This window comes from Carcharodon carcharias, chromosome 12, assembly GCF_017639515.1.
Source record: "Carcharodon carcharias isolate sCarCar2 chromosome 12, sCarCar2.pri, whole genome shotgun sequence".
In the NCBI taxonomy this organism is placed as follows: Eukaryota; Metazoa; Chordata; class Chondrichthyes; order Lamniformes; family Lamnidae; genus Carcharodon; species Carcharodon carcharias.
The window spans coordinates 76,490,823-76,562,911 of NC_054478.1; the positions used below are offsets into that span (position 1 = coordinate 76,490,823).

Here is a 72,089-nt window from a genome sequence, read left to right on the forward strand (position 1 = left end):
CCTCTAAGTAAAAAAATTCCCGCCTCAATCCTAAGTGGCTTTCCCTTATTTTGAAATTGTGCCCCTGATTCTAGGCTCCTCAACCAGGGGAAACATCTTACCTGCATCTACCCTGTCTATCCTTTTAAATATTTTGTAGGTTTCAATGAGAGTGCTTCTCCAGAGAACGCAGGCCTAGTTTCCCCAATGCCTCTTCGTAGGACAGTCCCACCATCTCAGAAACAAGGCTGGTGAGCCTTCATTGCACCTCTAAGGTAATAGGACCAAAACTACACACACTACTCCAGGTGCAGTCTAACCAACTTTCTATACAATTGAAGCATGATAATTCAGATATAGATCAATAATGAAGTATATGGAGGGAAGTGGGAGTGGAAATTTTGGATGCACTGTCCATAATTTTTCAGACTTCCTTAGACTCAGGGGTGGTTCCAGAGGACTGGGGAATTGCAAATGTTACACCCTTGTTCAAAAAAGCATGTAAAGAAAAGCCCAGCAACCACAGGCCAGTCAGTTTAAATTCAGTCGTGGGGAAACTTCTAGTAACAATAATTAAGGACAAAAATCAATAGTCACTTGGCCAAATGAGAGTCAGTTAAGGAAAGACAGAATGGCTTTCTTAATGGAAAATCATGTTTAACCAACTGGGGAGTTTTTTGATAAGGTAACAGAGGGAGTTGATGAAGGCAATGTTGTTGATGTGGTGTCCATAAACTTCCAAAAGGAATTTCCTACAACAGACTTGTGACCAAAGTTATAGCTCATGAAATAAAAGGGACAGGAAACAGAGAGTAGTGGTTAATGGATGTTTTTCGGACTGGAGGAAGGCTTGTAGTGGAGTTCCCCAGGGGTCAGTGTTGGGATCCTTGCTCTTCGAATGTTAATAACCTAGACCTTGGTGTACAGGGAATAACTTCAAAATTTGCAGATGATACAAAACTTTGAAGCATTGTGATCTGCAAGGTGGTTAGTGTAGAACTTCAAAAGGACGTAGATAAGTTGATGGAATGGGTAGACAAGTGGCACATGAAGTTCAAAATGGAAAAATGTGAAGTGATTCCTTTTGGTAGGAAGCACATTGAGAAACAATATAAAATCAAGGGTGCAACTCTAAAAGGAGTACAGGAGCAGAGGGACCTGGGTGTATATATACATAAGTCATTGAATGTGGCAGGACAATTTGAGAGTAGTTAATAAAGCATAAAGGCTTTAATAGGGCCATACCATACAAAATCAAGGAGGTTATGTTGAAGTTATATAAGACACTAGTTCAGCCTCAGCAGGAGTACTGCATCCAGTTCTGCGCACTGCACATTAGGAAGGATGTGAAGACATTGGAGGGGGTGTAGAAAATGCTCATGAGAATGGTTCCAGGGATGAGGATCAATTATGAAGATAGATTGGAGAAGTTGGGACTGTTTTCCTTGGAAAAAAGGGAGAAAGGAGATTTGTTCGAGGTTTTCAAAATCATGAGGATTCTGGACAGCAGGGAGAAGCTCTTCCTACTTGTGAAAGGATCAAGAAAAGGCACAGATTTAAAGCAATTGTCAAAAGAAGGAAAAGCAACGAGTAAAAAAACTAGAACACACTGCCTGAGAATGTGGTGGAGGCAGGTTCAATTGAAATATTCAAAAGGGAGTTTGTGATGAATTATCTCAAAGCTGGAGCACGTGGGAGAGGAGAATCCCCAGGAAAACAATATGGAAGATAGGACAAGAACAGAAATAAATCCATATGCTGCAAATCACTTTGGATTGGTTCTAGAAAACCTGGATGCCTGCTGAAGAGACTGAGTAAAGTAACAAAATTGAGGTTTTTGGTTGTCATTAAAAGTAGAAAGGGTCAAATTCTGTTCAGTTGTTTAAAGTATAAGTTGCCTACGAGAAAAAGTGTTTAGTTAATGTTCTTTTTGCTGTATTAAATAAAATGTTTTAAAATGTGAAATCTTGTTGTATTGTCCTTTCTTTCAGCTAATAACTGGAAGTTTGAACTTCTCTTTAAACCATTAGTGGTGTCCACAGAGACCGTAACAATAGGCACAGGCATAAGTATTCTTGAAACTCTAGCATCCAGTCCACGCTGATGGTTGGGATGGGGAAGCATTGAAGACTGTTCTGATTGAAAGATAGCAGGCTGTTTCCCACCTTAGCTTCAGTGATGTCCATAATGTAAATATTTTAGATCTAGGCACAGATTGATTCCCCAGTGGGTAGTTAACCTAACATTGTTAATTTTGTGATTTTTTTCATCAACACATGGTTCTAGTTCACCCACCCTGCTGTAGAATAAAAGCAGAAGCAGAATAGAATCACTAAGTTGCAACTCACTATTTTGATCGCTGGACATTTGATGTTTTTGCAGGTTCTCCTGACAGACATTTGATACTTCTTTTAAAATAAATAAAGTATATATCTAAAATAAAGTATAATATTACGAAGGTTATTACATTCACACAAAAAAATGCTGGATGAAAAACTCTCCATTTAGGTTGTTGGTCAAGTTGTATAAAGTCATGGATTTTTTTTTATACAAGCCAAGTAAAACAAAGAAATCTTCAATTCTGAATTTAATGTTTCAATTCCATCCAGTTGATCCATCAGGAATGGTTCATTTTGCACACATCTCATTAGCACATTATAATTAAGATAGCCAGCTGCATCTACTTGTTTCTCTAAACATCTGTGCAACCAAGGGATCATTGTGAGCTCCCATCACAAGTACTCTAGTTATTATCATTCTTGTATGGCTTCAATTGCTTTACAGAAAATTAGACTCCACACATGTAGAGCGTTCCTTGCAAAACAGTCTTTATAATTCGTTAAGGTTCCATAATATCTCAAGTTTAGCAACGCTGGAAATCTTCAGCTTTCTATAGTATCAGAAAATATCTTTCATATAAAGTAGCATACTTTTAGGACTGTCAGCGGTTTGAAAATTATATTCCATCATTCTGCAGCCATTGTTCATGTGGCAGCTTGGCTTAGTTGGTAGCATACACCTGCAAGTCAGAGGTTGTGGATTCAAGTCCCAAATCAGGACTTAAACATAACCTAAAACTTCACAGCAGCACTGTTGGAAAAGCCATCTTTCAGGTATATTAAATTAAAACATTTTCAGTTGGACAAGAATCCCATTGTACTACTCAAACCCCACCCCCCTCCCCCCGAGTTCACCTAGTGTTATCATGAATATACCTCATAACGAGCTCTTAACAAATGAAATGAATAATGAGCCAATCTGTTATTTGTAGGACCTTGCTGCTTATTTGCCAACACAAGAACAGTGAATGCATTTATTGGTTACGAAATGCTTTGAAGTATCCTGAAAATGAGATGAGGTGCTACATTTTTTCCCAAATTTCTATTAATTCTTTCTAATTACATCCCATCTAAAAAATATCACATTTCAGTAAAATCTTGCAGCATTTATGGTTGTTCCTTATCACATGTAAAATAAATTTGCATAAATATGTTTCACAATTCACTTTCTTCCTTCACAGTCTATTGTACCTCTCAACATTTTGGATTCCTGGTTCAAACTTCCATACCTTCTATGACTCACAATCCACGTCCAACAAATTAACACATTTGAAAGCCTCCTGACACTGACCTCAAGACCCAACCCATATTTTATCCATTTCTGCCCCCCACCCCCATCTCCAGCACCCAAACTCTTAGGAGTTTTTGCAATCCCACAGGTCTAATATATGCAAAAGAACAGGCTTTCCCCTCATGAAAACCCATTTACCAATACATTTTCAGAGATGTATAGTATTCATTACAACATTACAGATTAAATTACTGTAAGGGCAAGCACCTCCGACTCTCCTGGATAGAGAAATAAGATAGTTGCTTTAAAACAGCATCACCTCTGACCAAGTGTGACTAGTGTCACAAAAGATCCGTTTGTTTTGATACCAATTGCAAAATGAGCAAAGTGCAGATAAACACAACAAGCACCTTAACATCAAGAGAGGGGAAGAAAGTAGAGACCCTTTATCAAAACGGCATGTAAAAGTACTGTTTGAAAATAATCTCAAAGTACAGCACATGGCACTTGTCTAAAAATAGATCTTTTTGGACCTGCTTTCCCAGGGTGTTGACTGAGTTCACCACACTGTTGGAATTAGATGTTTAGAAGTTAAAGCCTTATTGCAGGACTTGAGCACATACTCCAGGCCAACATATTTACAATGCAGCATCCCTTTAGTACTATACTAGAGGTGCCTCTTATAATTAGACATTAAACTGAAGCCCCAACTACATGTGCTGGTGATTTAATTGAACATTAAAGATTCCATGGTAATAAGAGGAAGATATTATTGTAGCAACCTTTGCCAATATTTTTGCCATCAAAACAGATTAGTCATTTAACTCAAAAACAGAATTACCTGGAAAAACTCAGCAGGTCTGGCAGCATCGGCGGAGAAGAGTTGACGTTTCGAGTCCTCATGACCCTTCGACAGAACTGGCGATGTTATGTCTTTTGATTCTCGCATTTTTCACAAACGGGCAGTTGCCGGAGATGTGAGCCAGTGACTCGAAGGGGGCCTCACATCTCCTGCAGGATTTGTTATGGTGTACTCTGCCTCTGTTTAAGGTACATCTCGTAGGGTAGAGATTGCACCGTAGTAGTAAACTGCTTATTAGCCTGGATTGTTTAATGTTGAAACAAGTTCTGTCAAAGGGTCATGAGGACTCGAAACGTCAACTCTTTTCTTCTACGCCGATGCTGCCAGACCTGCTGAGTTTTCCAGGTAATTCTGTTTTTGTTTTGGATTTCCAGCATCCGCGGTTTTTTTGTTTTTAGTCATTTAACTCATTGCTGTTTGTACATCTTGTGGAAAATGGCTGCTGGCTTTGTTAATAAAGCAAAGACTGCATCTCAAAGTAAAGTGTTGCACGTGAAGTGATTCAAGACATTTCTGATGCAAATCCAATCTTTTTTCTTGCCGTACCCTAGGCTCTATTACATTTTGTATATTAAAAATGGAAAAATCCAAAACCAACTTGAATTTATGCACCCAAAAGTATACACTCCATAAAATCTTATTTATTTTTATGAACAGTAGCTTATGTTCCATTAGGAATTGATGTGGGGAAGCATGCAATTTTCTTCATTATGCCCAGCTAGATGCAAAAGATCCCATGGCACCATTTCAAAGGGCTGAGAGCTCTCCAAGATGCCCTGACCAATGTCAACCTCAATCAACATCACTAAAAAAATGGTAATCACAGATTGTTGCTTGTGGGAGCTTACTGTGCACAAATTGACTGCTGCATTCCCTAGATTATAACAGTGACACCACTTCCTCTGCCATAAAGCACTTTTGGATGTCCTGAGGTCATGAAAGTGCAAACTTTTTCTTTCTTTTGCAAATATTAAGTTGTTGATTGAATTAGGTGATTCAATCTTAACCGCTATTCTGTTTACTAGGGTTGCTAACATGTTACTATGAAATAAACAAATTGCATATTTGATATTCTGACCTCTGAGAGAGTTGAAGTAGCACAGCTTCAAAAGACACAAATACTTCATTCACGTCACAAAAGGATATGATCTTTAGTTCTTCAGGTCCATTTCATAAGTAATGCTTGTGTAAAGAATAAATTGTCAGACAACTTAAAAGTGCCTGATGCCACCGAATCCAAAAAGGGTATTTACAGCACACCTGAGTTTATAATGACCACCCTTTTCACATTTCCTTTCATTGCCAACCCAGCTGAATTCCTCCCCTGGATTAAACCTTGTGGTCTTGAGAAATGCCAATTAAATATAGATCCACCTAAGCTGCTTGAATATGAGATCATGCAGTACATGGCAGAATACCCCTATCCTATTAAAGCAGTGTATCCTGTGAATTTAGCGAGAAACCCTGCAGCTTTTACTAAAACAAGTATTGAGATGCTCAGCCTGTTACTTTTGACTGAATTTAGGATGTCCCCAAGAGCAAAATGTTATCATAACTTTGGAATTTTGATGAGGGCACTACTTGATGGGAACACATTTGGAACCATTTCCCTCATAAGCTTGTGCAAATTGGGATAATTCAAGCATGCAAGACTGAGATAGATTGTTGCTAAGTAAAGGCATCAAAGGATATGAGGCAAAAGTACCATTGATATAACCAAGATGAAATGCATACCTCCTTCCCAAAATGGTCTAGTGCTGGTTGCACCAGCAAAGCTGTACTGCCAAATTGTGGGGATTGCTGTGTATGTGCCTAGAATCAAGTTATCAGCCCTGATTTTAATTTAACCCATCCTGCAGGAATGGCACAGGTTCTGGTTGAATGTGTTTTACATCTTGTCCCATTTTACTCTCTACTGAAGAACCTAGTTGAACTAGTTAAAAGCATGGGTACTGTATCTGACACATACTTGCATACAGTTGCCATTTACCTTGACCACCAATAGTGTTTCAGGAAACAGTTGATGAAGCTCTCGTCTATATATAGCAACTTTAGCACAAAAACATCCCAAGAGGTTTCATAGGAGGCCAAAACAAAGGGAGATATTTGGAGAAATGGCTAAAACCTTAATCTGAAGGAGGTTATAAGGAAATCCAAAGGAGGGGATTTCCTTGCCTCTGATGACAATGGTGGTAGATTCAATACATTACTTTTCAGAAATTCCTTCAAAGCCAAAAGGGGCATAAAATATGGAGGATGGTGATCTGGGACAAATTTCCTTATACCAAAAGCTACAAAAACAGAAATGCTTTTGTCATGTAAAAGACACTTGTTGAACACTCAAATTATAACAACATTCAATTGTCCGAATAATGTAATTTGCAGCAGAAACAGTTAAGCACAAAAAATGCCCCAATTATAAAATGTCTTTATAAGATAACAGTTGGGGTTAAGTAATGTGGTGCTGGACTAAATTATTTTTTTATAAAAAAGTCAATTTTGTACATAAGTACTGTCTATGAAGTAGTTTAAATTTAGAACAATTTAAAATTCTAACTATAAACTACATAAAAGAATGACATTGCTTACAACAGTACGCCCAAGAAATTTAAATTATTTGCTTACGAATGGTTTGCAAGAAAGTTCAAAGCCAGCTGAGCTTGAGAAAAATTCTCAAGATAGTCCTGCTACCAGTCATTGGGCACCTATCCTAAAAGAAAACCTATAACAACTGTTATTTAATCAGAAATGTCCACAGGTGATCACTAAATAAATTCTAACAGATTAGCTTTAATATTTTATATGTTGATTTAGAAAGCGCCATGCATTTAAATTTGTAACGTTAATTCATTCTAAACTTTCAGGTAGACAGTTGAACCGCCTAGGTAATGGAATTTTACATTTTAAACAAATACATTGACACCTGCAATGAATTAAGATCAAACAAGGAACAAAACATTTCTGTAGTTCAATTTTATACAATTCAAATGGAGCCATAAAAACAACAGACACAAATTTCGCCGGAATTCAGACACCTCTTGGACATCTGGAATATCTGAAGTGCTCCATGGGCAGAAATTGAGTTTTCTCTAGTTTGAGAAAGATGCTGTCATTTATATTACTTGATGCTGTTAGTTTGCATCAATCTTAAAGCAGATAATGTGTTGAAACTGTACCCAGTTATATATATATATATATATATATATATATAAAAAAAGAGAGTTGTTTCAGTATAGGTTCTATTACTATTTTATAAATACAAATTGTTCTTTTAAATGTCTTTACATGTGGACAAATTATCAGACAAATGTTTATCCACAGAATTATATGTTTCATTTTATAAGAAGTTTTTACAGTTTGCAGTAGAACACTAAATTTAAATAAGAATATTCATGTCATGTAGCGCAAATAAAGTGAAACATCAAGCCTTATTTGGAATGGGACACTAGCAAAGTTACAATTTTGTTCTTTAAACCAGTAACTAGATTTTTATTTCATATAACACATTTTGCAATCCACATCATGATCTTGACCAATACATTCCACTCATTTCCTTAAAATACCCTTCAGCTGTTACCCTTCCTTCTCCAGTGTCTATGTTTTCTACCCCAACCTATTTCAATCAAAACATTAACAGAGTTTTTCTGCATCTATTTCTAAAAATGCTCTGCTTCCTTCAGCCTAGATAATAACACAATTTAATTAGTTCCTGGCCTTAGTTGGCACTCACACACACACTCAACAACTCATGGTAGGCAAGAGATACTATAGGATTCACAATTCAGAAGTTAACTATCTGATCCACTCAACTTAAAGCCCTGCTTCTCTGATACAAATAAGCCTACTTCTCCCAAAATTTCCTCAAATTTTTTAATCATACTCACAGGTTTGTTAAAGCTTAGCCAGAACAAACAGCTTGAGATAAAACAGAACAGCTTGGCTTGAAAATTACTTAGGATTAGTGGCTGAGACATTTTATTTTACCACAGTACTACATGAGCCCAATAGCCTGTTTCCATAACATTTGAAAGGAGTTTTTTGATCACTGTCTTACATAAAAAGCCCCTCAATAATATGTTCTTGCCTCATTCTTTTTCAACTCTAATGTGAGACCCTTATTTATTCAAGGTGATTGAGCTACTCAATGCTTTTATCAGCATCTTAAATGGCATCACACTTTTGTTTAAAACATTTCACATGATTACATTTATTCAAATGCTGAATCTATTAGTGCTTTACATTCAAGAATTTCTATCACTGATTTGAAATCCTGATAAAATTACAGAATTTCCAGGTTATATACACAAAAGCAACATTAGATTTTGGCACACCAGTTGACAAGGTACTTTTTAAAAAATAGAACTTTCCTTCTATTCTGAAAAATACCAGAATTTGAAATTAAATGAATTAGGACAAGCTTTCCAGTAGAATTTATTGCTAAATCATCTCTTTCAAATATATTCCGTTATGTTCACAGTGACACCTACTGGATTTCAGCTGAACATAAATTTTCTCCCACATTATTCCCTTTCAATTATCATTAAAAACAGAGCTGTTTTTTAATGATACATTTAAGTACTGACCTAGTGATCTGCAAATTGTACAAGCTAGAAAAGATTACAACCAAGATATCGCCTATAGATCCAACAAATATGTAATTGAACAGCGCACATGCTGTACCAGAAACAAACCTCAGCTGAAGAGGGGGAGTGGGAAAAGAGAGGTAATTGAATCTGTACTTGATAAAATAATTTATTTTCCATTTACATCAAAAGTAATCCCATTGCTTAACAATGTGGTAAACTGTCTAACCATATTAAAGGTGTGTATTTACCTCATCCTTACAATTATGTACAATGTTTTAACGCTCCTTGAAATGTGATCATGCCAGTCTATCTTTCACAATGTTTTAATTTCAGAACATTCTGCAGCTGAATAAATACATTAATCAACTCCTGCTTTGAAAAGGTCTACAGTTAAGACTCAGAAAAAGCTTGTGCGTCTGTGGAAATGGAAGATGGTTCTTCATTATTTGCATTAGGTGATGCAGTTGCCTGGATGTCAGCAGTTGTCATGGAAACAGTTGCAGTATCCAAGATGAGGGCAGGGGTTTGTTCAGCAGGCGGTGCAGAGGCAGAAACATGAAAACCACCTCCTCCTGGAGAGATGGCTGAAACTGTTTCAGTTAGACCAGCCTTAGCCTCAGTAATCAAGGATGATTGTGAGGGAAGCATAGTGGGCATTGTTAGAGGGGGCAGTCCAGGAAGAGTTAGTGGTGGCAGCTGAGCAGCTGATGAAAAACCTAGAAGAAAAACATGATAATTACTTCACATTTTACATACTCTAATTTGGAAAAGGGTGTGTGTGTAGCACAGTGTCAGTGCAGCTGAATTTATGATCTGTAACCATTCTATGATTATGATATTCAGAGAATGGGTTTTGTCACATGGATATTTTAAAAGGAAAAATTGAATATTTTTAAATAATGGCTGAAACAGAAAGCAGTTTCCAATAAAGTGAGAGTGCTGCAGCAGACATGTGCTGACACACTAACATTTTTTTAAAAATTTGTTCATGGGATAGGAGCACCGTTTGCAAGGCTAGCATTTATTATCAATCCCTAATTGCCGTTCAGGTGGTGATGGTGAGCCGCCTTCATGAACCGCTGCAGTCCATCTGGAGTACATAGACCCACAATGCTGACAGGAAGGGATCCCCAGCATTTTTATCTAGTGGCAGAAAAAGAACAATAATATAGTTCCAAGTCAGGATGGTGTGTGACTTGGAGAGGAACTTGCAGGTGGCAGTGTTCCCGTGAATCTGCTGCCCTTGTCCTACTAGGTGGTAGATGCCATGGGTTTGGAGGGTGGTGTTGAAGAAGGCTTGGCGAGGTACTGCAGTGCATCTTGTGGATAGTACACACTGCGACCACTATGTGCCCGCAGTGGTGTGAATTAATGTTTAAGGTTGTGGATGAGGCGCTGATCAAGAGGGCTGCTTTGGTCTGGATGGTGTTGAGCATCTTGAGTGTTGTTAGAGCTGCACTCATCCAGGCAAGTAGCCAGTATTCCATCACTTTTCTGATTTGTGCCTTGTAGATGGTGGACAGGCTCTGGGAATTTAGGAAGTGAGTTACTCGCTGCAGAATTCCCAGCCTCTAACCTTCTTGAAGTCACAGCATTTATACAGCTAGTCTGATTAAGTTTCTGAACAACAGTAACCCACAGAATGTTGATGGTGGGGTTTCAGTGAAGATAACACAATTAAACATCATTGACAGATGGTCAGATCTACTTCTATCTGGGGATAGTATCTGGGGATTTGCAAATAGTACTGAACACTGTGTAATCATCAGTGAACATTCCCGCTTCTGATGGAGGGAAGGTCATTGATGAAGCAGCTGAAGATGGTTGGGCCTAGGACACTACCCTGAGGAACTCCTGCAGCGATGCCCCGAGGTTGAGATGATTGGCCTTCCTTTGTGTTAGATATGACTCCAACCAATGGAAAGTTCTCTCCCTTGTACCTATTAGCTTCAATTTTGCACATGCTCCTTGATACCAAACTTAGCCAAGTACTGCCTTGATGTCAAGGGCAGTCACAATCAACTCACCTCTTGAATTCAGTTCTTTTGCCCATGTTTGGACCAAGGTTGTAATGAGGTCTGGAGTTGAGTGACTCTGGCAGAAACCAACTGAACTTAACTTTAGCAAGTCATTGCTGAGCAAGTGTTGCTAGATAGCACTGTCAATGACACCTTACATCACTTTGCTGATGATTGAGGGTAGATTATTGGAGTGGCAATTGGCTGTATTGTATTTGTATTTGTCCTGCTTTTTGCAGGCAGGGTATACCTGGGCAATCTTCCACATTGTTGGGTAGATGCCAATGTTGTTGCTGTACTAGAACATCTTGGTTAGGGGTGCGGCTGGAGCTCAATCCTTCAGCATAGCAGCTGGATGTTGTCAGGACCCATAACCTTTGATATATTCAGTGTCGTAAGCAGTTTTTTGATACCGCAACTGGAGATAACTGAATTGACTGAAGGCTGGCATCTGTGATGCTGGGGATCTCAGGAGGAAGCTGAGATGGATTATCCACTTGGCATTGCTGGCTGCCAATGGTTGCAAATGCTTGACCCTGGTCTTTTACACTGATTGCTGGCTCACATCATAAAGAATAGGAATACTTGTGGAGCCTCCTCCTCCTCCAGTTAGGTGTTTAATTGTCCACCACCATTCATAACTATGTTGCAGCTTCACCAAGTTGGCACCAAAATTTTTAGATATGCCTGTTGCTGCACCTGGTAGGCTCTCCTGATTCCCCTGGCTTGAATGCAATGGTAGAATGAGGCATATGCCAGGCCATGAGGTTACAGATTGTGGTTGAACACAATTCTGCTGCTGCTGATGGCCCAGAAGGAGCTCATAGATGCCCAGTTTTGAATTGCTAGATCTATTTGAAATCTATCCCATTTAGCACAGTAGTAGAACATATGGAGTGTATCCTCCGTGTGAAGATGGGACTTTGTCTCCACAAGGACTATGTGGTGCTCACTCCTACCAATACTGTCATAGGCAAATGTAGATTGGCGAGGGTGAGGTAAAGTAGGTTTTCCCCTTGTTCTCTCTCACGCCACCTGCCATATGCTCAGTCTGGCAGAAATGTCCTTCAGTACTCATCCAACTCGGTCAGTGTTGGTGCTATTGAGCCACTCTTGATGATGGACAATGAAGTCCTCCACCTAGAGTACATTCTGTGCCTTTTCCACCCTTAGTTTTCCAAGTGGTTTCAACATGGAGGAGTACTGTCTCATCAGCTGAGAGAGGGAAGTAGATGGTGATCAGCAGGAAGTTTCCTTGCCATTGTTTAACCTGATGACATGAGAGTTTGTGGAGTCCAGAGTCAATGTTGTGGACTCCCAGGGCCACTCTCTCCTAACTGTATACCACTGTGTCACCACTTCTGGTGGGTCTCTCCTGTTTTCCTAATTAGGATTTCAGGTTTTTGGCAGTGATTGAAGGGGGAGTGGAAGAAAGCAAAATATCCTATTAAATCTCCCAGTGACTTGCACAAGATCACCACCAGCAAAGGCCTGGCAGTATTGACAGATATGGAATAGTGGGTAGCACATGGAGATTTAAAAAGGGGAAAAGAACCAACAGAAATCATGAGAAGATTTTTCTAAAATATTTACCACTTAAAATTAAATTGGTCCATTTTAAATGAGTATTCAGATTGGATAAAGGACATTTACAGTACTCTATAAACATACCAGTGGGTGGAGGTATCACACCTATTCCTGGCAGGGTCACTGGAGCAAGGTTTTGTAGGGTGATATTCAAGTTGGGTAGGTTGGGCAAATTAGGGAGTCCACTTGGTAATGGCATTAAACCTGCAAATATTGAAAAGTGCATATAATAATCAATGTTAACAATGTGAAGAATGCTGTACATGTGGCACCTCTTTTAGAAAAATTAATAACACTTACATTACAATTAATTTTTTTGTTCAAATAATGATAAACATATAGAACAGTACGATGCTTATTGATGTTACCCAATTCATTACAACATTTAGAATTCACTTACTTTTCAAAAGATGACCAGCAATTAAAAACGTGCAACATTGTCAACTAATTAAAAATTAAGGCACTTATGAGCTGACTCTTAAATCATTGAAACAAGTTACATGCCAACTGAAAGATAAATGGACACTCTGTGCATTAAACCCATTTAAGTGTTACCAGTAAGCATGTGTTATTGGCTAGAGCACGAAGTGATATGCTGAATGATAAAGATTTTTATGTATTGTATTAACCATAAATATATACATTTGCAGCTAATAGTTTCACCAAGTAGACTATATTTTAAGTAATTGTACTGAGTCAGTGAAGTTTTCAGCCTGGCACATTTTGGCTATATATTATGATGTACATCACTAATCCATTTTGTGGTAAAAAAAAATTTTCTTTGAAGTGCAATAAAACAAATTAATATCTACACAGAAAACAAAGCTTCCCACCAGCATTACACCAACTTATGATTTTTATCCTATAATCAGAGACTTACCAGGTAGGGTGGGATCAGCTTTTATATTTGTTGGTACTGCACCTGGGGATGAATTCACAGATGAAGGCAACAAGGGAACTGTTGGAACACCTTACAAGTTTAAAAAAAGAGATTTATTAAAAGAAAGTCTCAATGTTTTGAACAAACAACCACTGATTCCCAGCATCTCCTGCAACAGATGAAATGGGGATAACAATGCTCTCTTATAAAATATACAGGATATTTCCACAGAAATGTGTTACTCTTGCACCAAATATATCTAAGAATTTAAAATTGCAAGCTTTTTCCAAAAATAACTGCTGCTGGAAATTGTCAAAATTTACACTGTTAGTAGGTATTCTTAAGCACTCCCTCTTTTCGAAGAAGAAGCTGGAAACCCATGAGTAATTCTGTATTGTTGGTCCAGTGCATGGAATGTAGCAGTGTAAGTGTTCACTGGTACACTATGTAGATTATGCATCACGGTTGGCTCAGCTGTATAGGACAGCAGGAGGAAGACCGGGAAAGCAAACTGATGGGGCATTCTACAGTTAGAAAGGCAGACATTTCTTCCAGGATGTACGTTGCTTCCTTGGCACAAGGATGCCATAGCATGGCTGCAGAGGGGAAAAAGAGTGAACAGCCAGTAGTCAATATTCATATTGATACCAATGACATTGGTAGAAAAAGGAATGAGGGTCTGCAGGCAGTTTTCAGGGAGTGAGGAAAGAAACTAGGGGGACATTATTGATAAAGGAGAATATTACTGCGTTGGAGAAAGAGAATGTTCGAGAGGGTCAAGGGAAGAACCTGTTTGGTTAGAGCCAAGAAACAATTCAGGTACCATTAAAATACTGGGTGTATTCTATAGATCAACTAGTGGGAAAGATTTGCAAGAAAATTAGAGAGGGCCAAAAACAGTGGAGTAGTTATAAAGGAAGACTTCAATTATCCTAATACAAACTGAAATAGCAATAGCTTAAGTGGTAGAGAGGGGGAAGAGTTTCTCAAGTTTGTTCATGAGAATTTTCCATACAAGTATGCTTCCAGTCCAATGAGAAAAGATGCATTGTTGGATCTGGTTCTGGGGAATTAGGTGGGACAAGAGGATTGAGCATCAATAAGTGAACATTTAGGGGAAAGTGATTATTCTATCATAAGATTTAGGTTAGTTATGGAAAAGGACAAAGAGTAATCCAGACTAAAATAATTAACTGTGGGAGGAATAATTTCAAACAGGTGAAAATGAATTTAGCCCAGGTAAACTGGAATCAAAATTGGCAAGCAAAACTATAATTGAACAATGGATTGTCTCTAAAGAGGAGATAGTGCAGGTATAGTCAAGGTATATTCCCAAGAGGGGAACAAAGGTAGGACAAACAAAGCCAGAGCTCTCTGGATGAAGGAGATGAACAGAAAGATGAAACAGAAAAAGGCTGTGTATGACAGATATTGATAACGCAAGTGAGAACCAGGCTGATTATGGAATGTTCAAACAGGAAGCGTAAAGAAAAATAAGAGTGGCAAAGAGAATATGAGGAGAGACTGGCAGCCCACATTAAAGGGAATGCAAAATTCTTATATAAGCATATAAATTGTATCAAGATGTTAAAAAGAGCTGTGGGGCAATAAGGGACCAAAAAGGGAATTTATGCATGGAGGCAGAGGGCATGGCTGAGATGCTAAATGAGTACTTTGCATTGGTCTTTATCAAGGAAGGTGATGTTGCAAAATTGTAGTGAAACAGGAGGCAGTTGAGGCACTGAATGAACAAAATCTGGCCATGCTTAAAAGTTAAATGGTCGCCAGGATCAGATCTGGTAGATCAAGAACAATATGGGGGTAAGGATGAAAACTCTGAAGGCACTGGCCATAAATAGCCCTTAGAGAAAGGGATGGTGCCAGAGGACTGGAGGACTGCAAATGTTACACCCTTGCTCAAAAAAAGGTGCTAGGGTAAACCCAACAACTACAGGCCTGTCAATTTAACATCTGTGGCAGGAAAGCTTTTAGAAATAATAATTTGGAACAAAATTAACAGTCACTTGGACAAATTTGGATTAATTAAAGAAAACCAGCATATATTTGAGAAGGATAAATCGTGCTTAACTAGTTGATTAAGTTTTTTGAAGTAACAGAAGGCACTGATGAGGCTAATGTGGTGTACATGGACTTCCAATAGGCATTTTGATAAGGTGCCACATAACAGGCTTGCCAGCAAAGTTGAAGTCCATAGAATAAAAGCGACAGTGGCAGCATGGATAAAAATTAGCCAAGTGATAGGAAACAGTAGTGGTCAATGGTTGTTTCTTGGACTCAAGATAGGTGTACAGTGGGGTTCCCCAGGTGTCAGTATTGAGATCACTTTTTTTGTGATCTATATTAATGACCTATACTAGGGTGTGCAGGGCACAATTTCAAAATTTATTATGTCAGTACTTGGAAGCACCGTCAACTATAAAGGAGGATAGTGATAAACTTCAAGAGGACACAAACAGGCTGGTGAATTGGGCAGATACACGGCAGATGAAATTTAATGCAGGAAAGTGTGAAGTAATCCATATTGGCTGGAACAAGGTACGGCAATATAAAATTTTCAATTCTAAGGGGGGCAGAGGAGGCTGGCTGTATATGGGCACAAATTGTTGATGGTGTCAGGCAATTTTGAGAAAGTAGTTAATAAGGCATACAGGATCCTGGCCTGTATAAATAGAGACACACAGTACAAACGCAAGGAAGTTATGGTAAATCTTTATAAAACACTGGTTTGGCCTCAACTGCAGAATTGCATTCAATTCTGGGCACCACTTCAGGAAGGATGTTAAGGCATTAGAGATGTTGCAGAAAAGATTTTTGAGAATGGTTTTGGGGCTGAGACACTTCAGTTATGTGGATAGAATGGCTAACCTGGGGTTGAGAAGGTTGAGAGGAGATATGATAGAGGTCCTCAAAATCATGGGGGGGTCTGGACAAAGCAGATATGGAGAAACTGCTCCTATTGACAAAAGGATTGAGAAACAGAGGTCACTAATTTAAGGTTACTGGCAAAAGAACCAGAGGCGACATGAGGAGAAACTTTTCTTTTTATATACACGGTGAGTGGTTAGAACCTGGAATACACTGCCTGAGTGTGTGGCGGAGGTAGATTCAATCATGGCTTTGAAAAAGGAATTGGGTAATTATCTAAAGAGAAAAAGTTTGCAGGGCTACAGGGAAAATACATGGGAGTGAGATGAGCTGAGTAGCTCTTAAGACAACCACTAGAGGCACAATGAGCTGAATGGCCTCCTTCTTTAATATTATCATTCTATGACTCTAAGTGACTTTGAACACAAAAGATAAGGTATAAACGTTATTACAAAAATTTTAATAAAGTGACATTATATTTTTTGTTTTTTCAAATATGAAAGGTGCATTGTGCTAGAACTGCAGAATTTGTCCTTCCAACCCAGATTATCTTCAGAGACTATTTTGAGCTATACATCATGTGGATGAAGTACTAGTGGCGCTTGCTGCGTGAAGTCCTTAATTGGGAGTTTGCAACTTATGATTTACTTTTCCCCCTAAAGCTTGCCAGTACACAAAACAAACCTGGTGACTACACTGTGACAAGAATGTCTGGAGCAGTTTTGCCTGTAACTAAGTTAACATACTATATATTACACTTAAAGATAAAATATCCTTCTGGTTAACAACCAAAATAGTATCCTATTGCACTGCCACCCTGGGTTTCACATAATCAAATGTAGCTCGTAAACTGATTTATCAAACCATTTAAGAACATATACTAGTTTCCAATTATGGGAATAAAACAAGTCAAAAATACATGAATAGAACTCAGTTGATCAAACTATGCTACATGATCGTGAATATGCTAAAAATGTTTCTATAAGCATGTACTGTATAATAAAGTGGAACAACAATGTAAATATGCTAATGAAAGCAAACATTGTGTTCATTAAAGCTCTCACTCAGGGAAAAGTAGAGAATTCAAGTTTTTAAAAAATTCATTCAGGCGGTTTATGCTATTTTCTATGGTGTAAATATTTTGGTTTGCTGTCAAAACAATCCCTGGTTTTCCATTCCAGGCACTAATTTCATTGAAACAGGTGAGAACAGGATGAGCTTTACAGTGTCTATAGTTGTGATCTGTTCTGTTAAGGGGATCATCACTGAGGAGAGGGAGGGGAAGAAATACTTTCAAAACTTCCCCACAAAGATAGTTTTATAATTGAGAAGTTGCTTCAGTTTTTATACTTCTGGCAGTAGAGAGAAAAATGATAAAGCTGACTCAATTATATGCCTGATGGGTCCTTACACTATTAATCCAAACAGGATCAGCATCTTTCTTGCACAAATGTGTTAATCCAGATGATCAAATATATGTAAATGACATGTGCAATAATCTTCTCATAACCTTTTCACAGCAAAAAAAAAATTGGGGAAAAAGTTACTTTAAATGCTGCATTTTAAAGCAAACCATATTCATGCAAATTAAAAAAGTCCCAAGATTATTGTAGTTAAGATACTCAAAGTAGTGTTGATGCTTCCTCATAATCTGCAAATAAAAAGGTAAATTGCTCGCTTGTCTCAATAATTGCTAAACACCTCAGTGTATTGGGCAGTTGCTGGCCCTCAGTGCTCAGCAGAAGGTCTGGCAAAGCATTACACGTGGCAGGTTGTGAACAGTGAGATAAAAACAGACACAGTCAGGCAGAGGATTATGAAACAGAATGCTTGAGGTTGTCAGGCAGCAAAAGGCTGTGGGGAGAATAGACATAAATTAGTTTGCCAAGCAAGACAATACACTGATGTGGAGAAATGCAGTGTGCTCATTATATCTGTATCATGGAAAGCTGTACTAATTGAACAAAGTGCATCTGATTATAACCGTTATTTTATATGATCATCAGCTGTGAAGGAAGTAATATTGAGCTTCATCTCACCAAGTGTTCCCTTGGTCTGACTTTGCAGAGATTGAAGTAGTACATATTAAAGGCACAATATTCAATTCAGAGCATGAGGAGATGTGACTGCAGTCACAAATCCCCCCCAAAGGTTATTCTCTCATGTAAGTAGATATAATAAAGTGAGTCAATTCCATAATAGTAAGATGGTCAGACTAAGTTACAGGGTGACTAATGCCACTGAGCCATAGAATGCATCTAAAACAGATCTTAATTTGTGACGGCAAGTGTCTCCCTATATGTTACATTAGCAATCATGTGGAATAAGAAATGGAAAACATGCTAATCCCTGCACAAATAACATGAACAGCTGCAGATGGACTCAGAGCAGGATTTTCCCTTCATCACGTGGCTGGGAATGGCTATGAAACAGACTGTAGCCCGCAATCGGGCTCTGACCGTAATTTCACGCTGGTACAGGCGCGGAGGAGCACGCACTGAAAGCTCCCCGAAGGGAAGCTAAAGAACTTTAAAATGAAAAGTAAAAATTCTAAAAATAAGGGAAACATGCCCCCACATGTGACTCAGTCACATGAACAGGGACATAATAAGAATTATGTTTCCAAATTTTTTTTAATTTACTGTTGGAAACCTCATTCCACCCGTGGATGAGGTTTGCTCAAAAATGCAAAGGCCGCCTGGCCTATGCGCCCACCCACCAACCGTAAGGTTGGACAGCAGCGAAAAATGGGATCAAATTAATTGATTAATGGTCTTAACAAGCTGCTTAATTGTTGGTAGGCGCACGCCCACTGGCCGAAATATCTTGCAAGTACCCATCGGATTAACTCATTTGTGCGGGTCTTTTCTGATTAAAGAACCCAACATGATGAGCAGTCCAGAAGTTTTAGAAGAATATGTTTGAATTATCTTGAGGTTGGCATATAATTATCCCTCATTTTTGGGGGTAGGGGAGCAGAGGAAAGATTTTAAATGAAGGTATCAGAGAATGGAGTTTTTAAAAAATAAATTCCAGAACTTGCATAAATGCTACTAATTCATACCTGTATTAAGAACACTATTAACTGAAGGGGGAGCAGTACCCAGTGAAAGTCCTGATAGTCCCTGCTGGAGGCTGGCTGCAGCAGACGATGAGGTAACAGCAGACAGCTGAACCTACGAAGATAGAAGTGCTTATCTAACCATCATACAATAAATGAACTCAAACTTAAAACTGCAGCAAATTATACACAGTACAAAATTTGAAAGTACACCACCACATTTATTATAGGAACGAAAACAATTGGTTGGATTTTGTGGTAGTAATGATGGCAAAACTGTCACACCTCTGAAATGGACAGCAATTCTGGAGTCAACACATGTAGTTAAATGCGAAAATCCAGGAGTTGCTGTCAGTGATTCTATATGTTTTTCCCCATGGGATGCACTGAAGTCCCCCCCACATTGAAATCAAATAGATATAATTGAACCGATGAAAACTTGCCCTTGTACTCTATTAGTCTCGTTGTAGAAATCCTTGAAACGTTACGCCTTTTTGGATGAGGTATAACCCAGATTTTTAATGGCATACTAAGTTCATAATTACTTCTGAGCAGCCTCACTGATTCTGAAGAACCAGTTTTTGTGGAATGTCAGATTTTTCCATTATGATAAAAAAAACATTTTCAACACAAATTTAAAAAAAAAAATGTTTGTTATTTTAGCTTCTACAGGGAAAGGCAGTGGATTGGCACTGGGTGAACTGCTCTTGTGGAGAGCCAGCATGGACATGGCAGGCTGAATGGCTTCCTTCTGTGCTATAACCATTCTATGATTCAACCTTAATCCCATGTGCATGTCCCAATCATTTATTTTGCTCCGTAAAAATTTAATTCAAAGTTAAAGAATTCAGTGCAATTTACTTCCTGGTTTGTTGCCTGCAAGAATACTTCAATGTGATTGGTTGCCTATTCAGTTTGATGGTATCACTGTTGCTGAACACCTGGAGATCCCACTGACAAGCTGTCAGATTCAAACTGACATCAGGAAAGAAGGCATCCATGCCAAATCTTTATGGATGGTTTTCTTCAAGGTCAGTGGAGAGCACTGTTGCGTCACTGATCACGAAAATTGAGCCAACATATCTAAAATTTCAGTCATCTTTAGTATATTAAATTTTTTAATGCAATAACACTATGGAAAACAGATACAACACAACAAAAATTTTCCAATTTTTATTTGCATAAAATAGCTTAAATATTAAGAGCTTTAAGGAAAAAATTAACATTGTAGATGATCATAATCACAGGAAAGATATTTTCAGCCAAACTGCAATTATTGAAACGTTTTTAAAAATTTTAAACATTTTTAACACCAGATTGATTTTAAGAAAAAAGGATTGTAAATCAGAATTATTATAACACGAGAAATGTAGGTATGACTGGATAAATAGCTAATGTGCAAGCAAGTCTCCCAGTTCTGTCAAATAGTTTACAGAATATTTTAAAGAATATTAATGTAAGCTCATTTTTTTCATTGCATAAATGTGTAAATTACATTAATTCTCTATTAAAATGAAAACAGCTGTCTGCAAACTTTACTACCTTCATAGATGTACACCTTTTCATGAATTGAAATCGCCTTCTGTTTCTGAAATCCTTGTTAATTGTTTTTCAATTTTTTTTACACTAAAACACAAAGGCCCATCACATTTTTAAATTCCACATAAAAGTAGAACCAAACTTTTCATCTGCACACAAAATAAACATTCCTTTCAAAGTATCTTCAAGATAAAACAAATCAAATATTACCTCTGTGAAACCATCTTTTAAAGGACTGGTTGGTGTACCAGGTTGTTGTCCCGGAAGACTTATTTTTTTACCCTCTGCGAATGGACGGGTTGGAATTCGATGCAAGTAGCCATATCCAATCCCACACCCTAGGCTTAAAACAATTTGTGTTTGTTATTCACCAAATTCTAGAAGATAAATATTAAAATAACAAAAAATAGCTGGAAATACTTAGCAAGTCTGTCAGCATTTGAAAAAAGTATAGGTTGAGATATTTAGTCGACCCAAAATGCGACAAGGAAAAGGGTCTCTTCAAAATATTGCGCCCATTTTCTTTCTTTTCACGTGTTTATGCAATGTAGGCGATGCTAGCAAAGCCAACATTTATTGTCCATCCCTAACTGGCCTTGAGATGATGATGGTGAGACGGCTTCTTGAACCGCTGCAGTTCATGTAGTGTAGGTACACCCTGTTAAATTAAAATATTGTCCTGGTAGATTCTAAGATTTGGAAGGACTTTGCATTATTTGGACATTTGGAAGCTGACTTGGATTTTTTTTTAAAAAGGTCATAAGTTCACCTTGGACTGTGAACAAGCATGCCTTTTCCAAGAAATCACCTGATCAGCGTAGCACTTGGGGAAGTTGGGGGGGTGGTGGGGGCAGCTATTTGTTATTTGAACTGCAATCTCTTTAACTGATGGAAAAAAAAACTGCTTTAAAGGCAAAGGCCTGGTGATTTACTGGAAATCATTTGAAGGAGGAGCTTAATGTTTTGAACTTTTTTAAAAAAACTGATTTGGGAATGAACTTAGAAGGAGAAAGCTGCCCAGCTCGCATTGTCTTTGCCTTGCTTGAAATAGGGTGGTTATCAGTAATCAGCTAGGAATCCTCAACTTAGTGGCACTTATGTTTGGAAATCAGGTAGCTGAGAGGAGAAGGATTGATCCGGCTCTATTTTCCTCAACGCCAAAGCTCCGTTGACAAGAACCTTCAGGCATCAATTGGGACCAGCAATCTGTCTTTACACGAGGGAGCTCAAGATCGGGTGTCAAAACCCTGCAAATTTTATCCTTTGTTTTATAAAGTCTTTTTCTTCAACCACCCATCTCTGCAGAGACCCATCTGTTTTTGCATGTGCGTGTGTGCATGCACAAATGCTGGGGAATTTTAAGAAGGATGGATAGTTACACTTCCAGATTACATATTGTGTGTTAATCTTTTTTAAAACAAGTTACAAGAACTGAAGTTTCGTTTTATAATAAATCAATCAGAGTTTATTGAAAGAAGCCCTATTAAAGTCTCTTTTATTCTGGGTCTAACAGTAGCGAAGGTAAATTATTGGTGAGAGAAATAAACTTTTAAACTAATGGTAGAGTAGTGGGGCTAGATAAACTACACACTCCTCCCATCCTGGGTGTAACAACCCACAGTTCAGTCTGAATGCTATGGATAGAACAAGTACGTCCAGAACTTGCTGGTTTTGAATTGTTACCCTCAACAAAATGAGTTTGCCTCTTACCTGCCTTCTCCACCCCAAGTAGTATTTGGTGTGATAACTACTTCTCGGCAGTTATCGGTGTCTGTATTGTAGACATACAGCTTCAAAGCTTTTCCTTCATGTGTCTCTATCAGAGAGAAGAGATCTTCAGACTAGGGGAAAGAAATTAATGTATTAGTGATGCTATTTTCTGGATCCATCCAATGCATATACAAAAACATACAATCAAAGTATGCAGATAAAGACCTTAAAATTATTGCACTCTAGTATTTCCTGAGCAAAATCTTACATATTTATGTCCCTAAGTTTTATGCAGGTTATTCACAATTCAGTTAGAACATTAATATAGGAATGCAATGCAGTACCAGCATAACTAAGTGCGATTCTCTGCACAGTAACCCAACAATTCACTGATGCACTATACAATCACTCTGTTAAATAAAATTATCCTAATTCCACAGCTTAAAAACAAGGTTTCTTCACAATAAGCTACATGAACCATTATCCACCATTCTTTGGCTGTTTATACTTAAGTAATCAATGCCTCTTATCAAACAATGGATTTTCATTCATGGAACTTCATGGAAACTTGTATATGCATTCAGCACTTAAGAGTCTCAAAGTGCCAAAAACTCCTTGAATCTTCAATAAAATTTAAAAAATTACAGCTTTGCACATCATCAATATTTAACTGAAAAGGTAACTGTCAGGATTGAAATAAGATAGAAGGGAAAATGTTACAGAAACTCTACTCTTGCGTTTTATGGGAATCTCTCATCTGTCCATTAAGTTACAGCTTTGGAAGACCAATCAAGATGAGGTTACCTAAGTGGAGTTACATACAAGCTTGTCTCTGTTGCAAACAAGAAGAAAAATATGGGTGTTTTAAAGAAGAAATTTGCATCATTTCATAAGCTAAAAAAGCATTCATGAATTTAATTGCAATTTACACCTTATAAAATTCTTTCTTCTGAGAGCAAGGAAAATTCCAGGGATGATACAAAAAATATCATATATGCGTGCAGCTTCCCAAACCATTGCAGAATCTTTATGGTGTTGTTACAGAAAATCATTTAAGCAACAGAACAGTCAAATTTTGATGGTTAGAAACGGCTTCAAAGGTAAATGTTTTCTAAACTCTATAGGTTTTATATATACATGAAACCATATAGTCTATTCAATTTACCTCATTCATGACAGTATCTGCTCCAATTATGTAGTCTGTGTGAGGTCGAAGACCAGCTAGTGCAGCTGGAGAATTTGGTTCCACTTCCTGGTTAAAAATTAAGCACATTATGATAACGTAACTGTTTTAGTTGTGTAATTATTGCAAGTTAAATGATCCTTCCGATGTTGAACCTAAAAACAGCTACTCCAAAGCCTGTTCACGCTTTAGCTGAAATCTCATCAAGATGCATTGAGTCACTCCACCTAAACAACGAATTTGCAAACACATTAAAATACTACAATCTACATATAAAAGGTTTTCACTGGTTCAACTAGAAGTTTGAATAATTTGGTTCCAATAATCAAAAAAATAACTCGTTAACATAGCAAACTAATGAAATTTTATACCAAATACTTACAAGATCTCAGTGACCTGTCACAGCTGCACTTTAAAGGATGGATCATTTCATCTAAACTAACAAATGTCACATAAACTTCAGCATGCTTACTTCAGTAAGTACGTTGTTTAAAATTGCAGGATTTTGATGTAAATTAATAGTGCCACTCACCTCTAAAAATTAGCAAAGCTCTAGCTGAAACCCTATCCTTAAATAGTCAAGACAACACTTTCAACTCAATTACAAATCAAGACCATGGAGGGATATAAAGGTGAGGGTTTTCAACACAATGTGGACATAGGCAATCAAACAGGTCGACAAGATCTTGGGCAATGGGTGTGAAGGATTTACTGCAGAACATAAAACGTGTGTTTTGGGAGGCAGATAGAAGGTCAGGAAAGAGGTCATGGAGGCAACAAAAACTTAGGTCAATTGCAAATGGCATTTACATTCGAAGCTGAAGACCATAGCTTTGATCTTTGAAATAATTAGCTTGGAAGTAGTTAAGACTCACACAAGACTGGATAAGCAGTCCATCAGTACAGAGGCAGTCAAGCTAACAGAGGTATTGGAAAGTTGAGGCGGGCATCATCATTATACATGTGAACACTGACCACATACTTGTGGATTATAATTACTGAGAAGCAATATGTAGACGAAAAAGATGAGTGGACCAAGAGTAGGTGCTTTTAGGAACTTGAGGTGAGTAGGAAGAGAAGGCATTTGGTTAGGGAGGAATGGAATCATGCTGGACAATGGAAGGGATGCTGGAGGACCATTGAATGGTTCCCCATTTTGAATGATGTAAAGCACAAAGATGATCATTGTGACTTTGGTTTGGCCCATTGTTTAGTTTTCTTTCTCCAGCTGTTCTAGGAAGAGGCTAATGAACTAAAATACAATTGCAATATGAATTTGAGTTCTCCACTTGGAATTCTGTCGCTCATTTGAAATGGTCAGATGCATTCTGGCCTATACATTCTATGCCCCCATGATCTACTTGGATAGCCATTTTAGAATATAGAAAATAGAGAAGATGTTCTTCATAACATAACATTTCAGGAGCTTCTCATAACACTTGTTGTAATATGAACAGTGTGGTAAACTAAGTTTCTGATCCAAATGGCTCAGTGATGGGACAATAAAAATTATTCACTGCAGGGCAATAAAGATGTTACCTCGGTTCAAATCTGAGTTATAAACAGAAGTTAGAGAAATTATATCCCCGGTCACTGAAAATAAGTTTAAGGGAGATAGGATGCATATTTTACAATCAATTAAAGAAATCAGAAGTACAAAAGCAAAATACTGCGGATGCTGGAAATCTGAAATAAAAACAAAAAGTGCTGGATATACTCAGCAGGTCAGGCAGCATCTGTGGAGAGAGAAACAGAGTTAATATTTCAGGTTGAAATGATCTTTCATCGGAACTGAGCTTCAACTTTGCTGACAAGCCTGTTATGCGACACTTTATCAAACATCTTTTGGAAGTCCATGAACATCACATCAACCATGTTACCCTCAAGGATCCCCTGTTACCTTATCAAAAAACTTAACCAAATTAGTTAAACCTGATTTGCCCTTAACATATGCATGCCAGCTTTCCTTGATTAATCCACATTTGTCCAAGTGACTTAATTTTGTGCTAGATTACCATTTCTAAAAGCTTGTTCCTCCTCATTCCCCAAAACCAGAAATGCCAACCCCCACAACACTCCCACACCCATTATAACTGCTGTATAATTTCCTTGCAGATTAGTCCCTCTATCTTTCCCACTAGTTGGTGGCCTGTAGAATAGGCCCAATAGTGTAATGGCACTTGCAATGTTTCTTAGCTTTAACCAAATAGATTCTGTCCTTGACTCTTCTAGGACATCCTCTTTCCAACACTATTATTATCCTTAATCAATCTCCTCCTCTTTTCTTCCCTTCCCTATCTTTCCTGAATATCTTCTATCCTGGGAAATTTAGTACCCAGCCCTATTCTCTTTTGAGCCAAGTCTGCGTTATTGCCTTAACATCATATTCCCACATGGTTACCTGCATCTGTAGCTCACCAACCTTATTTAGCACACACATTCCATGCATTCAGACACATACACAGTAAACTCAGCTTCGGTATTATTGCATTCCTTTGACCCCACTGAATGCTTTATAATTTCTAGTACCATCTGTCTTTCCCAATTCCTTGTGCACTTGTTTTTCCTCTTTAATGTTACCTCTAGGTTTCCATCCCCCTCCCTAATAGCACCAGCAAACTACTCTGCAAGGACATTTGTCCCAGCTCTATTCAGAAGCAAACAGCCCAGCCTGTACATTTCCTATTTCTCCAGAACCAGTCCCAATGACCCTGGAATCTAAAACCCTCCTTCCTGCACCATCTCTCCAGTCACCCATTCATCGTCTCTGCCCTCCTATTTCTATACCCACTAGCATGTGGCACACCATCCTGACTTAGAAACAGAATCGCCATTCCTTTGTCATCGCTGAGACAAAAGCCTGGAACTCCTGCCTTAATTGTACTGGAGGATTATGTACAGATTTCGGTCAAAGTGGATCATCATTTTCCCAAGGATCATTAAGGATGGGCAACAAATACTAGTCTTGCCAGCGACGCTCACATCTCATGAAGAAGTTTAAAAAAATCATATTTAACTTGAAATTGTCCAATTGAAGTTTAGTCCAATAAAAAGTATTTTTAATGAATCATATTAGAAGCAATTGCTCATGATCACATCCGTATAAAGTAACTGGGAAGGTGTCCTGCGGAGTGGCAGAGTCGGATTGCTACTCAGGTCCTAGTTTCTTACCTCGAAATTTTTTAACTGCTGCTCTCTCCATGCACCCGCAAGAAACTTTAACAATTTTAAATTTGTTGCCAAAGATAATTATTGACACTATTGAGGTAATTACCTTAATCTTGTTCAAAAAACATAAGCAAAGGGCCAAAAGCAAAAATTGCTTCAGAACTATATTTAAAAAGAAATAATTCTGATAGTATTGCATTTTCAATCTGAGTGGCGAAGAAAATGACGTCTTTAAAACTGCATAATTTTAATACAGGACTTCAACCAAAAAACAATTTAACCCTTACACCCCACATCAGAATTAACTTACCAACACATGCCACACATTTTCATTAGCTCCCTCAAAACTGCAGAATCGAATGCTGACTCCTAGCAAGCCTTGGCCACCCCACATGTTGCTGGGAGTTACTGTAGTTTCTCTCAATTTGAGTGTCTTGCTGCTGTAGACAACCATTTTAATTGGTTTCTCCACATTGGCTTTCAAAAGATCTTTCAGAGTATCATTGTCCTGATTCTGAAGTCAAAACATAGGAAATAACTTTTAAATTTATCCAGCAAATCTAACACAAATAAAATGCTTCCAAAACTGAACTTTGCTCATTTCTCCCAAACCTCAAAGTAAATCTTTTTATCACCAGTTAACCATCTAGCACCTTCAACAACTACTTTTCCTGAAAAATAAGAGAAGCTAATTAACACAATACACTAGCATTAACAGAATGAAATGTATCCCTGTTCATAAAATTGAGAGTTCTTGTCATAAGGGACTTTGAATGGTAAATACATTGGGCGTGAACTTCCATGGCGTGGCAGAGTCGGATTATTACTCCGGTCCTAGTTTCTTACCTTGAAATCCAGCTGATCCTTTCTCGCCCACCTTCCAACTCAGGCCAGGCAAGAACTGTGCAGGGCAGCACACTTCCAAGGTCTTCAGTCCAGGGCTGCAGAGTCAAGGCAAGGAAGCTACGCCCACTTTGTCCAGCACTAGCTGCCATAAAGCAGGTACGTTTAAAGGTCCAACCACTTTCAGAAGCCATGGAGAAGATAGGTTTGTAAGCTAAGTGGGTAGGATTGGGGTTTCAAATGGTCAGTGGAGGGGTGTAGTCAGTGGGGGTGGGGGGGTGTGTGTGGTCAGTACTATAGTTACCCAGGAGTTAGAAGTGGTTTTAATTCTAATTTTCCCTGGGTAATTATTGCTGTAAGATAGTTGGAACCATCCAAAGTTTGTTGATATAAATCAAAATTTCGGTTGGTTCTGATTTCAGGGCAATTGCCCAAGGGAAATTTAAACTTCCCAGGGTTGGGGGTGGGTTGGGTCGCCCAGCACATCTTTGGGGGTAACCTCTCAGTTGCAATGCCCTGGAGCCTGGAAGTTAAGGGCCACTGTCAACTGCTTTTTGAACTTGTGCAAATCTGTCCAACAGTCAGACTGGATAGGCCTCTCTTGTTTTTTGCTTACCAGCTTCCATTTGGAAGGATACCAATTGTGCAGTCCTTCTGAATAGAGCATTAGTAGCCATCATAATAGTGAGCAGCATCCTGACTAATACGAAAAAGATAATCTACTGCCGCCTGGAATAATCCAAATATAAAGAAATTCAAGGTAGCTGTAATCTTAACTGTTAGAGATGTTGCTGTTTTCCAAATGAAGTGGGCTTCAGGTCTTCAACCAGCAGCTGCCAAGTTTCCATAATAGCCTCTGGGGCAAAGGAGAAAATGCACTGATAGTTAGAAAGGCCTGTAGGCCCATTCTGAGTGGCCACCAGCAAAAGAGAAAGACCTATCTTCTGGTCAGATGTGGGTAGGGGACAATCAGTACCATAGGTTATCCAGGAGTTAGAAGTGGTTTTAATCCTTCTAACTTTTCCTGGATATCTATTCTGCTGAGAAAGTCAGAACCATCCGAAGTCTCAGGTTTAAACTGGTTCCCAGTGCAGGGTAATTGCCCATCGGAAGTTTAAGCTTCCCAGGCAGTTCTCATGCTGTCCTTGCTTGGGGTCTTCTTGGGGGGTACCTCCAGGGTACAACCACTCCCGCCAGCGAACGAAAGTTCTGTTCAATGTCAATTACATGTCATAATTTCCAAAATAGAAACTATGAGCTTAGCATTTATACACCAATGAACAATTGTCAAGTATTAAAAATCACTACTTTTGTTCAATCTTATATTTCCAATTACAATTTTAAAACAAAAAGCACACCAGCAAAAACAAGAACCTTATTACATATATTACAATGCTTAAAGTGAATGCTGGAGCTACTTTATCCTCAGATTTGGTATTAAAATCTCATGAGTATTAAAAGTTTGATTTCATACACGCACACAAATAAACATTCTCAGAAGATCCATACCTTAACATTGCAAAAGTGGAAACCACAGTGGAAGCAGCATTTATTTTACATTTGGAACCCACTACTCAACAAGTATTTAACCCAATTAATATAACTTACCATAAATTCTGCAAGTTTTCCCCAACAAAATGCATTGGGATAAAAATATATGAAATAGAAAAATAATTGTTTTAAGTTTAGTGGCAAAATCATAGCTCACTCCATAAGAAAATAAACTGCTTACCAATCTAGCATTCCCAATGGAAACAACAAAATCAAAGAAAGGCTCCAGTCCAGCCCTGTGACCAGGAGAATTTTCTTGAACCTGAAAGCAGAAGATAAAAATATACTTTTTAAAAGATACAAAATATTCTAAACTAAATACCTAATAGTACTGTAAAGAAGTCCCATGAGCTCATTGTATTCATCCAAGTGTACAACTAAACTAGCACTTAACATCTGAAAATTAACGTTGGAAATCCACAAGACAAGCAAAAACCAGCAGCTCAATACAAAAAAACTTTGCACTGACAGATTCTGGCATATAGGAGCATGCTCACTTGGAAGATCTAGATTTACAGCCAAGACGTTAGCCAGCTGCTCCTACTGCGCTTTGTAGTTAACCACCAGCATCTGCAAGCAATGATTTCCTTTCCAATTTTCCCTCCTCTACGTAGGGATTTGCTAGTCTTTGTTAAGAAAAAGTGAACCTCAGCATGTCCCTCATTCACTCCACCTCAGCACCCTTGTGTTTGCCAATTTTTTTTAGTTACTTTGACATAACCCAAGTTGTCTCAGCCATCACAGCAATGTCTACCGTATTCACGGCTCCCAATACAGTGTCCTATACATTGGGGAGACTGCTTTGCAGAACACCTTCGCTCAGTACACAAGCGTGACCCAGACCTTCCTGTCGCTTGCCATTTCAACTCACCAGTTTGCTCTCATGCCCACATGTCTGTCCTTGGCCTGCTGCAACATTTCAGTGAGGCCCAAAGCAAGCTGGAGGAACAGCACCTCATCTTCCGATTAGGCACTTTAAAATCTTCCGGACTTAACATTGAGTTCAACAACTTCAGACCATGAGCTCTCTCCTCCATCTTGACCCTTTATTAATCCAATTTTTATTTATTTATTTATATTTATTTGTTAATTTTTTTTACCTCCCACACCCCGCCCCCCAACCCGCCAGGGCCACCTGTCACTTGTTTCTATATTGTGCTTTCACAGTGCACTAACCCTTCTGCTATTAACGCCTGCTGCTGTCTTACCTTTATGCCACTATCAGCACCTTCTTTACACTTTACCACTACCATTAACACTCCCTTTGTCTTGTGTCCATGACATCTTTGTCAATCTCTGCTTAGCTGCCACCTATCCCTGACCTTCTATCTTGCTCCACCTACTCCACTCCCCTCTTAAACAGAATAAAATCCATCACATCACATTTCTACTTCTCTTTAGCTCTGAAGAAGTCATATGGGCTCGAAACGTTAACTCTTGTTTCTCTCTCCACAGATGCTGCCAGGTCTGCTGAGTTTTACCATAATTTGCTATTATTTATCACAACAATTTTACTGGTTTCTGATCTGGATGCATAGTGAGTGGGTTGCAAATGCAGAAGCTCACTCAATGTTAAAATCACAAAATCAGCCACTGCTCCACTTCAGCATCCTGTTGTGCTCCTGCCTCAGGCCAGGGTAGTACTTCACTAAAATCCATACTTAGAAGATCTCAGAACATTAGAGTCACTTTACTCAGATGGAACCTAATCATCTTAAGCTATGTGACAGCAGGTCTGTATGGGGTTCTCAAAGACTCACCTACTCATCTGACAGAGTGGCCATTGAAGAATACAACATAAAGGCCAGCAATACTCTGCCACAAAGTGCCTCATCTCAACTATAAGTCCTTAGCCAGAGGTACAACGCTCCCAAAGAACAGTGAAATCCATAGCCCCAAACAAGGCTGGATGTGCTGCAAATGAATCCTAAGACTGCAACACTTGCCAAGATGTTAACCACTTCTCTACTGTTCCCAATGAAAGTCCACCGCTTAGCCCAGAGATACCAATATTTGCCAATCCAAATGGACATAAATATTGAAAACCAAGCCATGAACAATGCTGAATTTTTTCTTCACTTGCCTTTTATCAAGAAGCTGTTCTTTACTTTTGGATGGCAAAGCTAGAGCAAAATATTCTTGTCTTTGGCTGAAGATGGGCTGACAATTCCCTTGTTATACCACCATACTGCACCCCTCCCCCCCACCCCACACGACAAAACAATCAATGGAAATCTAAAGCAAAAAGTAAAAAGGTGAAAACACACAGGCAAATTAGTTTTTGGAGAAACAGATAAGCAAATTTTAAAAGGTAATGACAGACAGACATGATCCGAAATATGGACAAATCAGGAACCCCAAAATAAACGATATGAAACCTCCATCAATTCTTGGGAAGATAGAGGGTGGTACCATGTCTGCAACTCCATATTTTAATATTGGTGTCGCCTTTGCAAATGCAGGAAAAAAACACCAACGCTTACTATAGCAAACCCTAGTTCCTCTAGCCTTTGGACAGCAGAAGATTAAATGTCAATCATTTTTACAAGAAGTACAAATTAAAGGGTCTTATCTGCTAACACAGATTTTATTTGATTACAGAACCTATGACTTGCAGTTCATCTGCTCAAAAATTTCAGAAGCAACTCATGTTTCTGAATTACTTAACCTGCAAACTTGGACCAATGACTTCTATGAAAAAGGTATTGTAACAGACTCTTTATTTATCTATCTGGAAGACAGAAGAACAGTGAACTGAGAACAACAGTGACACAAATTCAGAAACAGTAGTTCTTGGCTTAATACACCAAAATGGACTTCAGAAGGTTTCAGGGCTCTTATCTCAGAACTTGGGACAAAATCTATTTTGGGACAAAGCCAAGCTGAGTTCACTTTAAAAACAGTGTACCCATAATATGACAATCACATTTGATTTTGTTCCTTTTCCTGTAGCTAGTAAACAACACAAGATCAGAAGCAAAATATTTTGTGAGCTGGAAGCCCATCAGTTGATACTGACGAAGGTTTAGATCTTCTATTAAACTTCATGGATGAAGTTTACAAGAAAAAATGATCTATTTGATGTCAACGAGGCTTGGTCAGACTTGATAAATTTTGAAAGGTGAACGGTTAGTGTAGAGGAATATATCATAGACTTAAACAGACTGTAGATTTCAGAAATTCAATGTGGAGATTCCTTATTCAGCGCTCGCATTTGCAATGCTGGATTATGCTAAGGTGTCAATTATGAAAAGGCTCCTCGTCTTAATTGGTGTTTGGTTCTCAGAAAAGGACCCTTTTGGATCAAATGCCTGCTGCTTTAGAAAGAAATCCGAGGTAAGCAGTGATTTCTAGCATTGATGGCACAAATGGGACATCCTCAGCTGTAACAAAGAATGGAGGACTCAAAGATTGCTGCATTTTGAGAATGTTCAGATACAGGCACAAGCACCAGTACAACAGAAGAGTTACAGACAGAAGGAACGTGAATAAAGGTATTTTTGGCAGATATGGCAGTCGACAGAATCAGAGTAGCAATAATAGATCAATCTACCCCAGGAATGCCTCGGGAACAATTAACAGGTGTTTCAGATGTGACTCAATCTATCATTAAGCAATGAACTTTGAACTTAGCCGAACAGTGGGGTTTTGAAGCCACATCTGACACAGAATTCCAAAGTTGAAGATGGTGAGTCTGAGGAAATTGTACCAGTCACAAGAAGCTCTAGTCCAGTAATGAGTTCATTAGTCACAGATTCATTTAATTGCACCATGTTAGTGGTTGCAGTAGTAAAGATCAAAGTTAGTTCAGGGTGTATGAAAGTTCCACTTGTTTCAGGTTTGGGAATGACAATACATTGGAGGTCATTGAAAACAGTGGTGATTCCATGCAAAATAGTTGGTGTAAGCCACTTTACTTGTGATGAAACCTCTGATGAGATACCCTTGCAGCTGAGTTGCACCCTTCCATGAAAAAAGGCACAAACAAAACCAGACACGGAACATGATAAAGCTATGGTTTTTGGAAAGTCAGCGGATCTGCAGTATACCCAGTCAGGGCTGTCACAGATGGGAAGAGGTGGTGGGATAATTTTTCCCCTTACACCTCTTGACTGACCACAACAAGATGTATTTTGAGAAGGAGTGGTTTAAACCTTTTGAGTGTTGTGGCTTTTTACATAATAGACAAGGAAAGATTTTCTGGTAAATTTATATTAAAAGAAAGGATAAATGTTTATTTACACAACACCCAAAATGTAAACTCAACAAAACATTCACTCTCTCAAACACACAGATGCACATACACACAAGAAAATACGAGATGAAACACGCACGTAGATTACCAACGTAGTAACAAGAAATAATCAGTACTTTTAAGATGAAAAGTGTTGCAAGCCTGAAGGACTCTGTCCCTTGGTTCTTTGAAGACAAATAGTGGCTGTAAGTTTCTGGGTGTGTTTTTTTTATATACAATATTGTGGCCAAGTTTCTGTAGAGAAGAAATATATCTTGCAGGTGAAAACAAAGTTGCCCCATTTTTCACTGCAAGAAATGACTGTCTGTTCCGAGAAAGGGTTCCTTTCTTCTTGCTGAATGATAGTCTCTCTGTCCTGCTGTCCCAGGCTGCCCTGCTGGGTCACCTTATGGAGTAATAAGGTGTTGACCACCCCACTCTCCTGCTAGTTTTAGTCATGTGATGGCAGTTTTGACGTATCTCATAAATGGGTTGGAGCCGAGGTGATCCGTACACAATTTTTTTTTTTGGGGGGGGGGGGGGGGGGGGGCGGGCGGGACGGGGAGAGCGGGGTTGGTTGATATCACATCAGCATACTAGTTATGATTAGCTCACTGAAAGACCTTATTTGACATTCCATCATGGTGCCGACAGGTCTGGTAGCTATTGACTTTTAAATCTCCCACTGAAATGGCAAGGTACAATCAATTTGCACCTGGAAGATCCATTTGCGTTTTTAAGTAACTTGCCAGACATTTTGACTGTCTGCCCAGAAACCACAAACAGAAGTCACCTGATTTTATGGAAACCATTTTGAGAATGTGCAGTGTCCATTATTCCATGTTGCTCCCTTTAGAAAAATACAGAGTCCACTGCCCAATTATCTTTATGGGTATGACATGTCTGTCACAGGGCATTATTGTATTCCCTTAATAAGATCTGACATTTCCAATTAGAATGTTACAAAAGTGTTAAAGGCATCAGGTGATAAGAACCCAAGATAAAGAGGCAAATTGTTTTAGAAGTTATACAGACAATTTGCTCATCCTTCTTCTCAGATTAAAAACCTCGTTAAAGGATGGAGGTGTGGTCGATGAGTATACAAGCCTCATTGAAGAGGTTAGTGAACAAGATGACATATGTAAGTAGTATCGGGGGACAATGCAACATCCCATTGTAAGCCTTCCATTGGCACAAAACTATAATAAAGTAGTATCCATGGATTTAAAGGCATGGGACAATGACAGGAACATTTTCATTTCATGGTTTCCAGAAGTGTAGAATTTCTATACCAGATTCAGTCTTTCTATAGTAATACATGGCAAGGACAAAAACATAATTGCAGATAAAGCCATGGAAAAATGGATAGGGACCAGACTGGGAGCACCAGCTAAATTTCTGGCTGACAATTGGGGGCGAGATAGAAATTCACTAATGAGGAGTTTAGAAACATGCGTGAAAATGTGAACATTATGGTCATGAACACCGCAGCTGAAAGTCCTTTCAGCCATGGACTCAGTAAAAGAAAACATGAAGTGAGATCTTAGCCAATCAACCAAACTAAGTTAACAACTGTCCTAGCATGGACAGTCCACGTAAAGAATTCACTTCAGATGGTCGTGGGCTATGGTCCTTATCAATTAGTCTATGGGAGGAGATACCTTCTGTGCTGTGTGATAGTCCCCCAGTCCTAGAAGGGCCTGCATTTTTTCTTCACACTTGAATGCTCTGCATGCAGGCAGAAGGATATTTATCAGGTCAGAAGTCTCAGAGAAGATTCAGAGAACTCCAAGGCCTAGCAACATGAGTTAAACTTTAATCGTGGGGATTTAGTATAACTATAGAGAGTCAAAAAACAGTGGAAAGGTCCAGGTCAAGTGATAGGGTGTGATGGGAAGACAGTGGTTCCCAATGTGGTAGCCAAACTACTATACATCTCAGTTGATCGGGATTGATTACAAACTTTCAGAATCCTGTTAGGAACTAGAGATAGTTTAAGTAAGTTATATTTGTATTTGTGGGTGTTAGGAATAAGTTTTAGATTTAAGTTTAAGTTTAATTTGTATTTCTGTATTTGTGTGTCAAGGGAGAACCTGAGTTTTAGTTTCACTTTAAAAGATGCCTGCGTTTTAATTTTTGTTACATTGCTTCTTTGAGGGGCTATTAATTAGTTTATCTGTTTCACAATTGTACTCAAAACAGTATAAAGAGACACTTTTTTTGTTACAGTATCCCTTTAAGTGTTGATTCATTTGGTTAATTAGGTTAATTGTTTAAAGTTAGCTCAATTGAGCATAAAGAGACTGTTGGAACCCAAAAGCACACTGTTCTCTGGCTGGACAGGGCCTGAGTTGAAGACCTGCTCAAGGGTTTGGATGGCACAGGAGTGGTGTTTTTCTGGACTGACTTTTCACACATCCTCTTGACTATTTCTTAGCTCTGGAGGTCTTGTAGCTTACTCCTGCCTGGGAGTGGAAGGCCCTGGGCTCAAACCCTACGGAAGGAAGTGTTCATGATATGATTCAACATTGGCAAATCCTTTCAACTCTCCACACCATGTAAAACAAGATATAAAGAGATACTTCTGGGATACTGGGTGGTGATTAGGGAGGAGGCAGACATTTGTAATATTGCATTCTTAAATCTAGTATTAAGTAAAAAAATGGCATCTGATTTCCTACTTCACCATCTGACTTCAGAAAGAATTAACATGTAGGAATAAAACATCAAGGAATGAAGACAGCTTATAAATGAGGCTAGTTTTACATTGTGGCATCCATGGTGATCTCCATGACCTTTGTAACCTCCATGGCAAGCATGATTTTGCCAAGTTGTGTGATATAAAAAATGGGCTGACATGCTGCCAAAAAAAACATTTGTTAAATGTGCCTTAAAATAAAGCTAAGCATGAGACTAATATACTTGCATCCAATTTTGCAATGCAGTTCTGATATTGAGGAGGCTCAAGCTTTAATTTCTGGTATCCTAAAAAGTGCTTAATTCCTCTGTACTGTCAATATTATTATGCTAACTCTCTACCAGCACAAAAATTAGATGTAGATAGAGCCAGCTTGACCATCTCAATCCTACAGCCATATATGATTTTTGGGTATTTCTCTTGTAACAAATCTTTAGTCATAAGCTACCATACAAAATCTTCAAGAGCATGAGCTCTTTGAAAGAGAAATATTTTGTAATTAATGTGAAGGATGACAGTATGCCTAAAACGAACATTTTTACACTTCTGGCAATTATTCTCAGTAATATAGAGCAGACAGCTGCAGATCTCTTTACTTTTCTTGAAACTGTTCCTCAATCTCAACCTCAATAATATATTTTTCCAAAAGTGCATTAGTTTTCTTTTTAACACTGGTTCTTACTATTATGACTTTTAATTTGAAATCAAGTTCCGGAACTAGGAACAACTTTTAATAGCTCTTTATTTCTTCTGATTAATCTTAATTAAATGTTTACTGTTCTTGTCCTTATGGTTAAAACACTTCATGGGCTCACTGGTCCCCATCTCAGTAACCTTCTCCAGCCTTACTATCCCCATCGCCACCGCACCATCACCCCCTGAAATCCCTGTTCCTATGATTGCAAGTTCTTCCTTTGTCCCACAATTGGTGGCCATGACTTCAGCACCTAGTCAAGAATTCCCTCCCAAAATGACTAGTGCTTCCTTTTTAAGGTCCTCCTTAAAATCCACCTCCTTCAACAAACATCCTAAATTCTAATTTTTTGTCTTGGCGTCTATTTTTCCTGAAGCTTCTGTCAAACACTTATGAACATTTTTCTGTACTAAAAGGCACTACATAGATGCAAGCAGTTGTTCTTAAGACAGTTACCAAGCAAGTCAGTGTTTCTCTATTTCTGGTCCTTGCCACTAATATTACAGAAACATTTACTGAAATGTTGGAGAAGTTCACGGACCTCCGAAATTCACACATATATGTGAACCAGGCTTAGCAACAGGTCAGTGAAGTTGAGTTGACATGATGGATTGAAGCATCAGGTGTCCCCATGACAACAAAAGCAGATGGTATTTAATTTATAAATGCTCAATACAATCTAAAATAAAATAGTCTGAGTTATTAGGACAGATGATCATTAAAGAGAACATTTCAAAGATTGTCATTTGTAGCTCAATAAATTTGTTCCCCAATTCACTGTTCAAAAAAACAAAATCCAAGTAGACAGAAAAAAAAATCAATATTTTTTTCTAAATGATAATAAGAGATACCTTTTAATGTAAAACACCAGCAACATTGCGAATGGGTAGTCTAGGGTCTGGAGCATGGTTGTGATAGTTTGCAGTTAACGTAGTCTGTTCTTTATAGTTTTGTTAAATTTCTCTAATTCAAGGTCCATAAATTATTTGTAAATTTCAGGCTCCACGTTCAAATCTAGGAAGCACCAAGTTTTTTTTTGTAAAGTTTGCTTTACAAATCAAATCAGATGGATTGCAGGAATTACAGAATCACATAATTGTTACAGACAGGAGGCCGCAATTCAGCCTGTCGTCTGTGCCAGCTCTCCATAGGAACAATTTGCCTAGTGTCACTCACCCACCATCTCCCCATAGCCCTGCACATTTTTCCTTTTCAAATAACAATCCAATCACCTCCTGAATGCCTTGATTGAACCGGCCTCCGCTAAACTCTCAGGCAGTGCATTCCATATCCTAACCACTCGCTGCATGAAAAAGTTTTTTTCTCATGTCACCATTGTTTCTTTTGCCAATTGCCTTAAATCTGTGTACTCTTGTTCTCTATCCTTCCATCAATAGGAACAGTTTCTCCCTATCTATTGTGTCCAGCTCCCTCATGATTTTGAATACCTCTATCAAATATCTTCTGAACCTTTTGTTCTCCAAGGAAAACAGTCCCAACTTCTCCAATCTATCTACATAATTTAAATTCCTCATCCCTGGGGCCATTCTCATGAATCTCTTTGCACTCTATGCACATATTTCCTAAAGTGTGGTGCCCAGAACTGGACACAATGCTAAGGTTAAGACCAAACCAGTGGTCCATACAAATTTAACAAATTCCTTGTGATACTGCACCTTAGCTCCTACAGGCAATGATGACGATGGTGGTCCCATGAGCCATCAATCTGGTCGGGAGGAAACGACTCACATTCCTCTGGCCTATATATTCTGCTGTGGATGGACAACTTCACCATCTCAGAGGTTAAGGAGGTGGTGGGCAGGCGCCTCCTCGCAGCAGACGTATTATACAAGAATGCTCCACTCCAGTTAATTAATGTGCATGTCCCAGCTCAAAACAGCGAGCAGCTGGCACTCTTTCAGCACTTTGCGCTGCTCTTGGTGACGCCCAGGCCAGTCATTCTGGGTGGTGACTAAAACTGCATCATCGATGCAGCTGGATGATCCGGCAGGGCTGACAGCAGACTGGATACCATGTCCAGACATCTGGTGGAAACAGTAAAGGATGCCAAGTTGCATGACATCTTCAGCAGCCCTGCAGATGGAACGCAGCATAGATACACCTGGTCGCAGCCAGACGGGTCCATCCATTCCAGGACAGACTCCCTGTTTGTGTCCCGAGTGTTCACAGTCAAATCCACTGACATCAAGCTAGTGTTTTTCTCTAACCACTGTCTCCTACTGGTCGACTATCACTTACAGGAAGACCAGAGGGTTGGCAGGGGGACATAGAAACTGAATGTACAACTGCTGGCCCCAGAGAACATTGAGGAACTCAAGAGGGATTATAAAGGTTGAAGAACCGTGAAACTCATTTTTGAATCCCTGACACACTGGTGGGAAGTGATCAAGGAGAACATCAAGAAGTTTTTCATCCTCAAAGGTTTCCAGAAGGCGAGAAAGGAACAGAGGGAAATGTCCCACCTCCAAAAAACATGCAGAATCTGCTCTGGCTGCAGTCGTTGGTGGGGGGGTTGATGTCAAGGAGGAATTCCAAGAAGTGAAGAGCCAGCAAGCCTCACTCTTTGCTTTGGAGGCCTCCAAGATCATCTTTGGTCCAGATTCCACTCCATGGAGCGGGATGAGACATGTTCACGTTTCTTCTTCCAAAAGGTACACAGAGAGAGCTCTGTGATCAGCAGCCTGAAGGAAGAAGATGGCTCAGTAAAGTCATCACAGTCTGACATTTTAAGGATAAGCAAATCCTTTTATGCCAGATTGTATGATGTGAAGCCCACAGACCGCATAGCCTCCAGTCCTTCCTGTCCTCTATCACAGAGGTCTTAGACAACAGTACACGGGAAAGTCTGGACAAACTGCTAACTCCTGACGAACTGACTAAGGCTCTTGAGTCCTTCGAGAAGCGATGGCTTACCGGCTGAGTTGCATTCGGCTCTGTGGGACTGGATCGGCCTAGACATGCCAGAAGTGTAGGATAGTATACTTCTGGCCAGCAGCATGTCAGAACCCATGAGGAAAGGCATCATCACCTTCATCTACAAGTGGAAGGGGGAAAAGGGAGGAAATTAAAAATGGGAACCCACCTCACTGTTGAATGTGGACTATAAGATTCTGTCCAAGGTCATCATCAATCGGGTCAAGTCTGCTATTGAGTTGCTGATCCATCATGATCAACTTGTGCTGTACCCAGCAGCAAGATCTCTGACAGCCTCTCATTACTCAGGAATACGATTGCCTATGCACGGGACAGGGGTGTGGACACCTGCCTCGTCAGCCTGGATCAGGAGAAGGCCTTTGACAGTATATTGCACACCTACATGGTGGATGTGCTCTCCAAAATGGGGTTTGGGGAGGGAATCTGCAAGTGGATCCAACTGCTCCACACAAACTTCTTGTAATGCAGTTTGAATTCAATGGGTGGGAATGAGAAAGCTTTCCAATTAAATCTGGAGTCAGGCAGGGCTGCCCTCTCTCCCATCCTGTGTGTGTGTTGCATAGAACCCTTTGCTGAGTCCATCAGGAAGGATTTGGGCATAAGAGGAGTGACAATCCCAGGCACTCCAGTCAAAGTCTCCCTGTACATGGACGATGTCACCGTCTTCTGCATGGGTCTACTGTCAGTACGCAGACTGATCAACATTTGTGACCAGTTCGAACTGGCCTCAGGAACCAAGGTAAATCGTGGCAAGAGCGAAGCCATGTTCTTTGGGAACTGGGCTAACCGTTCCTTTATGCCCTTCACCATCAGGTCAGAGTGCCTGAAGGTGCTGGGGATATGGTTTGGAGGGACCAGGGCAAGCATTAGAAACTGGAAGGAGCCAGTGGCTGTGGTGAAAAGAAAACTGGGCACATGGGAGCAACGCTCCCTCTCCATTGCAGGCAAGAACTTGGTCATTAGGTGTGAGGCACTCTCGGTGTTGCTGTACGTGGCGCAGATCTAGCCAATTCCTCACTGCTGCACTGTGGCGATCACCTGAGCATCTATCGCTTTATCTAGAGGTCAAAAATGGATCGTGTTCGCAGGGATACAATGTACAAACCTCTAGATAAAGGAGGAAAAAACATGCCCAACATCGCCTTCATCCTGATAGCCACCTTTGAGTGGCTGCATAAAGCTGTGCATAGACCCTTGGTATGCAAACAACAAGTGTCACTACGTGCTGGGGTTCTAACTGTCCCCAGTGTTGCGAAGGGTGGGTCTGGCCACACTGTTGCGGACCCAAGTAGCTGGACCATGCCATGCCACCTGTCCCTCGTGGAAAAATTTATGCAGAGAAACACCTTCGACCACAAGTCCGTCAGGCAGTGGTCAGCGTGTAACGTCCTTGAGGCCCTGTGGGAAAAGGAGATGGTAGATCCTGTTGGATGGTTCCCCAAGCAGACTGTCAAAGTCATTTGGCAGAAGGCCTCATTACCAGAACTTTCCAACAAGCACCAAGACATAGTTTGGCTGGTGGTGAGAAAGACCCTCCCTGTCAGGTCCTTCCTACATGCCAGGAGTCTCACCCCCTCTACACATTGCCCTCGAGATGGGTGTGGTAGAGAAGAGACTGTTGTCTCTTTGCAAATGTGCCTTTGCAAAGAAGGCCTGGCGAGAGATGCAGTGGTTTTTGTCGAGACTCATCCTGAGCAGTGCTGTGACACAGGACTCTGTGCTCTATGGGCTGTTCCCAGGGACACATGAGACAAGCATCAACTTGGTGAAAGATGCTCTTTGGACTGCCCAAAACTTGTTGGTCTTCCAGTGCAAAGAGTTGTCCCCAACTGAGTGTTGCAGACTGGCACATTCCAAGGTCCAGGATACGTGCTGAGGGATGTACTAAAGCTTGGGGCAGCCACTGCAAAGGCGCAATGAGGAAAGGTTGCTGTCTAAGGCCTTTCAGTCATAGTACACCAAGGGACTGGGAATTGTATAGGCCCCTCAGGCTGTATGACTCACATTGAATGTATGCAGTGAATATACATTATCACAATTGTACTGAAGCAACTCAGAGTGCAACATGATCTATGTAGATAACTTGAATACCATTGCACTGACTGTCTATAATAACCATGTTGAAAAGTCTTTAATGTTCATTGATTGCATTGAAGCACCTCATGATCTATGTGGAAAACTTGAATATGACTGCACTTTTTGTGATGGCCATTTTATATTTTATGAATAAAAGTATATTTTTCCAAAAAAAAAACTCAACATCCCTATTAATATTAACCTCACTCAACCTTCCCTGCCACCTTCAATGATTTATGCACATCTACACCTAAGTCCCTTTGTTCCTGCACCCCTTTTTGAATTGTATCCATTATTTTATACTGTGTCTCCGCATTCTTCCTACTTCACTAACACTTCTCTACATTAAATTTCAGCTGCCACTTTTTCGCGCATTCCACCAATCTTGAAGTTCTACACAATCCTCACAGTTCACAATGTTTCTGAGCTTCGTGTCATTCACAAATATTGTACCCTGTACACCAAGGTCTAGATCATTGGTATATAATCAGGAAAAGCAAGTGGCTTAACAAAACCCAAGGGAACTCCAATTCAAACACTCCTGCAGTCCTAAAAACATCCATTAACCACTACTCTCCATTTCCTGTCACTCAGCCAATTTTGTCTTCTTGTTTGTACTGCCCCCTTTACTCCATGAGCTCTAACTTTGCTCACAAAGTCTGTTATGGGGGAAGAGTTTAAATTAAATTTATAGGGGGAAAGGCACCAGCATATGGAAGTAGAAAAGAAGAATAAGGCACATAAAGTTAGAATACAAGGCAATGCTAGATAAGAGAATAGTTCCACATTCAGATAGGAGAGGACTAAGAGGAAATGGTAAGTTGTCAGGTGGGTTCAGAGTATGAGAGAAAATAATAAAGTCTAGGTAAGGGTTATTGTGCATGTGTGTGAATGCACAGAGTTCAGTAAATAAGGTTTATAAGTTACAGGTGCAGATAGCATGTGGAAATATGATGTTGTGGCTATAACAGAGACCTGGCCCAAAGAAGGGCAGGACTGGGTATTAAATATTCCTAGATACAAGGTGCTCAGAAAAGGAGAACTGGTGGCAGTATTGATTAGGAGAGCATGGCAGTGCTGGCGAGAGAGGATGCCCCAGAGAGGTCAAGCACAGAATCTATTTAGCTAGAAATAGTGAACAAAAAGGTGCGATTAATTTGCTCAGTGTAGACTGTAGGCCACCAAGCAGTGGGAAACATGTAGAGATACAAAGTTACATTGAGATGCAAGAATTATAGAGCTGCTATAATGGGGGACTTTAATTATCCGAATATAGGCTGGGATAGTAGTAGTGTGATAGGCAAGAGTTCCTGCAGTGTGTGCAGGAGAATTTTCTGCAGCAGTATGTGTCCAGTCCAATGAGAAAAGAGGCACTGCTGGAGCTGGTTCTTGGGGATGAGATGAACCAAGAGATCAAATATCAATAAGGGAATATTTATGGATAGTGATCATTGTATCATGAGGTTTAGGTTGGCGATGGAAAAGGCCAAGGAGCAATCCAAATTAAGAATAATTAACTGGTGGAGAGCCATCTTCAATGGGATAAGAATGGACCTGGGCCGAATAAAATGGAATCAAAGGTTGATTGGAAAAGCTGTATCTAAACAATGGGCTGCCTTTAGAGGAGAATTTAGTCATAGTCAAGGTATATTCCCTCGAAAGGGAAAGGCAGGGCAAACAAATCCAGAGCTCCCCAGATGATAAAAGATATTAAGAAGTCTGTTTATGACAGACATCGGATGCACAAAACAACCGAGAACCAGGCTGAATATAGAAGATTCAGAGGGGAATTGTAAAAGCATATAAGAGAAGCAAAGAGAGAATGAAAAGAAACTGGAAGCTAATTTAAAAGCGAATTCAAACGTTTTCTATAGGCATATAAATAGTAAAAGGTGGAGTGGGACCAATTAGGGACCAAAAGGGAGATTTTTGCATGGAGGGGCGGGAGCATGCCTGAGGTATTAAATGAATACATCTACCTTTACCAAGGAACAAGTGCTGAGGAGATAATTCAGACACTTAAATGGTTCTAAAATTGATGAGGAGGCATTTGATATACTGTCTGTACTTAGAGTTAATAAAGCACTAAGACCAAGTGAGATTCAAACAAGGAGGAGAAAGTGGAAATTGCAGAGGCACTGGTCATTATATTGCAATCTTCATTACACATGGGGATGGTATCAGAGACTAGAGAATTGCAAAAATGGTACACCCTTGTTCAAAAAGGATGTAAAGATAAGCCCAGCAACTATAAGCAGTCAGTTAATCTTGGTGATGGGAAAGTTTCCAGAAATGATAATGCAGGACAAAATTCATAATCACCTGGGCAAATATGGATTAATTAAGGAAAACCAGCATGGATTTGTTAAGGGCAAATCATGCTTCACTTACTTGCTGGAGTTTTTTTTGATGAGGTAACAGAGAGGGTAGTTGAGGGTAATGCTGTTGATGTGATGTGCATGGACTTGATACAGTGTCACATAACAGACTTTGTGAGCAAAGTTAGAGCTCATGGAGTAAAGGGGGCAGTACAAACAGGACATTGTTCCCAGTCCTGTTGAGGTGCAGCCGTCCATTCCAAATTTCTAACCCAGAACAGGTCTCAATGCTCCAAGCACCTGAAGCCCTCTTGAAGCACCACGCTTCAAACCTCGCACTGACCCTTGCTGTCTTTCTATTTATGTCCTTGCTAGCGCATGGCACTGGGAGTAATCCAGAGAAGTCTTATTTTTTAAACATCCCCCCCAGTTTCTGAAAAGGGAGGTGCCAAACTTTTTGTCGCAAATTTGCAACTGATCCGAAATCCCTCATCACAAACTGTTAAGCAATGTGATAAAATTCGTAGTCTACAAAACACAATACAAGTGATGCTAAAGATCCAATTATCTTTGTAGTTATCTGATTTTTTTTCTGAACAATGAAGATTTTCAAGATAAACCATTAAAAATATATAAGTAAGCATGGTATGTGCCAATTGTGGGAAGACAGGAGGAATTAAAAGTATAGAGAAATGCTACTTCAAAACTGAAAAGATGTCTGTTTGGTCTGAATGGATTACAATGAGCAAGGTTACCACTAAAACTGACAAGATAAACAAACCCACAATTACAGACATTTCCATAAATTAACAATTGCACAGTTACTCTATAAACAAGAGCAACATGTTTGTAACGGAGGTACACGATGACATTAAAACATAAAATCAAAGTCAGCAGAGTCATAAATCAACTTTTACCAATGACAATACATTAATACAAAAATAAACAAGTCAAAGTAACGTGTCAATAACTTAGAAATACAGGATATACCACATTTCTGTGCACTATTTTAAAAGTATCTTGTTACATCAAGAGTTTGACAAAGGGCAATTAAAGCATCAGCCTGTCTTCTCTTTACAGCTGCTGAATGATGTCCGGTATTGCATATTTTTAACATTGTTTTTGTTTCTCATTGAAGTAGGCGTATAAACATTTAGGTTAACAATACACACCCTCAAACAAACATCTGTCCACTTTCTCCGTGGGTAGGGCCGAGAAATAAATCAGTTTAAGCAGAGAGAATTGAGTTAATCTTCCAAGTCCTCAATACATTAAGGTTGTTGCACTTTTTAAGGAAAACCTTTGCGGTTACCAGCTTGTTGTGTACCCGGAACTGCGAAGCTCTAAACTCCATTGACTTGTCTTTTAATTGCATGAAGATACAGGCCACAAACGAGCATGTCCCAGGGGTTGAGATAGCTCGAACCGGGACGGCAGTAACTCAGACCCATGTTCGGGCTCCCTGAAGCTCTCAACCCAACATCTAACAGTTCAGATACAGTAAAACCCACAAAGATCACCGAGTGAATGATTTCACCTTTAGCTGGGTGTTACTGAACCACCCAGGATGGGTGAAAGTAGGAGTCCGCGGCCCAGACCCCGGCCTCGCGTACGGACTGCTACCGGTAACCCGCCACTCCGATTATCAGCAAGAACCGGACCGACACTTTAATTAACAGTTACATACTCGGAGAACATGATATCCCTCGCTGCCTCCACCGGGTATTTCCACACTCTGTGAGCCACCCATTGCCAGCTGGACTTCGGATGTGATGTTTCCACAGGAAACTCCAGATCCGGATCCGCTCCTGCCCAATACGTGGCAACGACTGCATTCTGGGAAAGGGCAGACACGTCAGTGAATCTGACCTGGTCCTGCCTGAACTAACCTGATCCAATCTGAATTAACCTGGTCCTGTTCAAACCAGCCTAGTCCTGCCTGAACTGACCTGGTCCTGTCTGAACTAACCTGGTCCTGAACAAACTAGCCTGGTCCTGTCTGAACTAACATGGTCCTGTCCAAACTGACCTTGTCCTGTCTGAACTGACATGGTCCTGTCTGAACGAACCTGATCCAGTCTGAATTAACCTGGTGCTGTTCAAACCAGCCTAATCCTGCCTGAACTGACCTGGTCCTGTCCAAACTAACATGGTCCTGTCCAAACCAGCCTGGTCCTGTCTGAAATGACCTGGTCCTGTCTGAACTAACCTGATCCAGTCTGAATTAATCTAGTCCTGTTCAAACCAGCCTAGTCCTGCCTGAACTGACCTGGTCCTGTCTGATCTAACCTGGTCCTATCTGAACTGACCTGGTCCTATCTGAACTGACCTGATCCAGTCTGAATTAACCTGGTCCTGTTCAAACCAGCCTAGTCCTGTCTGAACTGACCTGGTCCTGTCTGAAATGACCTGGTCTTGTCCAATCCAGCCTGGTCATGTCTGAACTAACCTGGCCCTGTCCAAACCAGCCCAGTCCTGTCTGATCTGACCTGGTCCTGTCTGAGCTGACCTGGTCTTGTCCAAACCAGCCTGGTCATGTCTGAACTAACCTGGTCCTGTCGGAATTAACCAGGTCTTGTCCAAACCAACCTAGTCCTGTTGGAATTAATCTGGTCTTGTATGAACCAATCTGATCCTGTCTGAATTAACCTGGCCCAGTCTGAACTAACCTAGTCCTGTCCAAACCAACCTGGTCCTGTCTGAATTAACATGCTCCCATCCGAACCAACCTGGTCCTGTCTGAACTAACCTGATCCAGTCTGAATTAACCTGGTCCTGTCCAAACCAATCTGGTCCTGTTTGAATTAACCTGGTCCTATCTGAACTAACCTGGTCCTGTCCAAACTAACCTGGCCCTGTTTGAATTAACCTGATCCTGTCTGAATTAAAAACAAAAAACTGCGGATGCTGGAAATTCAAAACAAAAACAGAATTACCTGGAAAAACTCAGCAGGTCTGGCAGCATCGGCGGAAGTTCTGCTGAAGGGTCATAAGGACTCGAAACGTCAACTCTTTTCTTCTCCGCCGATGCTGCCAGACCTGTTGAGTTTTTCCAGGTAATTCTGTTCCTGTCTGAATTAACCTGATCCTGTCTGAATTAACCTGATCCTGTTTGAATTACCCTGCTCCAGTCTGAACTAACTTGGTCATGTCTGAATTAACCTGATCCTCACTGATGTAACTGAACCTGTGCAAATCCCAACTTGAACCTATCTAAATGTACCTGTTCCTGGCCAAACCAACCTGATCCTGTCCAAACTAATCCTCCAACCAGACTGATTCTGTCAAAATTAGCCTAATCCTGTCCAAACTGATATGTTCCTGGCCAAACCAACCTGATCGTGTCCAAACTAATCCTCCAACCAGACTGATTCTGTCAAAACTAACCTGATCCTGTCTAATTAAACAACCTGATCCTGTCGAAATGATCCTGATTGAATCTGCCTCCATCTCAGCAGTATATTCCAGATCCTAACCACTCACTACATAATTTTTTTTTTCCTGATTACCCATTGCTACTTTTCCCAATCACCTTAAATTGGTGTCCTCTGATTCTTGATCCTTCCGCCAACAGAAACAGTTTCTCCCTATCTACTCTTCCGGACTCTTCATGGTTTTGAACACCTCTACCAAATCTCCCTTAATCTTCACCAAGGAGAACAGCTCCATCTTCTTCAAGCTATCCACATAACTGAAGAACCTTATCCCTGGAACTATTCTCGTGAATCTTTCCTGCACCCTTTTAATCCCTCAGATTGTGGTGCCCAATACTTCAGTTGTGGCTGAACCAGTGTTAGATATAGGTTTGTCATAATTTACTTATCATAAGTACTCTATTTCCATTCATAAATCCTAGGATCCAGTATGCTTTATTAACTGCCTCCTCGATCTGCCCTGCCACCTTCAATGACTTGTGTATATATACCATTTGTCCCTCTGCTCCTGAACTTCCTTTAGAATTTTTTTCTTTCTATTGCCTTTCCTCATTGATCCTAACAAAATTAATCACTTCACTTTCTCTGAACTAAATTTCAGAAGTAACTGGTCCACCCATTCCACGTCCATGTCCTCCTGAAATCTGTCAGTTGCATGCATCAGATTTCAACGCATGATGGAGGAGCTCATCCGTGTTCAGTCTGAAGTGATAGTGCCAGCATGTGGTCAACAGTGGCAGGTTGGCGGCTGCCATGGAGACCTTGGTCCAGGACGTTGGTCCTGCACTGTGCCAGGAGCTGCACTCCATCACTGTAGGCATTGGTTTCATCCATCAGTGGCTATGTGAGAGGGGGGCCAGGACACCTTGATCTCACTCCAGCTGCCCCTTCTCCTTAAGGAGTCAGCCAGGTGCCCTCGGACACCCATAGGGAGGAAGACCAGCAGCTGGACACCCCGGGGCCATCCACCCAGGTGACTCCAGGAGTGTCCAGCCGATCCCAATCCCCTCTTCCTGTGACCCCAACACCCCCAGGTCTACAGGCCGAGGAGGATCCACCTGCCCCACAGCAGGATACCCAAAGCAGGCTGGAGCCCTCCAGGTCTCAGCCCTCCAGAGGACATCTGCCAAAGTCATCAAACACAACAGGGCATAGCAGTCAGCAGGCTGCCTCCATCTCTGTTGCAGATGTCAGGGGTGCACCCAGAAGTAGCAGTAGGGTTAGGAAAGTTTTAAAAATATTAGGAGCACAACGGTGGCATGGGTGTTCACCACATATATATCATGCACCCATTTCACACCTCCTCTGGTGTAAGCCTCCTTTTTATGATGAGCTGTGTTGCTGTTAATCAGGTGTGACACCATGGTCTCTTCCTCCCACTTATCGCAGATGTCGCTAACATGGGCCTCTTGTCCATATAGTCTGCTTCCATATCACCTCAGTGTGTGCCAGTTCTCAGATTGTTCCCAACATCAGTGATGCCTCATCCTTAACGTATAGTGTGCTTGTGGAAGGAACCTCATTTACATGCTTTGCGGGGTCAGGTCACGTTCATTCTTGGCTGTGTAAGATTGAGGCAGAGATGTTCATCCACCTCGTTTGCAATATTGAAAGGTGAAGGTGTCTCGTAGAAGGAGAGATGTCTTAAACACATGGCGATGGGTCATGTATTCTGGAACTCTGTGTGCTCTCTGTCATCCAGCAGTGTTTTCATGCTATGAGCCTATACTTGGAGCTCATGTGTTCTCCTGTCTGCCAACGGTGTTTCTGACTTTCCGAGTGTGCATTTACTAAGCTCACCAATAAAATACCTTGCCACCATAATGTGCCTAAGCTCTGCCCCTCTCAGCCACATTATTGTCCTGGCGCTCGTACCTGCGCGTTTCTCACCCTGTAGTTGTCTGCATTACGGCTCTTGTCAAAATGTACGGATGCAGCACTGTACGTCCCCTCATCTAAACCCTCACCGAGGTCAGTGATGCTAATTGCAAATGGTGATTGTTGCCGATCAATGGAGCCTTTGAGTATGCTCTGGAAACACACATGGTAGCTTTAGACAATGTTGAGGAGAGCAATGGGATAGGAGCAAGGATGTACTGAAGCTGAAGTGTGTTCTTTATTAGCAATGATGTGTGACCTTGAGGGCTTCACAGTGTCTGAGCATTTTGGAGTTCATAAGGGCCAGGGCTGGCCATGAGGGCACAATGTCTGTCTTAAAGAGGAGGCATTTTAATGTCTGGCAGGCAAGCATTTGAATGTCGTCATCCTCAGGTGGTCCACATCCATGGAAAGGTGAGGATAAGCGCAGGCCAGCATCCCTAACTGCGGGTGCCATATGTCAATGTGATTGAGAAGAAGATGACACAGAGGACTAAGTCATCTCTAAATGGATTGATACCTGCGAAACGTCTTCGGCTGCCTTAGCTCAAGTGTCACCTATTAGTATCACCATTGAGTTTACACAGAATGTATTGTCCCATTGCTGGAGATGGATCTCCTTGAGAAGCTTTGTCAAATTGAAGGCATACAGCTACCAGCCCACTGAGGATAGTGGAACAGCTCCTGCCTCTTGTAGGCTGCCATTGTGACTGGGATGCTGGAGAGATGCTTGAAGAGGCAGCACCTTCTGACGTCGGATGCCGGGATTCCCACCTCCAATTAGTACCTCATCTCAACAAGGGCACATGCTCCTGAGGCTTCACCATCCTTCAAAGGATCAGGACAATGTGAGCCTGATGTGTAACTATTCACTCTCAGATTGAAGTGAATGGCTGAAATGAGAGGAATAGCAACACTGGTATTCATGTTGGCCCAAGACGGAGGGCTCTTGACCAAGAGGAAACTCACTGAAACTTATCATCCTCCTTATGGAATCTGGTGGCTATGAGGGCCCTACATGTATGCCTGCCTCATCTGGCCTGTGCTATGGCCTCTTCCCCTGCAGCCTAGGCTTCCTCGACCTCATCCCCTTTGATGTCCTCCTCATCAGAGGAGACGTGCAGCTCCTCCGAGTCAGCATCTGGCAAGTCCTCCCCCGTTTGCAGTGTCAGGCTGTGAAGCGTGCAGCAAGCCATAATGATCCATGGGACCCCCTGGGGAGTGTACTGGAGTCGAGGCATCAGAATCACATCTTTAAGATGCTTATGGTGTTCTCCACCAATGCTCAGGTAGCAACAGGATTCTGTGGCCGCCACATGGGCATCATCAGCCACCCTTTGCATATACCCTTTGTCACCAAGGAACCAACCCTGGATCCTCTGTGGTCCCTTGAAGATGTCTGGGATCAGAGATCTACTCAACATGTATGAGTTATGGCAGCTTCCTGGGAATCTGGAGCAAACCTGCAGGATTTGTTTATCATGGTCATAGACCAGTTGGACATTAAATGAGTGGAAGCCTTTCCTGTTTAAGTGTTGGAATGTCTGTTGCCAGGGAGCCTTTATAGCCACATGAGGACAGTTGATGGCATCCTGCACTTGTGGGAATCTTGAAATCACAGCAAAGCCCAGTGCTCTGCTTTCCTGGCTTGCTTGATCTCTGTCAAAGTCCACATAATTGTGGACCTTGGCAAAAAGGGCGTCTGTTACCTCTTGTATGCACTTATGCATGGAAGCTTGCAAGATCCTGCAGAGGTCCCTAGTGGAGCCCTGGAAAGGGCCATTCACGTAGAAGTTAAGAGCAGCTGTGACTTCCAGAGCCACTGGCGATAGATGTCTCCCCAGTCCCTGTGGCATAAATTCCTGCAGAATATGGCAGATGTGAGCCACCAGATCCCTGGACATGTGGAGGCACTGGCTACCTCCTGCTCATCTGCAAAAAAGACATGTGCTCTGTACACCCACAGTCTTGCAAGCCGCCGATGCATGACATTTCTGTGAGTCTCATCTTCTGATTTCAGAGGGTGCCCTGCTGCCCCTTGCTCATCAGCATGAAGCTGCTCCCTTTGGTGAGCTTGGCACCTGCAAACATACAGGCAGCAATAAATCCAGGATTCATCTTCCTGATGGTCTCTCTGCAACATTACTGAGAAACAGACATGAGTCAGCATCAGCCTGCAAAGGCCCTATTTCTATCCATGATTTGTCAGTGAATGTGGGTTTAAGGGCTTGGTTCTAGTGTTGACAATTATTCGACCCTGAAATCTTGGACAGCACAGGATGTGTTTCAAGGTGCTCCTTTCCTCCCCATCCCACCCCACACCCTCACTTTACATGATTGACTGCTATGAGATTGCTTTAGCCAGGCGCTTGAATGTGCTGCTTTCAGGCCAGGTGCTGGGATCTTCATTCATTGCCCTCTAATACTGCACTCTTTGGAATACACATGAGAGAAAATGTTTAGTCAGGAACTGGGTTTATTTGGGATTGGGGGCAGGGAGGAGGCGGCTGAGACTTCTCTTCTGTAAACCTGCCAGATTCTAACATGAATCTGAAGCTTGTCCCATTGCCCGGTTGCACAGGACTTCGTTAGCGCTTTGAGGAATTTCCTTATTTGAACAAGGGGTTAACACACGGACATTGATTTGTGACACTTTTCAGGATTAGTCTCAGATGAATATGCTTCATAGCTTCACCACCTGATTCCCTGCATTGTCACTGAAATGCTCCTAACATGTCTTAGCTGTGCATCTGTCCTAATTTGGGAATGCAGAGTTCAATTGGGTGCCCCTTTAATAAACATCCCCACCTCCTGCCAGTGCAGTGCACAAATCCTCCAATCAGGCCTCAGGGCCCTCACCAGGTTTTGTGAACGGGGAATCATGTTTAAACCCTCATCAGCCTTCTCTGTTACCTCATCAAACATCTCCAGCAAGTTAATTAATCACAATTTGCCCTTACCTAATCAATGCTGACTTTCCTTAATTAACCTGCATTTGCCCAAGTGATTATTAGTTTTGTGCTGAATTATTGTTTCTAAAAGCTTCCCCACCACTGAGGTTAAACTGAATGTCCTGTGGTTGCTGGGCTTATTGTACAACATTTTTTTTGAATAAGGATGCAATATTTGCAATTCCAAGTCCTCTGGCACCACTCCAGAGTCAAAAGAAGATTGGAAAATTATGGCTAGTGCCTCCACAATTTCCACTCCCACTTCCTTCAGTATCCTTCGATGCATCTCCTCCAGTTCTGGTGCCTTTTCAGCTTTAAGCAAAGACAACCTATGCAATATCTCCTCCTTATCAATTTTAAACAATTCAAGTGCGTGAATTACCTTCTTTTTCATCATGATCTGCACAGCATCTTCTTGGTAAAGACTGATGCAAAGTTATCACTTAATACCTCAGCCATGCCCCAAGCATAAATTGCTTCTGGATCCCAGATCAGTCCCAGTCTTCATCTTACTAATTTTACTATTCATATGCCTATAGAAGACTTTTGGATCCCCTTGTATGTTAGCTGCCAGTCGCTTCTTGTCCTCTCTCTTTGCTTCTCTTATTTGATTCTCAATTCCACTCTGAATTTTCTGCATGTGGCTTGTTTCTCAATTATACAGCATTATACACATGATATTTGTCATAAGCACACTTTTTCTGCTTCATCTTAGTGTCTATCGCTTTCATCATCCAAGGGGCTCTGGCTTTATTTGCCCTACCTGTTGCCTTTGTGGGAATATACTTTGATACACTTAAATTATCTTTTCTTTAAAGGCAGCCCTCACCAATCTTATTTATCAGACTCTGCACATCCACATACATGCACTGTAACCACAATTTAGACTTAATTACATTCCCTTTCATGCTGAACCAACCTAATACTATTTACTATCCTAGTGCTATTTGCACTCCCAATATTCTTTAAACCTTGATAACCCTGTCTCATATTAACTCCTGGTTCCTACTTCTCTGCCAATTTAGTTTAAACCTTTTCCAATAGCACTAGCAAATTGCCCCATGTCTTGAAGATATTATTGTACATAATGTTATTGGAAATTACTTTTAAAATTGGACTTGTAGTAGGGTCTATGTGTGTGTGTGTGTGTGTGCTTGTGCATGGCTTAATTGGATTAAAGCCAGGTAGTCTGGGTGCTTTGATGTATAGTAGTTTGAGATGTTACTTAGATAAATGGAAGGCTAGAACGTAAAGAGTACATTTCCATTTGTTGAATAAACCATTAAAAAGGGAGTAAAATCTTGCACCTAGCTAGGAGACACCAAGCAATGTGTGTATATTACTAATAAAATTGGTGCTATGAAGGGGGTTTTATTGTTGGAAGAGGTGAAGTTCAAAGACCTGGGGATACCATGAGAATTTACATTCAATGGGAAAGCTGGGTAGAAAGAAAGGAGTTTTGTATGTGCAGGTCAGGAAGCTACAGACACAGGTCAGAGGCTTGTAAGATCTAAGCAGCCTGTAAGCCCTACAAGTGACTGCAAAGGAAACAAATTGAAAGGACCACATTTTGAATTTGTAAGATCAAATGTACTTTGCCTGGTGTCTGTTTAAAGTCTATGGGTTATTGTTGCCTTGGTGATGAATAACCTGGGAGTGATTAATTGGGAATTTGTTTACAAGTTAGTATGGTTGTAATTTGTAGACTTGTGTATGTGCTTAATTTCTTGTTAAATTGATAAATGTTTAATTTAATTTATACAGAAAACCTCTTGAGGCTTAATGGTTTCATTTCTGAATTCAGAGCTACATCTCAAATATATCAATTGAAAATATTGGTTATGACAGTTGTTCAAGTTTCCCTCTGGGATTTAAACAAATCAGCCTTTACAAACTGCTGTGTCATAACAATTGGGGGCTTATGGTGGGATACTATTTGTAATTCTTTGATTGAGTTGGAATTGGCAAATCTTATGGTTACAAGTATGAGAAACACTTTGAACTCAGGAGTTGGTGAAGTATTTTTATAAGTGGTGAGACTGCAAGGTGGCTTTGTCAATTGCTAAAACTTGTCTGGGAGTAGAAGATATAACTCTGATTGGGTTACAAAAAATATCCAAGGATAAGTTAACAGAGTTGGTAGATAACCAAAAATTGGGGTTACCTGCAGGGCCTAGGAAAGCTAATATAATTGAAGTGCTAACAGAGCATTTGAAGTTGGAAGTGATACCTGACACTAGTGAGTCACAGATGCAGGCAGTGCAACTTCAGTTTGAAATGAAGAAGATTGAATTTCAACAAGCAAAGGGAGTGGACAAAAACTAGAACAAGAGGCTGCAGAAAAAGAAAGATTATTTCAAAAAGAAATGGAAATGTGAAAACTTGAACTCCAGAGGGAAAAGTTAGCAATGGAAGAGAGAACTAAGGAAAGAGACAGAGAAAATCAGCTTAAAAGCATTAAAAAAGAGACCTCAGATTCTGAGGAGAGTTCTGATGATGAAAAAACCTTTAAGCTAAAACCCAGTTAGGAGATGTTTACATGTGAGGAAAAATATATTGAAGCATTCTTTATTTCATTTGAGAAGCTAGCGAAATAGATGAAATGGCCACAGGAGTACTGGACGTTGTTGTTACAGTCTAAGTTGCTGGGTAGAGCGCATGAGGTATATGCTTTGCTGTCTGAAGAAGTATTGGTGAATTATGATGTGGTGAAAAAGGCTATTTTGAGTGCATATGAGTTGGTCCCTGAGGTATACAGGCAGAAATTTAAGAATATGAGAAAATTGCCTGAGCAAATTTATATTGAGTTTGAGAAAGTAAAACAAAGTAATTTTGACCAGTGGATATGGGTGTTAAAAATAGAGACAACTTATGCAGCTCTTTTGGAAGAATTTAAAGACTCAATCCCTTTGATAGTGAGAACTCATGTGGAGGAACAGAGGATTCAAATTGTAAGATAAGCAGCAGAGATAGCTGATGATTATGAGTTAGTTCATAGAGCTAAAAATTTTATTCGTCATGCTTTCAAATTGGAAAAAGATTGAAAGTAGGAAGGTGAAAGGAAGATAGGTAGTCAGGGAAGAGAAGGAATAGCTGGGAATTCCCAGGACGTTTTTTCTCAGAATAAAAAGGAAGGTGCTGAGGGTAGGAGTGACATTTAAAAATTGAGGTGTTTTCATTGTAATAAAGTGGGGCACACAAAGTCAGTGTGTTGGAAATTGCAGGGATAATCTGTTGGAATTATTGAGGTACAAAAAAGTTTTGGAAGTAAAAGTATTGTGGATTTTGAGGCTCAGGCACAGCAGAAACCAGTAGTTTGTATATAAGTAAAACAGGGAGATTCAGTGATAGTTAAAGAAGTGGGAATGTGTTCACAGTTTATCCAAGAGAATTCTGAAGAAAATGTTGCTGAAATGTTCAAAGATTTTGTATGTGAAGGAAAAGTCTTTCCATGTGTACAGGGTGGAGTAGGTAAAAATGTTAAATTTTAAGAGAAATAGGGGCTAGTCAACCCTTAATGTTGTGGGATAGTGATATTTGTTGTTCAAAGGGAAGATTGCAGGAGCAGGTGATAATAAGTGGGGTTCATGGAGATGCTAAATCCATTCTATTGTGGAAGGTAAATTTAAAGAGCAAATGGAGTACAGGTAACGTTATTGTTGGAGTGGTGGAAAAAATGCCTATTGCAGGGGTTCAATTTATTCTGGGTAATGAAAATGCTGGGTCACAAATGTGGGTGATGCCTATGGTAGTTGAACAACCTGTAGAAGTGTTTTCAACAGAGGTATTATAGAAGGAGCATCCTGGGCTGTTTCCAGATTGTGTGATAATGAGGTCACAGGCACATAGGTTGAAACAAGAAAAACAAGAAGGGCAGGCAGTTCAAAGGCAAGAAGAAGGTGTCAACACCCAATTAGCTGTGTTTGATAACATTGTTCAGGAGGAAAGACTCTACAGGACATTTCAGCTGAAGTTTTCAACTCAAGGAGGTTAGTGGAGTTACAGAAAAATTATTTGCAATTAAAGCAGTTATATCAGAAAGCTTATTCAGAAATTGAATCAAAATGTATTCCAGTATTTTATTAACTTAAAGATGTTTTAATGAGAAAATGGATGCCTGATCATGTCTCAGCATATGAAAGCTGGAGGGAGGTGCATCAGATTTTTATCCCATTAGGGTATAGAAATGAAATTCTGAGGATTGCTCATGAAATTCCAATGAGGGGTGCAGGGGGAGACATTTAGGAATTAGGAAGACAGGAAAAGATACAGTGGTATTTTTTTGGCCAGGGTTGCATAGGGATGTAGTCAAATTCTGTAGAACCTGTCATACATGTCAAGTAACAGGGAAAGCACAAGCAGTGATTAAGCTGGCACCTTTAATCCCAATACCAACATGCAAAGAACTTTTTACCAGGGTCATGATTGATTGTGTAGGACTCCTCCCTAAGAATAAAAGTGGAAATTAGTATTTACTGACAATAATGAATGTGTCTACCAGGTTTGCTGAAGCGACACCTTTAAGAAATATACAACTAAGAAGATTGTGGAGGGGTTAATTTAATTTTTTTTACAAGATATGGTTTACATAAGGAAATAAATTCAGATCAGTGTGCAAATTTTATGTCACAGCTGTTTAAGGAAGTAATGAACAGTTTGGGCATAAACAGTTTAAGTTAATATCTTACCATCTGGAGTCACAAGGAGCTTTGGAAAGATGGCATCAAACTCTAAAAACCATGATAAGAATGTACTGTCAGGATTGGGCTGGGGACTTCCATTCTTGTTATTTGCTATTAGAGACGCTCCTAATACATCAACTGGTTTTAGCCCTTTTGATTTAGTTTATGGTCATGAGGTAAGAGAACCACTGAAATTGGTTCATGAGAAATTGGTGAGTCAAAATTCAGAAACTATTCTCCTGAATTACGTATCAAATTTCAGGGAAAGATTGAACAGACCATGTGAGTTGGGTGGGGAACATTTAAAGATATCACAGCAAGTGATGAACGTGAAGGCAGATAAGAAAGCTAAAGTTTGCAGTTTTGTTTCTGGAGAGAAAGTACTAGTTTTGTTGCCAGTACTAAGTGATTCATTAAATGCATGGTTTAGTGGGCCTTACAGGATTGAAAATAAGTTGAGTGAAGTAAATTATTTAGTAAATACTCCAGACAGAAGAAAGAAGCAGAGAGTATGTCATGTAAATATGTTTAAAAAGTACTGTGACAGGGAAGAGGAACAAAAAGAAGTATTAGTGATGGTGGATGGTCAGAAAGATGTAGAAGTGCAGGACTCTGAAATTGATTTTCCTCTGATCAAATTGGAAAATGAGGGGGCACTTGAAAATTTAAATGAAATATTGAGTTACCTTCAAACAAGTGTCAAAGTGATTGGAAAAGCTATTGCAGTCACACAAACCTATTTATGGAAATAAATTCAGAAAGACAGATTTAGCTATACATGATGTCTCTGTACAGGTTTCAACTTCATTAAGGCAACATCCTTATAGATTAAATCTGGCAAAGTTATCACAAGTACAAAAAGAAATAGACTTCAAGCTTCAAAATGATATCATTGGGCATAATTTTCTGCTTGTCGGGTGGGCGAGCCTGACCCAATTGCTGGCGGGCGCAGAGCCGATCGCCGATAGGGAAGCTGGCCGCACCGCCATTTTATGTGGGTGGGCCAATTAAGGCCCGCCCAGCGTGATGTCCGCCGGGAAGTGCTATGCACTCCCTGTGCGGGCAGGGAGGAATCCCCAAGCGAGAGTGCACTTTTTCGCACATGTGCACGAAAAAGCGCACATCTCCCTGAGGCTAAGTGCAGCCTCAGGGGGATCACTTGGTCTTTTAAAACTATTAAAAATAGAGAAAAGAAAAATCCCTTACATGTCCCCTCATGTGACAATGTTACATGAGTTGGGACATGTTCATAATTTACAGAACAACTTTATTACAATTTTTAAAACCCTGCATGGAACCTCATCTCGCCGCTGGATGAGGTTTCACGTTTTCTCTATTTGCCGCCAGGCAGGTCCTTTAAATGATCCTGTCAATGGCCTCAAGCCCCCTGCTCTCCCAAGGCAAAATTCTGCCCATTAAGTCTAGTTGCAGTAACTGGAGTTTGCCTGTTGTGCTGGTACCGAAACCGGATGGAACACAAAGACCATGTGTGGACTATCGAAAGGTGAACACAGTGACAAAACCGAGTTCATATCTTATACCATGTTTGGAAGGTTGCATTGAGAAAGTGCGACAATTGAAATTTACCACAAATATTGGCTTGCTATAAGGATATTGGCGGTTACCGTTGTCAGAGAGAGCAAAGGAGATATCAGCTTTTGTAATGCCAAGTGGTCTATATCAGTTTAAAGTCATGCCATTTGGTATGAAGAAGGCACCTGCAACATTTCAAAGACTGACAAACAAAGTAATTGCAGATCCAAACAATTGTGCTGTTTATAGTGATGGTTGAATAGTTTTCAGTCAGACATGGGAGGGGCATATACAGCATCTGGGAGAATTATTTTCTTGATTACAAGCAGCTAATTTGGTGATGAACTTGGCCAAAAGTGAATTTGCAAAAGTGCAAGTTATGTATCTAGGCCATACCATCGGACAGGGTAAGGTGGCTCCGAGAGATGCAAAAATCAAGGCTATCGTGGATTTCCCAGTGCCTACAACAAGACAAGTTTTGACATTTCTGGGCATGAGTGGGTTTTACCAAAAATTTGTACCAAATTTTAGCCAAGTGGTTGCTCCACTGACCGAACTATTAAAAAAGAACAAGAAGTTTCAATGGAGTATTAGAAGTCATTTGATAGTTTGAAAACTGCATTAACTACGACACCAGTTTTGGCCGTACCCAATTATGCCAAGTAATTTAAGTTGGCCATTGACACAAGCGATATAGGCTTTGGGGCCTTACTGTTACAAGAAGATGGTCACTGGAATTGTAAAACTGATAGGGTGTTTTGCATGGAAGCTGAATGTACAACAGAGAAGATATTCACTAATCGAAAAAGGGACTTTAGGCTTGGTGTTAGCGTTGCAGCATTTTGAAATTTATGTTGCAAACAATTCATCAGAAGCAATTGTTTATGCAGACCATAATCCTTTGAAGTTTTTGGACAAATTCCAAGGCAAAAGTGAAATACTTTTCAGGTGGAGTCTATTATTACAACCATTTAATCTACGGATTATACATGTTGCTGATAGAGAAAATGTGTTCACAGATGTGTAATCAAGAGCTTGAAGCTTAAAGGACAATTGGACATTTAAAAAAAACCTGGACACTAAACTGGAATGATTTCTGTTGATACCAAGGACTTGTGTATATAAATTATATTAATACATGCATGTGGTAATATAATAGCGTAATAAGTATTGGAGATAGTGTGAGATGTGTTGCTAAAAAACTAAGTCATGTTTTAGAATTATGATGGTTCATTTTTCGATAGGGAGGAAGATGTCATGAAGATATTAATGTATATAATGTTATTGGAAATTACTTTTAAATTGGACTTGTAGGAGGATCTGTCTCCGTGGGTGTGGATGTGTATGTGTGTGTGTAAAGTTTAATTGGATTAAAGCCAGATAGTCTGGGTGCTTTGATGTATAGTAGTTTGAAATGTTACTTAGATAAACGAAAGGCTAGAAGGTAAAGAGTACATTTCCATTTGTTGAATAAACCATTAAAAAGGGAGTAAAATCTTGCACCTAGCTAGGAGACACCAAGCAATGTGTGTATATTACTAATAAAATTGGTGCTATGAAAGGGGTTTTATTGTTAGAAGAGCTGAAGTTCAAAGACCTGGGGATACCATGAGAATTTACATTCAAAGGGAAAGCTGGTTATAAAGAAAGGAGTTTTGTATGTGCAGGTCAGAGGCATGTGAGATCTAAGCAGCCTGCAAGCCCTACAACTATCTGCAAAGGAAACAAATTGAAAGGAATTTGTAAGGTCAACTGTGCTTTGCCTGGTGTCTGTTTAAAGTCCATGGGCAGAATTTTCAGGGTGACATGCGGGGGTGGGACCGCACATCAGCGCGTAAAATGGCATGTGGTGACGTCAGGCGAGTGTCCTGATGTCACCACGTGCCATTGCGATATTTCGCAGGGCAGGCACGATGAAGTACGACACACGCCCACCATTAATTAAAGGACCAGTTTAGGCCCTTAACTTGGCAATCGACGCTGATTTTCAGGCGCCCGTTGTTCTTTAGCTCGGCGCACTGTCACAACGGGCAGGTGGGTAAGCGACTTTTTAACAAAACTCATCCATGGGTGGGATATGAGGGCTCAGTTGGGTTGTCAATCTGGCCTGTGGAGTATTTATTGCAGAAATGTTTTAAACTTGCCTGTGTGATCTGTAGCAGTTCAGAATGAATTCCAGCAGCTTTCTGTGTATTTTGAACCTTCAGCTGAACACTTTGCAGTCAGGAATCTTTATCGGGCCTGCAGCTTTCCGGAGGCCTCCCTTTAGCCTGGGTATGGGTTCTGACATCTCCACTGGAGGCAGCTCCTCTGAGGATGAAGGGAGGGCTAGAATAAGCAGGAGGCCAGGACTGGACAATCAGCCTCCAGGGGAGCGATCTTTGGGAGGGGAAGGCGCAGGCACAAGGGGCGCAGGGCCAAGAGGTTGTCCAAGGTGGAAGGGGCTGCAGAAGATGCCACCATCCTGCTGCCAGGGTATACAGGCGGAGAAGCAGCTACCTCAACATGTCTGAGGTGCAGTGCCGAAGGAGGCTCCGACTATCAAAGGAGACAGTCAATTATATCTGTCAGTTAATTGGCCCTGAGATCTCTCCTAACTGTGTGGGTGGACACTCCATGCCAGTGGCTCTGAAGGTCATAGTTACCCTCAACCTCCTTGTCTCTGGCTCCTTCCAGGGCTCGGTGGGTGATCTTTGCGGTGCCTCCCAACCAGCTGTCTACACTTGTGCCAAGCAGGTCACAGATGCTCTGTTCAGGCGTGCATTGACCTTCATCCACTTCCATTGGGACCAGGCAAGTCAGGCACAACGAGCCAGAGGCTTCGTGCCCATTGCTGTCTTCCCCAGCGTCCAGGGTGCTATAGACTGTACACATGTGGCCCTTAAGGCACCAGCAGATGAGGTCTGTGCCTTTGTCAACAGGAAGGGCTTCCACTCCATGAACGTTCAGATAGTGTGTGATCACAGGATGCAGATTCTGCAAGTTTGTGCAAGATACCCAGGCAGCTCCCACAATGCTTACATCCTCAGACACTCCCAGGTGCTGAGGTTCTTCAGTGCTGTGGCTGGGCTTGATGGATGGCTGCTGGGTGACAAGGGCTATCCCCTCAGAAGATGGCTCATGACACCTCTCCACCATCCAAGAACAGAAGCTGAGCAGCAGTACAATAGGAACCACAGCTCCACAAGGGCTGTAGTGGAAAAAGCCATCAGTCTTCTCAAGATGCGCTTCCAATGCCTGGACTGCTCAGGGGATGCACTCCAGTGCCCCCGCATATCGTGCCTCTGTGATAGTGGTAGCATGCTGTGCTCTGCACAATCTTGCGTTGGAAAGGGGGGATGCAGTAGACGATGAAGACCTTGATGCAGTGGATGCGGCTGCACACGATGACTCCAGCAATGGTTCGGAGGATGAGGAGGCACAGGGCAATGATGAGGGGCTGAATACTGACCCGGCACTACACCAAGAAGGCAGGGACACCCGGGAGACTTTAATCCAACAAATCCTCAGCTAGCTCCACACACATGGTTCTGCAGGACCAGCATTGCCTGGCACTTCCATACTCGGCACCTAAGTGCTAAATCTTCCACTTCATCAGCTGCAACTAAGGGCTCAGTGCATACGCTCAATGTCCACTCAAATACTCATGATATGCCTGTGAAACAGACAAATGGAGCACAAAGGAGCCACCTTCAGCCATGGTAACACATGTGGATTTTATTTTCATCCATCATATGGCGCAACAAAATTAATTCCTAACGTTGTTACAACGTCAAAAAAAGTAAATCCCCTAATCTAGAGCCAACACAAAATCACCAGTGACAAACCCGTGGTGTGCCTTAGGTGCCTTTGCTTACGCTTACGGGTGCTACGTCTGGGTGCAGCCCCCATCGCTCAGAGTGGCTTGTGAGACAGCTGCTGACTCAGCTGTCCTGTTGGCCTCAATGACCTTGGCGGCCGTCCTCTGGCCGTGGAGTCTGTGCTGGCCCCAACTGGGAGGGAGCGGCCAGTTCCACAGCTGGCATCTCCCCAGTTGTCACAGCCTCACCCGATGAAGCGGTTACTGGGAGAGGGGCGGAGGAGCTGCTGCCCTCATTCAGAGTGCCCTGAGAGGAGCTCGCAGAGAGAACAGGCAGCTGCTGTGCTGACGTGAGGTTGCTTCGGACCTCCCTGCTCACCGTAGTTGGATGGACACCGAGCTGGGACACTTGGTGCCCAGACCATCTCCCACATTGCCAATGACCAGCTGTGGCTACTGGCGCTGTATGGGTTTGCAGGTCTGAATGTATCCCCAGGAGAAGCTAGTTATTCTGCTGGAAGCCCCTGTCCATGAGAGTCACCAATCTCTCCATGGAGGAAGCCTGATGCTCTGACATGAGGTTCATGGCATCACTGACACTCTGCGTGGATCCCTCCACCTCGGAAACCAAGCGAAGCACACTCTCATTCAACACTCCCAGATGCTCCCGCACACCCGACCACCTTTCCTGCAGCTGCTGCGTGGTGGATGACTCCAGAGGCATATCATCACGGCCCAACTCAGCATGTGCCTGGTCCCCTGCAGTACTCCGGCTGCTGGCGCCATCAGCACTCTCTGTCTCTGCCATCTTCTCCAGCGAGTGTGAAGTGCCCTCTCCACTGTGCCCCGGGACACTAGCCAATATTGCAATTCTCACCGATGTGGTGCCTGCCTCTCTAAAATGGTGTGATGCAGCTGACAGTTCAGACCCCTTAGGTGTGAGAGGGGGCATCTGTAATGGAGCCTGGTCACCAGCCTCTGATGATGCTGAAATTAACAACAAGGACAGTGGATCAGTTAGTGTGCACTCAGTAACACAATTCATCCCTTTCCCCCAGGCTCATAATGCGCTCAACCTTCAAGAACCTAAGGAGACGAAAATTGGTCGGGTGGCAAATAGTCAGGAGGAGGCCCAAACATTACAGGCGGATACAGACAGGCTGGTCAGATGGCCTAAGGAATGCCACATGGAATGTTATGTGGATAAGTGTGAGGTAATGCACTTGGGCAGGACAAGCAAAGTACGGGAATACACAAAGAATGGTGGAAAGTAAGGACGATTGGAGGGACTTTGCTGGGCATGTCAGCAGGCTCATTAAGGTAGCAGGACAGCAACATAAGGTATTTAACAAGGTATAAGCCATACTTGCCTTTATTAGCCAAGGAATGTAGGAACAGGGAGGTCATGTTGCAAGTGCAAAAAATGCTGTTGAGGCCACAGTTACACTTCAGTTGTGATCAGCGCTTCATGGGAGGGATGTGATTGGAGTGGAGAGAGTGCAGAGGTTCGTGACCAGGATGCATGCTGGCCTGGAGAGTTGGAGTTATGAGGAAACATAGCATACACTGGTGTAATTTGCCGTGGAGCACAGAAGATTGACGGGTGATATTATTGAGCTTCACACCATTATGAGGGGTTTAGATTGCGTGGACACAAAGTAACATTTCCCTTGGCAGAGGGATGACTAACCTGGTGGCATTTATTTAAGGCAAGGGGCATGAGGTTGACAGGTGAGGTAATGAGGAACTTTTGGACAGAGTAATGTGGGACGCACTGACTGAAAGGGTAGTGGAAGCAGAAACCCTCCTAACATGTAATAAGTATTTGGATATGGAGTTGCGATGCCATGGTGTACAAAGCCATGGGGATAGTAGTCAGAAATAGGATAAGGTGACTTTGGAAGGTGCTAGACAAGTGTATCTTTGAAGGGCCGAGGGACCTTTATCCATGACCCACACGTCTGACTCTTATCAGTCTGTGAATGAGCAGTGTTGCTGCATTAACGATTGCACCAATCATTAGTGCTTTGGATGGTGGGAAGACAAAGCAGATGGGACTGTGGGCCTCAAATACCTGGCCACTCCACCCCAGCATCACGGACACCTGTCGACCTGGGCGCATGGCACATTTCTAGCTCCAGGGCCTCCTGTTCAAAACAGGTTAATATAACGAGCTGGGTCTGGCCATCTCCAGTGAGCGAACATTCATGCACATTATGCGCATTTTTCTCTTGCAGAACAGAGAAGACTATTTATTGGGGCTGATCGCTCATGTACTCTGCACTCGCAAGCTGCACCCCAACCATAGTGACCCATCTGAGGCCTCCAGTGCCTCCTGTCCACGCTACTGGTGATCGGTCACAAAAATATAGTGTGGCTGCTCCCAACCACCTCCCCCCACAATGACCACCTTGGACACATTCTGCATCCATCACTTTCAGAAATACACCGTCTTAGCTCTCACGGCCAGGAGGCGCAACTAGGTGCGGCGCCAAGGGCATCAGATGGCTCTTGGCCATGACACCTTGAGGCTCCCCTTCCACCATCTCATCACCATGAATAAGACATATGTTGGAGTTCTGAGTATACGCCTAGCTGCATCTCCTGCAGGTTGCCCCCAGACTACTCAAGTGCGACTAAGACCAACACATGGTGTGGGGAGAACCCATCTTCTCATGAAACCGCTAAGGCTGATGTAAGCATGATCACTATCTGCTTGACCAACCAGCATGTGACAAATGCCCAACATGAGTCAATACAGTCATGACACTAAGATGTGGGGGGGAGGGGGCCTCAAAGGCTAAGGCTACCTGCTGGGTTAAATGCCCAAGGCCAACATGGTACTCACCCTTCCAGCACACAACAAATCATTGAACCACTTATGACAGTGGATCCAGGTGTGCTGCACCACGTCCCAGGAGCTCACCACCTCTACCACCTCCTCCCAGGCATGCTTTGTCATGTGAGAGGGCCTCCTCCTCCCATCCTGGGGAAACAGCACTCCCCACTGTGCTGCCACCTCCTCCACAAGGGCAGCAAGGCAATCATTGGAAAAGCAAGGGGCAAGTTGGCCCCCCGCTGGCCTACCCTGCAGCCTGCCCTGCTCCTGGCCCACACCCAGCAGCCTGCCCTCCTCCTCTGGCCTTCCCTCTACATTGGCCTGCTGTGCAGACCCCCTGCGGCGCCACCTGCAGCCGGCCATATTGAACAGCCTAAAGGAGGCTGCTTGGCCTTTTTGTATACAGACTGCCGGTTCGCCATTGGACCTGGCACTCTGAACATGCCCACCGCAAATTTAAGACTCACGCTCTCCATGGGAGTGGGAAACGCGCTGGGTGGGCCTTAATTGGCCTTCCTACGTAAAATGGCGACACGGCCCAAGTCAGCTTCAGCTCCGCCCGCCCGCATCAGCTTCAGCTCCGCCCGCTCACATCAGCTTCAGCTCCGCCCGCTCACATCAGCTTCAGCTCTGCCCGCTCACATCAGCTTCAGCTCTGCCTGCCCGCCTAACGGAAAATTTAGGCCTATGGGTTATTGTTGCCTTGGTGAAGATTTACCTGGAAGTCATTAATTTGGGGATTTGTTTAAAAGTTATTATGGTTGTAATTTGTAGACATGTGTATGTGTTTAATTTCTTGTTAAATTAATGAATGTTTGGTTTAATTTATCTAAAAAACATCTTGAGGCTTGATGGTTTCATTTCTGAATTCAGAGCTGCATTTCAAACATACCAATTGAAAATATGGATTATGACAGTTGTTCAAGTTTCCCTCTGGAGTTTAAACAACTCAACCTTTACAAACTGCTGTGTCATAACATCCTGCAAGGAATTTGTTCAGTTAGTTTTGCCTCTTATCTTTGATGCCAATTCATCTGGGCCAGATCCATTCTTTACCCAATTGAAGTTTGCCTTCTCTCAGCTAATTATTCTTACTCTGTATTGGTCCTTGCCCTTTCCTGTAGCCAACCTAAAACTTATGATACAATGATCACTGTCCCTAAATGTTCTCCAACTAACATTTGATCCACTTGGCCCAACTCATTCCCAAGAACCAGGTCCAGCAGTGCCTCTGTTCTCATGGGACTGGAAACATACTGTTGTTAAAACACGCTTTTTGAATACTGAAACTACCTTTGCCAGTCCTCACATGAAGCTTGGAAAATTATTAAAAGGAACATTACAAATTTCCTCTTTTATTTCATTGAGTTTAGGATGCATCCTACTTGACTCAGGAACTTTCCACATATTTAATCCTTCCAGTTTCCATATAAAGAAAGAGAGGCTTGCATTTATGCAACACCGTTCACAAGCTCAGGCCATTGCAAAGTGCTTCATAGCCAATGAAGTATTCTTGAAGTAAAAACACTGTTGTAATGTACAGATATGTGACAAACAACTTACACACATTAAGCTCCCACAAACAGCAATGTGATGATTACTAGATAATCTGTTTTTGTGATATTGATTGAAGGACAAAACTAAAACCTTCTGACTCAGAGGCGGGAGTACTAGCAACTAAGCCATCCGTACCCTGAAAACTTTGACAGAATTCTACACACAACATTGTTAACTTGCACTCGGGTGTGATACGCGGCATTTGGAAGCTATTTTTAAGTGATCATTTGATATCTGAAAGTGATGTGAAGGAACTGACCTGAAACCACATCAATTGTGAACATTTATTTGCCTACAAGCGTTGAAACTGCATCAATTACAAACAGAAACAGTTGACATCACTGGTATTGAACTGACATGGAATGATGCCAAATTAGTGATTGGCTAGATTCAAGTATGGTTACAGCAAGTAAATTACTGGGTTTGTAACCCCAAGATCAAGAGTTCAAATCTCACAATGGCAAACTATGAAACAATGTAACTTCATCTGAAACAGATGTTTGTACTCGAAAGAGTTACAGCAAGTAAATTGGCCAATTTAAGTGCTCACAGATAGAAATTGTTGTTGGAAATTAACGAAGTCCCAGCCTGCAGCCTGCACTTGGAAATTTGTCCCTGCAGTCTGGTTAAGTGCACTTGGTATGGGCCAGCCTAGTAGTGAACACGTCCGCTTCTCAATTTCCGGTATTGTGGAATGTAGAGATATAGTTAGGCAGAATACAGATATTAAGTAGAATTCATATATAATTAGGACCTTTATACTTTAGAATTTAATAAATGGTTAATAAATTTGTAAGCAGGCAGAAAGACTAAACAAAGGACTAAGGAAAAGCTCTGAACAGCTCTGAATTTAATTAAAGACAGATTAAGTACTTCATGTGTTTAGAATTAAACTAGAATTTTAAAAAGCCTTTTTCAGACACAGGTATCCCCCATCCCCTGTACCCCCCTACCCCCTACATGTGGCATAGGTATGGACTGCTTTGTGCCATTCATTATATGACCAGAACTGTTCTATTGTTCTTCTTTATGAAAAATGATGTGAACAATCCATGGAATATGAATCCATATGATCACTTTATAGTTCAATTAAATTTATTTTTAATGGACCCAAAGGCAGAAAATATAAGAAATGGAAAGGCAAATGTAGAACCCAACAATGTTTAAAGTATATTAACAGTAGACAATGGTCCAAGACAGGTATTCTACTGTTGGGGATTTAACCCTACTAATAAAGAATTTGAATCTTTGCCAAGAGTAGGGACAGCAAAGCAAAAAACAACTTTATACAAAAATAGTTGGCCTTGAGACTGCTTAATGTGAGGCAAGACCTTCAGACTGCTTGTTACAAGCTGGAAAATACCTGTGCGTGCGCAAACATGCACACACACACGGGGCGGCATTTTTCGCTTGGCGTGCAAGTGCACGCCCGATGCGCTCAAGCGTGAAATAGTGTGTGATGATGTCGGGTGAGAGTCCCGATGCCATTGCACACTCGTATGATATTTCAGTCAGCGGGAACGTGTAAGAGTCAGCAGCATGTTAAGAGTCCTATTAAGGTCATTAACCTATTAATCAACCATGATTTTTCACTGCCTGTCCAACATTATGGTTGGTGGGTAGGTGAATCAGCCAGGCGGCCTTTGCCTGTTTGAGGAAACGTCGTCCAAGGGCAGAATGAGGTTTCTGATATTAATTTTATAAAAATAAAAATGTATGCACAGAATTTTCATGTTGTATATGTTCAGGTGACTGTTTCTGATGCGTGGGCATTTTTTCCAGATTTTAAAATCTGTTTTTATTGGATTTGAATTCTTCAGCTCCCTAAGGTATATTATAGCAAATCCGAAATCCTAGCAAATTCTTCCTCCTTTGCCTTTGGGGAGTTTTCTGTGAGCGTTCCACCGCGCCCGCACTGACTTCAGCGCTCGCCCTCCTCCTGCCCCCACCTCAGCAGCGCTGAGCATTTCAGTGCGCCGTTTACGCTGACTGGCCATTAACCAGCCAGCCAGCATGAAATTGATGTCGGGGGCCAATCACAGTCAGCGGTCCATTCTCCGACTGCTCCCGGGCCTGCCGATCGTGCCCACCCACCAAGCTGAAAATTCAGGCCAATCGCTCTGATTGAGCCTCAAAATTCTAAGACAAAAGACTCCTAAGAAAACCAAAAATCCTGATAACAAATATCAATTGTTAGTTTATTCCTAAAGCAAAAGATTTTCTTCAAATTTGGAATCTGCTTAATCATTGATGTCAGACCTCACAATCACTGACCAAGCAGAGAGTAGAGGTCTTATATAAGATCACCTCATAGCTGAGACAAGACAAAACTATGCTTTATATTTTGATTGTGAGTATAATCTTAGTATATTATTTGTTTGAATACCCTGCATTTATTTCTAGGTGGATTTGTTATTCTGCATTTATTTTTAGGTAAATTTTATTATTTTAATTATTTTACACTTTGTAATATTGCAACTATTACTAAAATGCCATGTAGGATTTATTCTTATAATAAAATATTACTCGATGTCATCATAAAAGTTGTAGACTCAATCTTTATACCTCAGGACCCTAGCTTCTCTAGAATTCTTAAATGGGGAATTCTATGTACTGAGAATGGTTAACTCAAAGGAGTTTATTTTGCTTTAATATACCAACTAAGTATATCTTATTCTGCGATATCTTTTGTTTAAATACTCCTAGGAGGGAGGACATTATATTTTAGGTCCAAGTTTATAGCTAGTATAGGTGACTAAGCTCTTATAATAATTTAAAATCACTCCTAGTTGAGGATTAAGACTAACATTAATTTTGACTGAATAAATTTACCATGCCAGGAGGGTAAAGATAGGAGAGCCATTACACTATTATAAGTACAGCTCATGTATAAAATGTGTTATGGAATCTAGTTTCCTTTAAAAGATACTTCATGAAATAATATAAAAACTTCCAAGAACTTAATGGACCTGAATAATTAATAAAAAAGAAAACAAGAAAGCAAACACTTATAACACATAATTAGATCCTTTGTAATTGAAATCCAGGCGCAATTTCTCTGGATAAAAAGCAATACAGATGTCCAGGCTCATTCCGTAAGATGAAAATTAATCGTTCTGTCAGGTAATATTTTTATGATGTTCCAACTGCAACAAAAAGTACATTTAGAATAAATTATGAAGATAGAGATTTAACTGGATTAATTAATAATTTGCAACATGCACACCCAAATTTCCACACTTTCACTCACCACTCCCCTGTTGTCCCTCATCACCATGCCCACTCCCTCAGCCTTCCTGTTGTCCCATTAGTCTGACCTTAAAATCTTCTTATGCTGTTCAAACCTGGGAAACTGACAGTTTGATTCCTTACAATGGTTATTGCAATATAACGTATTTGTTGCATGTTAGACTCTAACAGCAGTCTAAAATGATCTAAAACTGATTCCAAAACTACAAAACAGTCTTTTCTTTAGGTTAAAAACAAAAAAACTGCGGATGCTGGAAATCCAAAACAAAAACAGAATTACCTGGAAAAACACAGCAGGTCTGGTAGCATCGGCAGAGAAGAAAAGAGTTGATGTTTCGAGTCCTCGTGACCCTTCAACAGAACTAGGAGAGTCACGAGGACTCGAAACGTCAACTCTTTTCTTCTCCGCCGATGCTGCCAGACCTGCTGAGTTTTTCCAGGTAATTCTGTTTTTCTTTTCTTTAGGTTGTTTGACTCATAGAATTCTATTTGTTAACTTCCAAAATAGCAAATTCTAGATTATTAAACCAAACCTCCATAGTAAATCAATTAAAACAGCAAATCAAAGCTGTGCAAGGTCTTTGCTAATAGTTTACTGTGGCAATTGGATTATCCATTGTACAAAAATAAGGGCCTTATGATACCGATCTTTGAAATGTTAAAGTTTTATAAGCTTAACAAGCATATCTGGATGCTCACAAAGATGTTTAACCCGTACTTCCTCCGTTCTGCATCCACTTTGCTTCCCTATTGCCTTCTCTGTACATATTCCTTACTCCCAATCCTCAGCTGCAGGATCCTCTCCTCCATCTCTTGCCCACACCCAAATTTCCACACTTTCACTCACCACTCCCCTGTTGTCCTTCATCACCATGCCCACTCCCTCAGCCTTCCTGTTGTCCCATTAGTCTGACCTTAAAATCTTCTTATGCTGTTCAAACCTGGGAAACTGACAGTTTGATTCCTTACAATGGTTATTGCAATATAACGTATTTGACATTTTTTATCATAACGTTGTACCACAGCACGCACTTCAAAAAAAAAAATTGTTGATCTCCATCTTAACACGGGGAAACCTATAAAGAGAAATGAATGAGAAAAGGGAAGGGGAGATGGCAGTCAAATCCCACGGTCATGACAAATCGTTTGGTAGCGGCAGAAAAAGAGGGATTGGGTTGATGGCAATCAGAACAGGCAAGGACCAGTAGCAAGAACACTTCACATTAACATTATTTAAAAAAAATTTACGCATATAAACTTAGGGAGCCAGGCATAGAATCACTTAAGTTGGAGATAGAGGTCTCATAGGTAAGTAGGCAACAATGCCACCTACTTTGGTGACCATCAAGGAGGACTCGATTAGGGAGGAATTAAAATAAATAAAATATCAACATATATTTATATAGTGTCCTTAGCATAATAAAACAATCCAAGACTCTTCACGGGAGTGTTTTAATCAAAATATGACAGCAAACTACCTAAGGAGATACTGGCCTGTAACTTCCAAGGAACGGCAATCAGAGTCGGATTGCCACCCGTTCCTAGGCTTTTATCTTGAAATCCAGCCACTCCTTTCTTGCCTGACCTTCTGACTTAGGCCAGGTGAGAACAGTCAAATGTACTGGATTCCTGAGGCCTTGTTTTGAGGGCAGAAGAGTTGGACGTAAGGAAGCCCCTTTTTTCATGGCTGAAAGGTTTAAAAGTCCTGCTACTATGAGAAGCCAGGGAGAAGGTAAGTTTGTAAGGTAAGAGGGTAGGATTGGGGGGTG

The 72,089-nt window shown here is 40.9% G+C and overlaps 1 protein-coding gene across 2 annotated transcripts; it reads right to left on the reverse strand.

Moving 5' to 3' along the window:
- Positions 1-7,644: 7,644 nt before the first annotated feature.
- On the reverse strand, positions 7,645-46,221 carry gorasp2 (golgi reassembly stacking protein 2). 2 transcript variants are annotated; one of them, XM_041200913.1, is made up of 10 exons: positions 46,086-46,221; positions 29,605-29,685; positions 27,340-27,543; positions 23,844-23,930; positions 22,679-22,809; positions 21,179-21,311; positions 19,433-19,544; positions 13,483-13,572; positions 12,687-12,806; positions 7,645-9,713 (listed from the first exon to the last, which is right to left on the reverse strand). In XM_041200913.1, exons 1-10 carry the CDS (start codon positions 46,146-46,148, stop codon positions 9,388-9,390), a joined length of 1,347 nt encoding a protein of 448 aa, XP_041056847.1. In that variant the 5' UTR covers positions 46,149-46,221; the 3' UTR covers positions 7,645-9,387. The 2 variants fall into 2 exon arrangements, with proteins under 2 accessions (XP_041056847.1, XP_041056848.1); XM_041200914.1 differs by having other exon boundaries at positions 13,483-13,524; positions 46,086-46,218.
- Positions 46,222-72,089: the final 25,868 nt, after the last annotated feature.

Bases quoted from the DNA above. Each gene is read 5' to 3' on its own strand.
- gorasp2 (XM_041200913.1), bottom strand. From the start codon at position 46,148: ATGGGTGGCTCACAGAGTGTGGAAATACCCGGTGGAGGCAGCGAGGGA. The intron at 13,573-19,432 runs GTATGAATTAGT...TAAACTTGTAAG, and splicing joins TAATAGTGTTCTTAATACAG to GTGTTCCAACAGTTCCCTTG. The intron at 9,714-12,686 runs GTATGTTTATAG...TTTTTCTTCTAG, and splicing joins TGTGATACCTCCACCCACTG to GTTTTTCATCAGCTGCTCAG.